At 35.5% G+C, this 72,089-nt stretch overlaps 1 long non-coding RNA gene across 1 annotated transcript; it reads right to left on the reverse strand.

The window, feature by feature from the left end:
• Positions 1-1,646: 1,646 nt before the first annotated feature.
• On the reverse strand, positions 1,647-28,274 carry LOC112943462. The gene is made up of 3 exons (XR_003248584.1): positions 28,202-28,274; positions 3,510-3,646; positions 1,647-2,629 (listed from the first exon to the last, which is right to left on the reverse strand). It is a non-coding gene; the product is annotated as an uncharacterized LOC112943462 (long non-coding RNA).
• Positions 28,275-72,089: the final 43,815 nt, after the last annotated feature.

The raw sequence follows: 72,089 nt of genomic DNA on the forward strand, positions 1-72,089 counted from the left end.
CACAGAAAATGAGTTTGAAATTTTGGAAGCTTCTGCTAAGAAAGTTTTAGCATAAGGCATCTCCATAACAGGTGACATATTTGATCCTAAATCAAAATCCATTGCGTATAGTACATACAGTACCCTGGTTTTCACAGTATTCGTTCAACTCATTCAGAGTCTAAATTCTGTAGTTCATGGAGATTACAGTTATAAAATTATTTGTTTGTTCACTGTTTGCCTAGTTCATATAATTTTGTCTCGTAAGAGTGGGCAGATGCGTTCTCATATATAGGGGACTTTTTTATGATGCAATTCAGTTTTCAGCAAAGAAACAGAACATTCGCATTTTTAAAGATCTCAGGGAATCACTGACAAATTACTTAGCAGGAAAAAGTCTATGTTGCACCAGTTCAGGACTTTAGTTTGATCACATTTATAGTATYTTTCTTCATGAGGATGAAGAACATCGATTTGATGAACATCGTTGGGAGTAAAACATTAAAGGGTATGATATTTGTGCAATGCATGCATCTTCACTGAAATAAATTCTTGTGGATTTGAAATTTCTCCAATTTGTTGCGATATCCAGGAAAATGACAGTTCTTCCAGATTTTTTTCCCATATCATTGTCATTCTGCTACTGATAGAATTCATAAATTTTAAATTATGTAGACAATTCTATGTATCCTTTATACAAATGTAAACTGAGCTTGCACTCTACATGTTAAAAATCTTGTTAAATAATATATCTGCAAATATTATAATATCTTGCAGTAGCAATAAAATGATAGCCTTATGAAAATGTATGCACTTCAGAAAAGTGCATTATTTATCAGCAGCAATACACTATGTACTTAGCTGTTATAAATGCAAGTAAATTTGGTTCCARGTAAATTTTCATTCCTTAGCCAAAGCACTATATTAGACTGTAGTGTAACATGACTTGATTTTGGAGAGATCTCATTTACATTTATTTTCTTATGATTTCCTGAATATATACTAAAATAAATTTAGGAACARTTTTCACTACGTATATCTGAATAATCCCTTTCAATATGGGGTGCTTAAGCATACTCCTGAATCAAGGATTCAACAACATAGTTTATACTGCCCATTCAAGAAGTTTTTTATGGCAGCTTACATTTGGTCAGGATGGTCCCCCTTAAACAGAGATTAAACAAAGAAGTCTTTATCATCCAACATATACTTATGAGATGTAAAGATCAGATTGTAAACTGCAATACTATTCTGCATATACTTATTTATACGTCATTTTGTTGATTTGGACAGGCTTAAAATGAAATTATGATTCCACTGAAACCAGTTTTCAGGATTTTTCCCCTCAGCCATTAATCTAACTACAGGTAGCCCCAAATTCAAGGAGAATTTACTGCTGCTCTTCAAGCAGCAGCTGTTAGATGCAGTACAAAGGGCTGTAAGATCAGGAAACTCTATGCAAAGAAACCAAAAGCATGAGGAATATTTTTCTTTGGGCACTCACACAAACAATATTATTTAGAATRCCAGAATATTATTCTTTGAAAATTAGTAAGACACAAATGTTTTAATTTTAAAATGGAGTCAAAGTCACTGGTTTCACAAAATAATTTTTCCTTCCCTGGGCATATCAGTTACATTTACAGTGATTCATATTGACCATTGAGGGAAAAGTTGACATCCGGAGCAAAATCTTTAGTGCAAAATTAATGTATGGGTCATTTCTAATCCAAACATTTGATTCGATGAATCAGTCTACCCTCTCTGAAATGAAGCATATAACTCTTCCTGCTGCAAAAAGCAAGAGTGGAAAAATGTGGCAACTAAATGAACAAAACAGCAACAAGAAATAAGGAAAACACTTTTAAATATTGCATTTTCAAGAAAAATACATTGCTGAAAAACATTGCTATTCCAGATGGAAGTCAGGAGCCCAAATTTTCAGTTATAATAGCTGCTTCTAAATACAGGCTTGTGTGCATCAGGAGGGGCCTAAGGAAAACTTGGTTTTGTTTTATTTTGTCTCCATACCATATTGAGTTCTATCAGTTGATAGATACTTACTTGGCTTTCTTTAAAGTGATTGAAAATCTTATTCCTTTTGAAAATGAAGCATTAACTGATGGCAGTATTAGCTGATTCAGGAAGATATTCAAATTTGAAATTTGGTCTTGGCAATTAAGTAAAAAAGATTTTCCACAGTTCTGTTTTTAGAAAAAAAATATTTTCAAGYCTACCTATATGATCTACTACCAGTTTGGAATCTCACACAGCTCATAAAATACTTTTCAGCACACCTCTGAACATCAATGCAATATTGAAGGCTCCCAGATAGCATCACAAAAAAATACCAGTAATTTTCAGAGCAACGGGCACCATGAATAAGCAGTAAATCATTATTTTCAAAAGGTCATTCAGCACAATTGAGCCCTGCTATCTTACATCAAAACGCATACAGGATGTTATTGCTAGGAATGCTAGATGACATTCAAAGCAAAGCTTGCTATAAAGAGAGTACTATGAAGGTTATTTTCAGTAACTTGCCATTTAGTTCTGTTAATGATGAGCTGCACAATATCCTAGGACATACTCTTCATTTTGGTTTAAACAAGAAACAGCTTCATCAAATCTTTTCATTACAAAAAGGTACCTGAAAATAAAATAAATTCAAATGTCACTGAGTTTATTGCAGAACCAGATTTAATTTCGAGAAATCTTAAGTTATTATTTCTTGGCTAGAATTAGATATTAGTTATTATTCCATGTTATCTGATTTAGAGTACCTTCTAAGAATTCAGTTTAAGTTTTGTATTATATATAGTATACACAGCTCAATGAAACAGACTATGCAGAACAGTCAACCAAAATCAAGGTGAAAACATAAAAAAAAGAGGAGAAAATGTGGGAATGGAAATATTCTGTATTTGTATAGGCTATCAAATCCCGTACTTTTTAGCTGTCTTGACCACCTCATTCTCTACATTGCAGCTCAGCATGAACAATTCTAGAGATGTGAAGGATGGATTTTAAGAGAGGGAAAAATATTTCCATGACCAAGTCAGGGTTTTTATGTTGTGTATCAAGAAATAGCTTGGAGCAATAGCAAGAAAAACAAGAAGGTGAATGCATGCAGGATACCATCTCTGGCACAACAAAAAAGGAGGAAACAAAGAAAAATCTACTGATCTTTGCAGAGAAGGCTGATAGAAAATTCTTGAGTCTATGGTTTGCAACAGATTTCTTGTCTAGAAGGAGTGTTTGGTTTTTTTTTGTTTTTTTTTTAAATGTACAGAAAATCATTAGGGATCTTCCACAACATTTTAAGAGAATCTGTTAGGAGGAAAAAATTAATTCACACCACTCATGTCCTGCTCTAAAAAGATTCTCTATCAAAGAAAAATACCAATAAGAGGCATTTGCTCAGGGCTCCTCCTGCTGACAGTTTCTTTATACARCAGTTTCTGTCTGGAAGCTAGCGACATGTGCCCTTAGAGGAACCCGGCAATGCACATATATTTTTAAAAACTTACCATATAGGCCAAACTCTTCTATTCTTCCAGCAGTGATGCAAATTAAAGGCTCCTAAACAAATATGAATGTAATCTAGTGCATTACAGCATCTGTGCTTTCAGGATCCAYGCTCCGAAATGTATCTGCAACAGTATTCCTGATTGGGGGCAGATGAAAAAAATCCATTAGCTCAGAAAAAACAACTTGACACATCAGTTCAGTATTTAATCTTTCTAAAATGCAAAGAAAACGTTTGGTTTATACTGACTTCAGGAGAGACTTAACATTTTTTGTGAGAGTGAAGTACTTGAGTTGATGGGCCCCACTTACTTAATTTTTCTGGATCATTTAGCCTGTTCCTTCTTGTGACTTATTGTTAGCTTCGTGGAATCTATCTGAACAATATACTGCACAATATATACCACACCGTATCTCATCAGCTTATGACTTTTCATTGCTGCTATATTTTTCTATGACCTTTAAATGCATTAAAGGTGATAAATAACACAGTTTATTCATGGAGAACTATACATTGGAAACTTAAATGCACCTTATAATGAGGGTAACTCCCAGTTCATCTCCTTGAACTGTTTTACAATTGAAATTTGGTGAGAWCTTAGATGGAACCTACATTTAAGTTTATTGTTATTCCTGTGTCCTAATAAGCTTTTGGCTGCTCTGTAATAAAGCTTGGGAAGGCTTGTCAGCATAGAGCCAAAACCTGCAAATATTTGGTCAGGCTAATTATGTCTTGCCTTGAAAGAGAACAAAAAAATCACCCATTAAAGAGTGGGAAAAAATATGTAATCACTGTTTTTCTCATTAAGCTACTACTATTTATGAGCTATTTACTAGAGTTGTAAAGGGGGTTTTAATCTTTTATTTGCACAAACAGAGGCTTGCACTCAGGAACTGCTAGGTTGTAGAAGATATCGGGTGCCACATTAAATATGACAGGAGTTCTTACTCAGGGCCGATTGTGGGCACGTGCACCTATTGCATTTACCTTTTGARGTCCCTTCAAAACCAGGTTGCTGACCCTGTGGTTCCTAGTATCAGAAAGGAAGGAGAGGAGAAAGGAGTTATGCTGGATTATACACATGCAGAAAAACCTCTCAATCCTTAACCTTTCATTTCTATCATTGATAAAAGGGGTCAGAATTATCGATTCTGAAAACAAGAGTACAGAAGGAAAATATGAAAATGACAACCTTGATGGATATTATTTGTTACTGCAGTAACAGGTTTTAAAAATTATCTGTAGTTGGCTACCTATACAAAAACTTCAAGATATATCACAGATTTGGSTATTAAGAGTAATACTTATTCTTAAAATGTCCTTTATCAGATCTGTATTGAATAATCTTTACATTTCTCTGAGAAAGGATATTTCATGTCTATGCTCTGAAAGGAAGTCCCAGAACAAGAGTCTCTCACGCACATGTCACAACGCTACCCCTTTCAGTAGCAGGTATTGCACGACTCAGGTGAACACCATGCTCTAGCAGAGCCCAGAAGCCTCAGATCTCAGTCTCAGTTGAAATTGTCATAATAATGTYGGGAGATTTCAGCTGTCTCTCTTGACATCTTTCCCTACTGTCTTTTTTCACTGTGCAAAATAACTGAAAGGCTTTGAAAACATTTTTTAAAGTGCTATAGTTCTGAAACACCTAAAGATAGAAGCTACTTTCCCCCAAACTCCCCCTTGGCCTTCCACCTCAGAAGCCACTTCTGCTGCTTCCGAGAGGGCAGAGAGCAAACCCGCTGCCACAGCGGCTGCCGCTCGAGCCAGAGCTGCAGCTGCCGCATCCCATGTCCACTCCACTCTCACCCAGGGACTGACACGGAGAGCAAAGGCAGTCAGTGCCACAGTGGCACAAACTGTGTTTCTAGCACCCAAATGCTCCCCAAGCCCCAGGGTACCACTCTGTACATAACCCTTCCAGAACTTAAACAGAAAGCACATGTTTGAGATAGAACAGCGCACATGAAAGTAACGAGGTTCCTGCAGGAGCGGGCTCGCTTGTTGGCTCCTACAGCACCAGTGCCCAAGCAGGACTGCTGCTGTGGCCCCCTCCCTCCTGCCAGCAAGTGACCAACCGGGGAAAAACCCCCTTGCTTGGGGACTAAGGGACTGCGCTACTGCAGCCAGACCACAGAATCAGGACTAGTAAAATTTTGCCACTGTTCTCCACAGACTAAAACAAATTAAGAAGATTTTCCTGAAAAGTATCAGGAAAAGAAAGCTGCTGAGCAGAAATAAAGAAATACTGTCACGTTCCTTGTCATGACTGTTACACTCTAATGACCTGCGCCCTTGTCCCTCTGCTCCTTCCTCCTCGAAGTCACCGTTTGAGTTGTCATATTTAGATTTAACAGGTAGGTATCAAGCAAAACACCATCTATGAAGTATTAGAACAAACAATAAGACACCATTAAATGGAATTTAATGATAAGACTACAAACTAATTCTGTATATGCTATTTTAAAGTAATGTAGGGTATTTAAAGTACGGTGGCAGCTAATGCTTTTGTTGCAGATATCTATGTGCAGCCTAGAAACACCTCTGCCTTTACTATCACCAGTGGACAGTTTTTAACATCGCAATGAACTCTGTTTATGATTGAGCTACGTGATTCTTATACAACAGATGGCAAAAGAATATATTCCTATATTCCTTTGCCATCCTTCAAGGCAAAGATTCCTCAAACACAAAATTCTGTTGCTCTCACTACTCTTCAGCGTTTACAACTTTCTCTTAGATTCACTAGAGGCTTTTTCACAAAACTAAGCCAGATATACAGCTTTTGTTATGCTCAGATACCAGCTCCTTTCTAGATTGCTCAATATTTGTGCTTAGAGCTGCATTCAAAACCCCTTTTTTCCATCCTGTGCCTACCCTTTATAAGCTTCTACTATAATTCTTTGATTTTCCAGGCTTATTTCTAGCATCATTGATTGCTTACATTACAGAACAATGTTTTCTTAGATAAATACACTGGTATGTATGATATACATATTACTTTTACACTCCTTGTTATTAACATCTATGGAACAATGTGTTCATGCTCAGATGCACACAACCATACTGATTGCTATGGAACAGGACAGATTCTGAAATGYGATTTTCGCAAGTATTCTGCTGAGGCTTTTTGGTTTTCAGCTTCTCTATTTAGGGGTAAAGTAACATGTAATACCAAGTAATGAGTAMTATGAAAAAAGGAAATAAAAAACCCCAACAAACACTCAAGTATTTGAGCCAGATTCTGAAATCACTCATTTTTGATGATGCACACAATGATACTGCCAAGATAACAAGCTTCACAATAGTAGTCCTGCTTCAGTAATATTTTTTTTCTAGAGCATTTCATGGGTTCAGGTCAGAGACATATGAACTTTCTTCTGTAGCTGAAGATTTGTCCACAGACAAAAGAAAATCTATTTGTTTCCGCTATATAGGAAATGACTCTGGGTGGCTTTTCAGGTAAACTGTTTGTTTGTTGCACACGCATGCATCCCCATTTGTCTACCCACACCACTCCCATGTTGTTCCATGAGTTTCACAGATCCTTYCCTATTTTTATAATTTTCACAGTTGAATACAAGCACCTTCACTTCTATCTTCTGAATTAGATCATATACTATATTCCCCAGTCTCCACTGAGGTGCCATGCATTRGGCCAAGATGACACAGTGGGCCTCTCTAGATGCCAATGTTGTTTTCAATACTGAAATATTTAGTAGCTGGTGGTTCAATTTATGTAGTTTTAGATAAGCAGGAAMGCTCAGTAAACCATAGCAAGCTTTCTTACACTCCACTGGTCCCAAAGGTTCTTCGGCAGGCATGACAAATTCAAAAACTGATAAACAAAATAAAACAGCCCTTCACATTCTCCTTGAATAACATTCACTGAAAAAGAATGTTCAGGTAAGAGTTTTGAAACTAAAGCAGGCTTTCAATTCTTTATCTTTCCCATAATTTATGAGACTTTTAAGAATGTAATTCTTTTGCCACCTGGATTTAATAGTCCTGGTATGATTTGTGAGAAATTTCAGCTGTTCCTTATGGAAAACGCTGGACATACTGGAACAAGGTTGCCCTGCAGCAGTAGTTGTGTTCTTTACTTTTAATTCTCCTTTGAACAACCTTCATATCCTACTTCCTAACTACTTTCCTTACACAATTTGCATATTATCTTGTACCTGATGTTCTAGAGGAGGTCTAGCAACTGCTAAAATCTTCAGTTGAACACTTGATTTTTTACAGCTTACATGTAGTGTACATGCACGTGTGGAATGTTTGTGTCATATCCACTTTTTAAATCAGGCTTCTGTTGTTAGCTCTATACACCCCTGACTGAATTAGTGAAAGTTTATATTATATTCTTATTAGAACTGCTGGAGAAGACTGCTGCTGGTTTTTTTTTTCCTTTTCCAGACTTACTGTTAATTTCTTTTTAAATTTCTTTAAAACAAAGAAAAAAGGAGAAATATTTTACACTTCATCAGCCAGCACTGAATTCCTGTAGCTATGATGGCATCAGAGGCAACAGAGACAAGAGCAGTTTAAAATTCAGCCAACCAAGTCATTCAAATTAATGAATTTTATAATAATGGCATTCAATTCTACTTAGAGTCCTCCGGCACATTTAACCACCTGTCTCAACTGAGCTTTATTTTTATGGGTTAGTGATCTTAAAAACTTGGAGCAAGTGTCTTGAGAGCGCCTTGCATTGATTTGGGTAAGCAATTTGGACAGGCTGATATTAACTATTTAAGATCAGCACAGCTTGGTGAATTCATAGACTCTCCAAGCCCTGTCATAAGAGTTACTCTATTTTTTATTCCTCTCTCACATTAAATTCTACTTGAACTCAGTGCAACTCCCAATAGGTAGGAAGAAAAAAGCCCCTGCAGTCATCATCTTGATTATTGCTGATAGTTTAATGGCCCTCCTCTTCTTCTCATAAACTGTAATTGAATATAAATGTACTGTGAAAAAAGTTAAATCACCTGATGTTTATTTTCTTCATATTTTTCCTGTTGCTCTGTCAGTCTCTTTTTGCATCTTTTTCAGTCTTTTTTTTTCCCCTCTGAATTAAGGACCAAGCAAATTAATTAGCAAATAAAGATATCTACCTCCTTGTATATCATTCCAAGTCCAGCTAAATACAGTGGTCATCTTATCCTGTATGATTACAGCATAGTAGCAAGACAAATAAATGGTTAAAAAAGCAAAGCAAGATTTCAAGATTGCCAAGAAACAGGTTGCTTTCAAATGCCAGATTGAAATGCATCATTCTAACCACATGGTTGTCCATAACACATTATATAACATTATCACATCACCAAACACAGAAAATTTAGAGATAACCTTGCATAACACATCTTTTCATACAACTASTGATAAATACCAAGTTTAAAAATCAGAAACTGAAAGTCACCAAATTAAGATGTCTATTCTCAATATACAATGAAAGAAAGTTTAGAAAATTCAGATTCCAAAGCCACACTGAATGCCACTTGTTAGCCTTTGCTGACTTAACGAGCACAAGGTACAAGAAAGCCAATATACACTACGCACAGGAAATGGAAGTCATCTCTATGAGGATAAGCATTGAGTGCATTCTGGGCTACAGCACTTCTGTAGCACAGCATCCGTGCCCATTCTCTCCACAACAAGGAAATGCCAAATCACTGTCATCTCTCTGAAGGAATCTATTTTGTTACAACTGTTATTTGTCAGTGTAATCACAAGTTTCTCGTACCTCTTTTGACTTATGATGCTTGGATATATAAATCTTGCTTAAGCTTGCATTCATGCGAGGAAATACTGACCTATAGAAGTACAATAGATAGTGTTTGTGTTTGTATCCTTTGCCATACCCTTCTGTACATTTTCCTATTTCTGAAATCAGACAGTGCACAAAAAAACAGTGGGATTTATGTCTACTTTCCTTCATACATTTAAARGACAAAGCCGTTTTCCAAAGGACCAGAAACATTTGATCCTCATCAAATGATCATCACTATGTTGCAGGTGTTACAAATTCAGYTCAGAAAGCCCCTAGTCTGTAACATGTCTTTGACACCGTACATCCCAACATACAGCCTACCTTGCATCAGATGGATTAAGGGCCAGTTAACAGCCAGCTCAGCAGTGTCACATGAGGGGTAGGTTGGTAGCAGCTTATTCTCTAATCCCCAGCAATAAACCCATCTAACTCCTTAGTCACTGTGTCTTTTGCTTCTGTATCGAGTCTCAAGCCTTGCCGACAGAATTACTGAGTGCCAGCAACCTACTGGAAGAAACTAAACCGAGCCCAATGGCCTGGCAGGCTGTGTTGCATTGCTCTATGGTACAGCACCAAGAAACTTCACTCTCATTTTTYCCTTCATATCACTAAGTTCTGTTGGCAATTTCACTTCTTCCTTTCTAATATGCAATTTCAGTGCACTTCAATTTATTCTGTAATTGCTCCTAAACTGCAGCTGACTGGAATAAAAACACAAATAAAATAACCTGTGAACTTGCCCTTTTATCAGTACKTCATTTTATCAGTACTTTTGCTCAGAGCTTAGACAGCATAGGGATGGACTAATTAAGACTTGAAAACAATAGAGTGGACACAGGAAAACTTTGGTGAATTTAAAGAGTGAAAATTATGAAGGAGTTTTGTTTCTCACAAATTAATCAATTATGAAATCTATGCATTAGCTGCAATGGACTTTGAAATGCTAAACTGACTCATGGACTTGACTCTAATTTTTTTTTTTTTATTCCATTATAGTACCAGAAAAGAAACATTTAGATTTCATATAAAATTAAATGGTTTAGAAGTTATGCCTTGAGAAAATAAACTTTTAGAAAGTTTGGAAGAGGTAAATCTGTTGCCTGACACATATAATAGCTTCCTGGAACAAATCTATTGACAGCTAATCAACTTTATTTTTAAGCAAAAAGTAAAATGCTCATATATTCCATACAGCTCATATGATCGTGCAAGAATGAGAACTGCATTCCACTGTTAGCACTCAGGTACCCAGAACTCCCTTAAGAGGATGTACTCTGTAAAGTATCCTACTTTAACTGGCAAATAAGGGTTTTCTGAAGTTTCCATTCCATAATGGACATTCCAGAATAGACAACGAAGCAGAACATGCTCCTTGTCATTAGCATAAGAATACACTAATAAGCCTATATGGATATTTATCAAAAGGCTACTGAGCATATATTGCAGACATGCCTCCATGGCAAAGTTGATTTCCAAATGTAARATATCAGCAATGCTGAGTTCAACGTATCCTAGAAAATAAAAAGTGCAAAATTGGCATTACACTACTATTATTTTTATTCATCTTCTTTTCCAGTCTACAATGATTTGATAACTCCTAGGATGTGCAAAGTGACTTTTTTGGTTCCTTAGCAACTACCAGGTCCCCACAATAGTGAGCTGAAGAGCATAAATGGAGTTTGCTGCTTTTTTACTTAATGTCATTCTTTACTTTGGTTATACGGAGTTCAAAGTACTCAAAAAAAAATATACACAGGAAATTCTGTGAAGGAAACAAAGACATGGCCAATCCAAGAATCCTACCATGTCCTCAGAGTCCTAAGAGCCCTTGCAAGATGAGAACAGGAAGGAGACACCTGTAGGATACTGGAGCACAGTTGAGCCCATTGAAACTCAGAACAAAGACAAAAAGAGAATAAAAAAATAAAAATCACAGCTTAACTTGCAAAACTGAGAGCCACCATTACCATCTCCCAGATCTGGGAGATTAAACTAACAAAGGAATTAAATATCTATCTAGTAAATGGCAAGAAGTACTTTTTATAGGTGTCTATATTGAAAACAAAATCAAATTAAAAATTAAAATGTTGAAGCCAAGAACAGGTTGGGGAACCTCAGCATCACTACCTATTTTAAGCACTTCCACTGTACTGGGAATGCAACTTTCTAGGCCTGGACTATTAAGTGCTCAGCAGGCATGTTGCCATCCTCCCTGGTGCTATAGGACACACAAGCATGGTAGCAGCAGAACTGAATGAGGATCAGTCTGGAATGAGCACCAAGAGTCACACTTGGGATCTTCTTGGGGGATGTGATAGTGGGAAAACAGAAGTTTTTACAACAGATGCCAATTATTGAAACATAAGAARTGACCACTGGGAAAACACGTGTCACACTTGATTTGTGCAAGAGGAACAAAGTTCAGTGGAACTCAATTCAAACACTGAACAATATAAACCTAAAAATGTAGGGAGGGTGTCTGATACAACCTGGAAAATATTCAGTCTAGGTATGTTACTATAACATAAAACAAAACTGTATAGCACTATATAAAGCTAAATTGTGCTCTGCTTCTCAGAGGGCAATGAGAAAAAGGAAGAAACAATGGACTTGTGCAGAAATTAAATGTCATCTCACATGTCCTTAACTGAATTCAGATACTTAATATCAAACATGACTGAAACCATTGATGGCAACTGGTGTATTTCAGACCTCACGAGGKGAATATAGTTTCAGACATTCAGATCCCAGTAGATGATTCCAGTAATCCGGGAATACAGAGAATTATAGATCAAAGTTCATCTTGAAACTCTACTGAACAGAATATAGAAAGGTTTGCATACATGATAAAATACCTTAGCATAATATAATCTTTCAGGAGATTAAGCATATGTTGTACCACCTGGAATTTCTGCCTACTTTCTAAGAACAAGGGTCATGTTGAAGTCTAGACCAGAAGATGCRGTCCCACACACTACAGTGAGTAAGCCTGGATCAAATAGAATTTTCCTGAAGGTCAATTCCTACCATGAAAAGAAAGCTGAACTATGATTTTACATGGAAACTCAGCAGCACTTTAATATATAAAAATTTTCAACAATATAGTTCCATTTTTTTCCATGACTAGAGGATGAACAAAGGCCAGTACTCAGCCATAAACTTGGGATATGCTCATTCTTTTAAATCAAATCTGTCACATTTTTTGCTCCATGGARGAGTTCTGTTCTTCATCAGGTATTACTAACTGACTTGCCAGATATGCTAAGATTATGAAGTCATTACATATGTAAGACTCAAAAATATAGCTYGATTTTTTTGTTCTTTTATGAATTTTGTTTGCTGGATCATAAAGATCATTGTTTGGTTTGCAAACCTGTGAATTTACAAACTAAGCAAATCCCTAAGAAACAGCTGAATGTGAATAAATTTTCCTAAGTTATACCTAYGTCATTCAGCTATGTTAAAAATACACATTCCAGAGATATGCATTATAAAAACCTAGATGAGACAAGAACGAGTGCTCCTATTTTACTTATTTTTTTTGCACCAATTACACAAAATGCTTACCTATAAGGTGATTTTAATACTAACTCTCTAAAAGTGTATTCTAGAAATCATTCCATTCTCCCCTCCTTGGAAAAAGGATCATTAAATCATTGTTATGAAAAATATATCAGTAATGCTGGTATGATCCTAATGAAACACAACAGCATTCAATAATACCATGTGTTTTTTTCCATTTCTTTGATCTTTCCCCTTTGCTTTTTCAGCTTTACATCTAACATCTACCTTTTGGAGTGATTCTTTTTACATTACAATCCTTAATATTTCATAGGAATATAAGCGCCCTTCAATTTATACAAAAATTTAAAAATCCAACAAAATAAGGAGCATGAAACAGCCAACGTTTTTTGTCCTTTTGCCAAAATAAAAAGAAAAGGCTTTTTTGGCTTTTGGCTTTGGCAAAGAAGCTTTGGCTTCTTTGAGCAGGCAGAGCAGCAGGAGACTTTTCTGCTGCAGGTCACCCAGGCTTGTTTGTCACAGCAACACCTCGGTGGTGGCTTCTGCCTAAACTCGAGATCCTTGAGAGMGCTCCCCAGCACAGTTGTATCAAAAGACAGACAACCTGTAAAGTGGCACTTGSAATTTACTGGTAGTAAGAGTAAAGACTTAAACTAAGAGAAATGAAAGGTAGGCCGCTGTAATTAAAGGTAGTTCCTATCAGGCACTTGCAAGGCAGACCTCACAAGTACATGTACCAAGGCAGAGGGAAGACAGTTTCTGTCGCCTACAACCTCATTCTATTCCCCACAATTGATTCATCTCACTGCCCGGTTAGCTTTCTGCCTCATTCTCCYTCAAAATAGTGATCTTCCAAGTAAACCTGACTTGCTTTGGTAAGATCCACTTTGCTGTATATTTATGGAAACAGACAAGCGATGTGTGCAACAAAGTGAAAATTGCCCGAAATTCAATCTCTCAGAAGCTCACTGCTGTGCTGCAGCTACCGCACGTTGATCTCTTCTGGAAAAGCTCTTGCAAGTATCAGGAAAGATAAGAAAAAAGAAAGAAAAAAATGTCAGCAACACCTTGAAGGGCTCGAGAGGAAGAGCTTTTAAGCTAAGACGAATAAGAATCAACATCATGTTAGCAGCTTGGAAAAAGCTGTATAAGTTGCTGTACCAGTAGACAAATTCTAATAAGGCATTAGATTTCTAAGCATGTTTCATATCAAATATCTCCTATTCAGAAACTCTGGGCAGTTTGGCCTAAATCTGCTCTATCGGGCACTAATGCAATTTTTTTCTTAATTCCAAAAGAAGATTGAGGTTAATGCTGAACACTTTTGAAAATTTCAGTTTAGGTATTTGTAGAAGCCCAAGCATAATCAAATAGGATGGAGTGCTTATATAGCTAATGAAAGTAACCTGATTAACCCAACATCAGGGAGGTAAAAGAGAACAAGGTTAAAAAAAGAAAAAAAGAAAAAAATCAAGAAGAAACAGCAATCTGAAAGCAAGCTGTTTTGTGAGGAGGAAGGAAAACGCAATCAGATCTCAAGAAGTGTTTGTTAAAGAAAAAATTCAGTTATGATRACATCCTTTTAATGGCAGTATTCTGAGGACAATAGTGTTTATTTTCCTGAAGTCACTACAACTCCTTTTGTTGCACACTACTACACTGCAATATAGCAATGTCCATATATCTAATTAATATTTTGACAGAGGAACATAGCAGAATTATTACCCTTCTGTTTGGGGTACAAAGGCCACGGACCATCCTTAAAGCTGTGTTAAAAATAAAAAGAACTGTTCTCTGATTCATTTAGATTCATTGGGATTTGCCAGAAACTCAAATTCCACTTCAAAACAGTCTAGTGAGCTACATTCTCTAAATACAGCTGCAACTGTCAGGCAACTAATTTCATTCTTAAACACTATGTTTTTGGTACGATATGTATGACGGACTGTGTGATAYGTCATTGAGGTTTTGTTTTTCAAAGAGAGATTCTTGTTGCTTATTTGGAGCTGTGAGCAAATTCTTCATAACTTGCAGAGCTTTCATTGCAAAAATTCATTAAACATACTAAAATAAATTTGAATTTCAATAGCTAATACAAATATACTTTTTTGTCTGAGTGACAAAACCAGAAATATATTGGATGTTTTTTCCAATTAGTAATTTTTCCAATTATATTTTTCCAATATAGCAGTGTATATTTAGTTTCATTTAAGACTCAAAGTTATTAATGTATCTTTTGAAATTCAATAAAGATGCAGATAAGTTTGTCATGACTTCATGTTATATGAATAAATACATATAAAAAACCATTAGAACCAACTTTGAGGGTGGTAATTTCCCATTCTTGAAATTTCTAAGGAAGAGAATATTAGCACAAATTCATGCAAACTAATTCATAAGCTACTTTTCCAGGAGTTCAAATTCACTTCATAATGTTTAGAATAAGTATAGATTTCCTTGATTTATTATGTATTAAAGATCCAGAAATGCAGATACATAGTAAAATCAGTACCAAAAAACACCCCCCACACAAAACCACRTAAGGAGAAAACATGCTCACATTCTGCAATTAAATCTCAAAGTTCTAGCAATTTTAGTATGGTGCTGGACATGTACATTATCACTTACACAAGTTTTATTTTACAATAAGGGACTTTTAAAAGTATTTCTGACTATATGGAAGATACTAAAACACACTTTTTTTTTCCCTTGTTGGGGAGCTGATGTCAATGTGCTCCTCAGCAAAAGCCCATTAAAAACACTACCATGTACACAGCCCATGATATATGCCTCTCCTATGAAACTCCTTAATGTCATTTGGGGCTCAGAAGAGTTTTTGTAACAGACTGATTATGGCTTTGGTAGCACCACAATTTGAAAAGTATGCAAATGAGTTATTTAACTGAGCAGCCATTTACTTATGGAAAAGCAACATAACTATAAAACTGATACATTTGTTAGTAAATGKGGAAACCAGTAACTAGTTTCACAGTCGCCCATTTAATGGGAGTACTCAGCTAACAAGAGGCAATTCTTCAATGTTTATAAACGCAAAACCACAGCTGCAATCCTTCACTGGAGGTATCATAGTCAATTATTCAAGCAATTCCTAATTTATGGCACTGCTGGTTCAAAACTGGTTACCCACCTGGCCATAAAAGCCTTAGTGTCAAAAAACACTTTCCATGACCCCAAACCAAAGGGATTAATTCTTTTCTTCTGGTCTATTTCAAACATATTATCACGTCTTTCCAAGGGAGCACTGATTTTAAATCAGTGCTTTGTGCTTCTTCCCACCAATGRCTGGAAGCAGGAGGCTCCGTTCAGTGCCACTGCCCTGTCTGGCAGCTCATGTAGAACACATGAAAACATCTCCCATGTGAGCTCAGCGGGGCTTGTACACTGTTTCCTCAAAAAAACTGGGAGAAAAGGAGAGAGCTTTCCTGCAGAGATGAGCAGTTTGGGCTCCGTTCACTGCACCCTCCGTTCTCTTACACTGCTTCACAGCTCATGACCAAGCAGAGTTAGTTGTGCAGAATTCATCCAGAGTCAAGATCCAGGAGAATTCGACTCRGACACTACGGGTGCATGAATTTCATAATTCCCCAACTCTAAAGGGAAATTTGCCCATTTTCCATTTCCACAGGTCCCCGTGCAGCACTAGGAAAAACATTACTTGCCCAGCTATATTTTTATTAGTCACACTAACTATATAGTTATGATTTTTGAATTCAAAATTCAAATGACTTTTGAATTACATCACAGCCAGAAAATTTGAGTTATTCCAACTCAGTTAAATCATATCACCAGACATGAATGTCAAAGGAAACGTGCACTGGACAGAACACACTTAAATAATTTGGTTTCAGATACACTCAGCCCCCAAGTAGTTCTAATTTTAACACAGGGAAAAAAATAATTAATGCTACTGTACAGTGTTAACAATTCACTGCTATAAATACATTATCTTTACATAGTCTAAAACGACTAAATTAAAGCTTTCTTCTTTTCTTAGAGTTAGTATTCAAACATCCCTATTTTCATTTCTCACTCCTCAGGAATCCCTTTGACTTCCCCATCATAACACTTGTTTTTACCCAGGACTTACCAGGCCTAACATCAAATAGTGCATAAAGTCATTCCTGCATCCTAATAAAATACACAAACAAATTTGAAGATCAGCTCTTCAGTACTTAAGACTGCGCCTTCTTAAACACTGAACACTTAGAAGTTCTTTAATAGTAGACTGACTTTCCGAGATGAGTAAAGAGTTTCTGTTGCTGTGTTCCCATGATGGACACTGCACTATAGTTTATCATCACCAGGGTGCTATAGACCTTCAGAATCTATCACAAGGTAATAGTATCAATCACGAGTCCATAAAAACTTAAAAGTTGGAATCCATAAAGCACTTAAACCAACTGCCTTATGTTTTTACATATAGTAGTTCATTTACATGGGTTTTATAAATGCCAGCTATCTATAACAAAAGTGTGAGTGCCATCCGTGTGATATTTCACTCATTCACTAGGTCACTTAACCATAGCAGCACATTTCAATCAAATATATAGTACGTACATCACAGAATTTTATGGTATTTGCTTTCTCTCTTCAGAGCATTTATATTTTTCCCCCMCACACACACACTGGAAAAAATGCCAAAACAAAATGGTTACATAAAAATAATCAAGCCTACCAGTTAACATTTCAATCTGTGTACTGAATGCATAGGAGCTGACCTCAGAATACATCATTCAAATAGCCACCACTCAAAGCACAGCTATTCATTTATCATGAAACAGCAGCTTGTAATTCAAAGTAGATTTCACATGTTTAGACTGAGCAGCATATATATGTTTTTACCTCTTCCTAAAAGAACATATTTAAGTGTTTACAAACGCAAAGTGCAGGAGCATAACTCTCAATTACATCTTACACTACCATATGTAAGGCAAGGTAGTTTAAGCATAGCTTAAGTAGGCTAAGCACAGCTTTTGTTTCCTGAGGCCATGGTCAAGGGCTCAGCAGCCTAATTTTCCCTGGAAAGTGATCACACTTCAGCCTTTGGAATGGCTTTGAACCTAAGGTTCCATTGAAAATAACCACAAATTGATGGCTCATTTTATGTAATAGAGGAATTATGGCAATACTGAATCTATATTAAATAAAACAGAAAAATTTCTCACATAAGTTACTTGTAGTTCTTTTAAAGAGCCAAATGAAATTAATTTTATACTTGTTTACTTTTGCTTCTTTATATCTTTCACTGACATCACTCAGAGTTTCTAATTCGAGGACATGTGGGCTATCAACATAGCAACAGCCAAGATGTTTTGCTTTAGATTAATGAACCACTCTTAACAATCTAGCATTATCTCACATTCAGCAGTAACACTGGATAAATTTAAGCATGCCTGATTTTTTTTCCTCCTGTTCCTAGAGGTAATATCTTAAGACCTGAGACTTCAATAAGCACAGTAGAGAAATGAAACTATTACAGCAAACCTATATATTTCACATTTAGTTACCGTTTAAATTCTGCATGCATTTAGAGCCTATAAGCTAGAACTCATGTACTTCAGTTTCACGGAACTCACCTCTATTCCACAAACTAGTGTTTTGTATCCTTTCAAAATACATCTGTGACAAATTATATATTCATTTTCTTCCTCATAAAGAGGGGCAAATACAGGAGACAGAACTGAAAAGTCATATATAAATAATATGCAAGTTCATCATTGCTCTGGTGAGCTGTCTTATATCAAGATCTCAAGATTCACTGTCACATCATATATACCTGGGTATATTTTAACAAACCTAGCCAAAAGTTATTAACATTCTGCCCTTCAGAAGTGGCWCAGATCAGCTAGAGGACAAGCTTGCTTCTTTCCTTTTTTTTTACCATCAATTTCAGGATCTGGTTCTCCCATGCAGCTAAGATTATTCCATTCAGAGTTGCAGCGCAAGTGGGAAATGCTCTAGATTTACAGTGCATAAGCATACATATTAACAAAATACTCTTTTGAGTAAATGTATAAGCAAAAATGCCAAAAGCATCTCAGAAAAGATCTTCTAAAAACCTTTCACCTTTAAGAAAACAGACTGTCAAACTATTCACAGATACCTCTTATCTAGCACAAGCAAAGCTAGTGACACCCAGTACTTTCCTTCCTTCTTACTATTAATTCCTCAACTACATTAGGAAGGGGAGAGCATGAATTCCAGCCTAGAGGGAACCCTCCACGCCTGCTCCTCCTAACCCGCTCTGTGGCTGCCTGCTGGTGTTTCAGATAATCAGAGAAACCTGAGCAGGAGATTTCCAAGTTAATTTCCAAGAGCTTGATGATTTATTGCCCGAGTCCTCCCCTGTGAGGCCAAAGAGGGATGAAAAACAGGTGTAGGAAAAAATGGCAGCKACCAGAATATGAAAAAAATAGCTCTGGGGGAGCATATGAAACAAACACCTATGGACACTGACACACTAAGACAGTAAACGAACCTTTAGATTAGCAAACAGATGCACCTTTTTCATTCCTATGTGGAAGTAATTGATCTTAGCATCTGCTATTCTCCYCATTATAAATAAATTTCCTAACATCCAGGATCTTCTCCAGAAGAACAGTTAGTACCCATCAGCACGACATGGAAGTCTTTGTATAGAGCTGCATCTCTAATAATTGTAGTAGAAAGTTTTATTTCTGGTGRTGTATTGAATAGGTTTAAATGAAATTATCAAATTCCTAGGCTGAAAAGAACATTGTATTTGATTTAACAGATATAAAAAATTACAGGAAACTGTGGCTTTTAATAAAGAATATCAAAAATCATTTAACATTGATCTGTATATTTTAAAGTAACATTTAAAGAAAAACAAACAGTGCATGAAGACAGCATACAGAGCTTACACTGGCTACTATATTCTTAATGATATTATATTCTTTGCCAAGAAGAGAAACAGCCCCAGACAAGTACCACGTGCCAGCACCCGCCAAGCTAGGCACAAAGTGCGATTAAGGCAGGTAGGTTATTTTTGTGGCTCAAGTGGCCACGCACAGACAGAAACCAGCAGCCAGCAGGAACCCTGTCAAAGCTCTTTACTAGCGAGAGGGAGGGAAGGAGGCAGCGCAGCTTGGTGGCTGCGTTAGGGCAGTTTGCCTGTTGGGCTCCTGGCTGAGATGCAGCCAGCTGTCGGAGCCSGCTGCCTCCCAGGGCTGCTCTGCCTGCGGGGAGGGAAGGACTCRGTTATTGAAGCTGGTTGCAAACGCTGCTGCATATCGGCCCCAGCCCACACGGGCAGGGCAAGAGGCGAAGCTAAGCAAGGAACAAGTAGGCTCAGGCTGCTCAAAAGACTTCTTTCAGGATCCCCRCAAGGGACAAACCTCCACTGTCACTAAAGCCCATGAAATCAGACTTGCATTTTCATTCACTCCCCACTACTTAAACTCTTATGAAAAGCTATAATTTCCTCAACCAATTACCTGAAACCCCAGCAATAATAAACCCTAGCAATGTGACTACACAACCAAACAAATGCCCCCCGCACTTACTAAGGTGAAGGCAGAAGAGCGGAGGGAGGTCACACTAGCACTTTATGTGATGCACTTTTAGGTGATGCGAGATAGACATAAACGCACATAAAAAACACTCAGTAAAATTAACATCTGTTAATTTTRGATGAATCTGTAGTTTTAAGATAAACTGTCAGATCTGTCTTTAAGACCTTTTTCATCATTACTCACAGCTGAGATTAATTGTAAGTACTATAAAAAAAGTCAGTCAGCAAAAGTTTTCAATTTCATTTAAACAGAAAATTTTGTTCCCTGCTTTAAGTTTGACTGAGACCTCCACCAGCAGGGGAGGAGTTTAATTAAGCTTCATGCCAAGAAGTTCTTAATAATTAAAAATCACAGGGTCAATTTCTAACTCTTTTTCCAGGGTTCTTTTTCCATGTCATTACCTTGAATTTCCCCAGCACTTCACTATCTGTGTATTCGATAAGATTAATAAAAATACTGCTATTGCTTCCCAAATTATGTGCATTTCCTAGCTATAAAAATTAAATCAACAAAGTCTCTCAGCTATCTCTTTATTTAGATTTAATATATTTTGATTCCCTGCAGCCATTTTCTCTCAATAGTTTCAACCATGTCCCTGACCGTTGTGTTGGAACCAGAAATCAATTTTGAAACAAAATTGAATTTAAACAGAAGGTTGCTGTTTTGCACTGAGAACATAATAAGACAGATACCTTCTCCAGGATGATCATTCACAAATGGTGTATTGCTAACATGTGTCTGATGTAATTTGGTGTTTTCTTATATATCTCCGAATTCTACATAATCATGGACATAGATGTGTACCATAGGAAAATGTTGCAACAAAGCAAATGAGATGATAAATGAAGAAGAAATTAAAAAAAATCCAGGATGTGTTTAGGTACTACTGCCGTCAATGCAGTATATAGAAGCTCACAGACCTAGACAGATTATTTTCCATGAAAAATATCAGGATTTTTCATTAACTATTTTGTCTTAAATTTTCAAGGAACATTTTGGATTTTCAAAACAATGAAAAAACAATCATCAAAACAATGCATTTTGCAAAGTTTAAGAGCCCTAAATTAAAGGAGCAAAACAAGAGGAATAGAATTAGACCGAAATCAACAAAAAAATAGAATTGTTTTGGATATTGCCAGAGTAACATTCACTTTTAGTCTATACCACTGTAAGCTATATGGAATCTGATCCAGAAAAAAAGAATTCTTCCTGAGGTCTTTCGTATTGATGTATTTTGTTAGAATGCATAGAACTTGACTCCATAAAATTTGTTTTTCACATTAAAGAAAATGAAATATTACCAAAAAAACTAAAGCTCCAAATCTAATATAAAGCACTTTAAATTCTTGCTTCTACTTTCTTTTCTTAATGGAGTCATTCTGATTATTTTAATATGCTACTATTGAATACATCCACCACATCTGGCAGCATAAATAAGAGATGAATATGAATACGCCTAAAAACATGACATAGCCTGTGGAATGTTGATTATTCTTTAAATAAATCACATAACTAAAAGATAAATAAAAAAGATTGAGACAGTAAAAGCAAACATAGAAAATGTGTTCAAGTTCAGAAAGTCAGAATATTCAGAGAAAAATAGCTATAAGTGCCATGGCAGACTGAAGCTTACAATCAGAGAGGAAAAAACATTACCAAATAAGAAAATTAAAGAAGTGTTGAAATGAAACCTGAGTCATGCCATAAAAGTAGTAAAATACACAGACAAAATAAACATTATTCCAACTTGTTCATAAAATACTCAGAAATACCCCTACAGGAAAACATTGTAGTATATGTTCCTGTATAAAAATATGAAATCTAAAGGCAAATCTAGTTTCTTCTTCATTGAAAAGGAAAACAAATATTGCAATCATAAGAGTTAAGTATAGATGGTAGAGATAAAACAAGAACCAACCCAAAATGATATCAATAAGCACCAGTGATTCAAAGATAATATAACAGGAAATCAGTAAGGCAGCAWATATTAGCTGGTATCTGGGTAATTCCTAACACTAAGCAAGCTTCTTCAAGCCTCACAGTCTGTGATTTATGTATACAAGATAACACAAAGTCAATCTGAATTTGCAAGCATAGTTTGGAAGTGATTCTGAGCTGCAGCTTAAGCTGCCCTGTGTCACTGTCTTATGGGACAGTGGATCATTTGGCAACTCTGCCCTTAGCATTTGAGCCTGGGCTGCCGACATCTCTCAAGTTGTCTCCTGCTGCACTTGTTCCTTGGATGCATGACAGGGTTTCCCTGCTGCAGCCCCTAGGGCACAAACACACAAGCCCAACTAGCCTTAGCAGGGCTCAGAGTGCAGCCTCTGCCCGCAGACGCACAACCTCAAGCTGGGTTTCTTTTGTTTCTTTCTCATTCTGCCTTTCTACTGTACTGTCTTTTTTTTTTTACCCACCTTTTCCATTCCACCCATAGTTCTTATTGAGTATGTCACCTATCTCAAATAACCGCATTTTATGATAAAAACTTAATTTCATATCATCTGTATATAAGTTACAGTATAGTGCTGTGAAGAAAGAAAAAAGATATTCGTTCCCAATGTGCGATTTATCAAAGCACACACATACGTGATTCACATGATTCCTTTGACTACAGGGACTATGGAMATCTCAGATTGCTGCACACCGTTTACTCTGTGACTGAGTGCTCCAGTCCAGGTACATGGTACAGGTAAAATATTCACTGTTTARTGCTCCAGCAGTAATAGAGAATCATGGAGTCAGTTGTTGTGAAATTTGGTGTGTCTGTCTTTTTAAATCTACTTTTTTATTATTGTTACCACAAAACTACGGTAATAGCTATTTTTCAGGGTTCCCACCCAAACATTTCTTTTTTTGGATACTCGGATGCAATATCCTACCTTTTAAAAACAATTTAAAATTCTTTTTTTAGATATAGGTCACTTCAACTTTCCGCATTTTCCAACAATAAAATAAGGTGACATTATTTCTCTGCTTCACAGCACAATGGTTCTTTAAAGTATTATTTTTAGGTCAGCGAGTCACAAATGAAAAATTTCTGATCTAATTTTCTGAAGGGACCCAAAACTTCTAATCCCCTGATATCAACAAGCACAAATGGCATTGCAAGGGGCAGGAATTCYGCAGACAGGAAGAAAAGACAAAGCACTGGATGATATCTGTCTGACAGATATTAAATCCTTTATGAATGTGTACTTAAATCAGGAAGTATGTGTTACTCATGTAAGTGAATAGCATTCATATAAAATATTTCCATATGTCTAGATATCATTATTACTTAATTTGAACTACTCAATTTACATTTATAAAATATGTAACTAAATCTGATTCTAAACTTCCGGCAAAATATCAACTTTGGAAATAATGAAAATACTACCTCCATAGCTTAGTACTCTTTGGCACAGCCACATTGCCCTACAACACCTTCTTCAGATTCTGCAATAAAAGAACTAGGGGAGAAAAAAATTCCATGACRCCATAAAGAGAAGTAATCTGCTTCAGAGAAGGAAASAAAAGAGCCTTTAATTACAGTAGGTTTTGTGCCCACAGAACGTAACCAAAGTATTGGCCAAAGAAATRACATAGGATGTTATGCAACCCATGTTTCGGAGTTGCTTATAAACACGGTCCAGTTGTATAATCCTAACTTTCCCAGGCAACACTGAACCAACACTGGTAGAGAGAACTTGGGCCTTTCAGCAATCAACTCATCTAGTACAAATRATAAGAAAAAGTATGTGTTCAAACACTTGCTTTTTCCTTTTCACAAAATGTATGAAAAGCTAAAAGTAAAACCAAGAACACAAAGCAGTGGAGAAAGTAAACTAATAACCATAATTGAGAGAAAAACAGAAGTCTTACTAGGATGCAAAAATCTGTATTTTCTTTGATACCGAGAAAACTATTTTTTCCGATAAGACAGGGATATTTATTATGATGAGCAAAAAAAGACAGTACAAAAGATTTTCCCTCAGCTGTATAATTGGTTATATTAGTAATTTACCTGGATCTGTATTCCCTGCCAAGTGGCTCAAACTTTTCCAATGTTCTTGCCACTTCTGTTCAGARTGAATAAGACCTACAGATAAATTTAAAAAGTCACTCTCTGACCACTGTTGGGAGAAAGGTAGATTGGTTTAATTAATTAGATTCTCATGTCTCATGGTATCAGTCCAAGTTTAATTATCTGCTCCGCCAAAGATTTCCATTAGGATCTTGAGCAAGATTGCATCTAACTAGTCTAGCTTTTTGTTTATCTGTGTTACACAGCTAATCAGCCTCAAAAATGAGAGTAGAATGAAGAAATGTGGTCTCTCTATCCACTCTTCTACCCACACAAACACACACCCTCTTCATTCATTTTGCCAAATCAAGTGTAATTTTCAGTAGATTTAGTTAACCCATAGGCATCTTTCCATTTAGTGTAACAACATTTAGAAACTTCAGATGAAATTTGCAGGTGAGAATTTAAAAAGGTGACACACTTGAGTGAAGAAAGGGAAATTGATTTGCAARTAAGTGACCTATCTGCTTAAGCAGGTTACAGGAAGAGATTAGTTTATAACAGAGTTGCTGACCACCACCGACTAAGAATAAACATTATAAATATCAGTCATATAACCAGTTCTCTGTCCTTTCTCAAGATTTGCATTGACTAGTCAATATCACCCTTTTTTTTTCTCTGTAGAGAAGATTTTTGAAGAATGATCCKACTAAAAAATTAGAAAGATATATTTAGTAGCTAAATGCCAGTTGATTTCTATTCCTCCCCCACCACCCCCAACACAGCAGACAATTATCCTGCCCAGATAAGTAGTACTGTTTTCAGTAGTATGCCCTGTATGTAAGTAGCTACTTGAAACATGATTTTCAAAGCCGGGAGTGCAGTGCCCATTTGAATCGCAACGGGCAGGCTGCAGGTACCACCAAGAGTCCTTCATTTCAGAGCAATTACTACATAAATGGTCAGAGTGACTTTTTTTCTTCATGCAAAATGAAAAAAAAGAATTTTATCTGTTTTAAGTACTAAAAGAAACTATGAACTTTATAAAGTCTGAAGGGGCAAAAAACCTGCCAGTGAGTGGATAAATTTTTAAAGCTCCTTTTATTGTTTTGCAGCTGGTGCCCTTTGCTGAAGGATATTTCCTGTGCTGCAAACTCTGAATAAAAACATTTTATTTTAAGAATGCAATTAGAAACACATCTGTTCTACTAGGACCTTTATATTAAGGAAGCTCTCCTCAAATGAGTGAGAAATTTAACAACAACACGCTATTTTCACCTTGCATATAACCTCTCCTCCTACCTACAAAAAAAAATCCCATTTACAATTGTGATCCCTCAGCTTGACCTAACAACTGAGGTTTCATTAATTTCACTGGGCTTTGGACACAAGCAAGCTCTTTTATCAGATTTTTTTTCTTCCCTCTGGACCTTCAAGGAACAAAATTTATGAGGAGCCTGGACTTTAGCGGTAGAGCTTAGAGAGACTTGTTCCTCATCCTCACAGAAATTCAAATGGATCACAGAAGATTACCRGCTACTACGCACAAATTGCAGTTCACATTATTTTGTACTTTGTATAGAGTAATGTGCATCACAGGATATTGTTTCCGAAAAGCTGCCTGGGCAGCAAACTTCCAATCTTAACAGTGCAGAAGTGCATTTACGACAGAGGAGCCTTAGAGAGGCTAGAGACTTTCTAAAAAATAAGTTTTAAGATTAATTTCATAAGAACATTGGAAAACAGGTCAAACAACTGCAACCATGGTGCCAAGGGAATTCTGACTCTCAGGAAAACCTTCCACTACTATGAGAGAAGTAACAGGCATACTTTTGCACTCAGTTTTGCTGACCATCCTTTATCCTTAATCAAAGTTTTGCCAGTCTCATTTGGAGGAATTCAATTTTGCTGTATAACAGCTTTAAAGCACAGACCTCAAAACCACTGCGGTAAAAGGAAGACACAATACGTGTTTAGCAGGGTTAGAGAAGATGGCTTCCTCTGATGCCATCTCACTTCTGGCTGAGGCTTCCCTTGGACTTGCAGGCCAAGAAGCCTCATGGCCTGCCATTCTGTCCATAGGCAAGTGCCAGCAGCAGCTGAAACCTGGAACTGATTTCAAACTGGCTCTCCTCCGTTCTATTTCCAGTCAGTGGATTCCTGTTTCAGTCGGGTTACAGAAGCTAGTAACTAAACATTACTATTATGAACAGCTTCCTGATTATCTCTCAGCTACTGTATGCTTCCTATTCAGACAGTATAATTGAGTGTGTAATTATTTTGTGCCCACAYTCCTAATCCAGTGACACAAGCTAGGTTTAAAAGCTTAAGTAGTTGAGCAAGAAGCCATCAAAATTGAAACTCCATTTGATGGGCATGGCAAGCCCAAAACTCTACAAAGCATCGGGAGATATAGGGAGATGGGCACAGCAAGAAAAAGATATCTACACCCCATAAAGAACATAGGTAATATGAGTCTTCACACTCAAGCATCTTTAGCTTAACAGAAAATATAGCACATAATAGGTAGATCTCCTTTCTCATTACGTTGGTGTCAGTCAAGAATCAAACAACTGAACAWAAAATAAACAAGTAAATACAAAGTTATCATTATTTTCATTGCTTACCCACAAGTCAAATGATTGCAGTTGAAGTTCAACTGTCCAAGTCTGCAATAATCATTAGCTGTGTGAACTCCCCCGTTCAGACTTCTCACATTAATGTTCCTAAATGTTCTTACCTCTTACTTTATGCCACTATTGCATAATCAAACAAGCATCAAACAAAATAACTCTCCAATTTTCCTTTTGGTTTACTATTAGGAGAACAGAGTTGAAAGTCATCACTCTACTCTTTTCAGCTACATGCATTTAGCAAAATATGTTATCTACATGTGAAAGGAAAAGGGTAATCCTGTTTTCTTCAAAGACTCCTTTATCTTTTAAGAAAGCGCATTCACAGTAAAGTTAAACACTTTAGGAACAGGAGCCCCTATTTCRGTACTACTGACCAGCTACTGTTTCTTTTCTCATCTTTTACTTCRGCAATAAAATTTTAGCAAAGAAAATGTAGGTTTATAGACATGCTCGAAGTAACATACGAATACTAGAGAAATGACATGAATTACTATCCCAACTACCATTTTCAACTGTTTGTAGGAATTGGTAATCTGTGACTAAGCGTAATATGATGCAGTCCAAACAAGTAATCAAAAAATGCAAASAGATATCCTGAGATCTAGTGGCCAAACACAGTTTGGAAGTGACCACTGGTCAAAATACAGATTTTCTCAGTTGGCCTCAGTTCTGCCTGCTGCTGGATTACCTAATTCCCCAGAGGAGGCTTAGAAGGAGGCCTTCCAGAACCTGCTGCCCCAGGAGGTTTGATTCAATCGGCCTCAGCTATCTCTAATTGAAGGGAAGTCTCAGAAGTTCCTTCCAACTCCAGTTGCCTAGGCAGTAAAGCCTAGGAAAAAAAAAATCAAATACTTTTTCATAAAAGTTTTAACTAAAAGTATAACCATAAGATGCAAGCCTCTTCTTTAACTATTTCACCTACTGGGCAGCCTTTCTCCCTCAGAGACCTTTCTGCAAGACTAAGCTGCCAATCCTCCTCTTTGACTTTAAAGAGCTTTTTCTCTCCCTTATATAAATAGATCACTGCAGACTCCCACAGAGACAGGAAACCATTTACCTGTACAGACTTACAGCACAGAAAATCCAAATCTCAGCAAAACTAAGAGGCTTCATTTTCTCACACCCTCTTTCCGTACACAAATCTAGCCCTTCTGCAAGCTTCCTTTGTGCCTTGCACCCACAGTACCAGTCTCTCACCTTCCAGCAAAGCAGGCTATTATATTCCAGTTCTGATTCAAGTAGGTGCTCAGTCAACCACAGCCTTAACTTCACTAAACCACAACCCCMCTTCCTCTCAGCACTTTAAACCTTCCGTTCTTACTGAGCAGCAGAGCTTTATAGCACACAGGTGTGGTGAGTAGTATGCAGCTGGTAGCAACTCCTTTTAATCCATTAAATGGATCACAGGCTTTCTTAAGTGGGATTTTAATCGCAATAGCAATAGAGTGTCTTCATTGCTTGTGACTGAGATTATCGTTCTTACTGAATAGTAAAAATGTGAATGGCTTTTCTGCTTGTCTTTTTTTTTTTTTTTTTTCACACTTCCTGACACTCAACCTACGCCTTTAGGTAGAAGAGACTGCAGTCCTCTATGATCTAGGATATATGGCCAAGTAATATATAAATAGATTTTTTACTTTTTTTATTGTTACATTACAAMATCCTCAACATCCACACTTTGGAAAATGGCCTCATATAGAGCAGAAAGCTACTTATTTCCGTCACTGCAGGATAGCAGTTGTTTTATCCATACTTTGGCATAGGAAGCATAATGATCAATTTTATTAATGCATCTCTCCAAAATACCTCTCATTACAACATTAGTCTAATGATCAGATTACACCCAAATTGGCCTACATTTTAAAATAAAAACCTATTCTGGATGTGTTGTTCCATGCTGCATATTCCCAATTTCAGAAGTTCAAAGGGATCTTCTTCATCTTGCAGGTGATTGGCCTTATAAGAGCTAAGAGGTTCACAGATCCAGACATATTAAAAGCCTCTGTCTCTACCTCTTTTCCTCCCATATTAAATGGGAAAGTCTCTGAACAAACGTCTTTGAACTTCAGTGTTATTTGAAGGCTTTCACAATGAGTTCTGCACACTAACTAGCATCCCAGTCACAATGYGTGTCCTTTGGGGAATGCTGATTTTTTTTTTTAAACATATTTAGTATATCTCATTTATAAAACCACTTTAAACAGAAAATACGGGGGGAGATTGGGAAAATAGAAGACAAACAAACCCAACTATGTTTGTCTTTCAAATCTCAAGAGAGAAAAACAAGACAAAATCACTCCCATATTATATTTTGATAATTTCTTTGGCTCAAAGAAAGAAAAAAAAATGAGACACACACATACTATTTCACTTTCTCTCTCTCTCTCTCTCTCTTTTTTTGCTGTAACAAAAAGATAAGTACGAAGCCAACTCACTGAGTTCAATAGCAGGCTTTTTATTGTGGGATAAGCATATGGACCCTGGGGCTTCTGTCACTGTCAAGACAGTACTTCTTAAGCACTTCAGTCTCCAAAGGCTTCCCTGAAAGCCCATCAGTCTGTCTTGCATATACAAAGACCTGGGGCCACTAGTATAAATAATATATCCAAACTAATCAAGAGGAGAATATGCCAAGAGACAAGGCAAGTAGGGGAAGTATCTTCAAGATGTTATCATAGCACCATGTGAAGCCTATCAAGGCTCTTTGAAGGACATTGCTTTGTTTTATTATGCTCCTTTGTCAAATGAGTATTTCTGTTCAATTAGACCTTGACAATCTCTGAAACAATTCATTCAAATCCATAAATGAACACGCATTAARCTATGTCAGCTCTGTGTATAGAAATTATAAAGAATGTAAGGAGATTCCAGTTTTATTTTCCTCTAAGATGATTAGTTTTTTTATCTTTCTCTATAAGGCCCTATATCAGTATTCTGATTTTGTACTACAAATAATGTGGCTCTGTGAATGAATTTTGCTTCTGACTAGATAAAACCAACACAACTTAATAAAATTGAAAGGGCTGTAGATAGTGCAGCCACCAGATCCCTTCATTTTCCCTTCTGCYCTCACAATGCAAGAGCTGTGCTGCATTATGTAGCAACACAAGACAAGGAGGTTTTCTGTGCTAAGTCTAGAGATGCATGAACCAGTTGTGCTGGTAAAATACACTGACAAGGAAAATGGAGAATGTCTCTACATATCGAAGGAAAAGCTGACAGTGAGTTCTATGTTTTGACCTCCCAGCATTTTAAGTCTTAAATAGTGAGCATTCATAAAGCATTTTGAGATTCTTCGTTTGAAACAATGACGTGTTATTTTTTATAACKTAATCCTTGCGCTAATCACTCTACCAAACTGATGAACATATTAAAGTTTAAAAGCTTTGCCAGAATTTAATACAATTTCAGACCTTATAAAGCTCCACAGCTATCAACAGCTTGGCACTTTCTTCTATCTTAGATGAAAGACAGCAGCCAAGACATGTTCCATGCTTATATTTTATTTTTTGACCTGTAGAAATACAGGTTTTTTTGTTATTCTTAAAAGACTTTAAATGTTCTGGTCGTCATGCTTTTCCTTCAATCTCACTTCTTTATTTGAATGAAAATGTTCTATATGTAATGAATAAATTTCCTTTTTAATTCTCTTCCTTGGAAATCTATAAGGAATGATATGTGATGGCAAGTTAGCCTATCCTCCCATATGTCTCTATTAGATCCTACTGCCAAGAAATCGGTTCCTGCCAAGCCAGACATCACCAGTGTACCTGAGGAGTGGAGTTCTATTTGGTTTGCATTTCAGCTGAATTAGCCATATCTGTTAATTATTTCTAATTCTTCCAAAAGCTACAGGAAAACTATCTGGGTAAAAAAGGTGTGTAGAAGCTGTCTGAAGATGAAATAACCTTTGGCGTTGTGGAGTATAAAAGGAAGATAAAAGAATAAGCTAGCAGAAATATTGAATTTCCTAAAATCAGCATCATGGTGCTTTTGCAATCTTCATCGACTGAGTTATTATTTCGGGCACTACTATAGATTAACTATATTTCTTAACTTTAAACTTCTCAATCTCTTTCTTTTTTCTCATTTATGCTGCATTCTATTCCTAATTTGAAAATAATATATTACATATTAGAATTAAATAGCAACACAAAGATTGCAAGTTTCAAATATTGTGTCTATTTATATGACTTCACTGTCCTCTGTGGACAGAAAAAAAGCTTACCATTTAGACTGCACATATGGAAAACATACAGAATTGTGGAAAAAAAAAACACTGAAGAGAAAAGAGGAAAAATGTTTTCTAAACAAAACTGGTTTTGTGGTTATATCAGTTTCCTTTAGTGAAACAGGTTGCACCAGGGACACCTGTTGCATTACACAAGTCTAAATCTGTTTAAAAATCCACTCCAAAAATTYAAAATTGCACGGCAGAGATTTTGATACAATTGTAAATTCAAATAGGAATCTCAAAAGCCATGTGCACCACATGACCCCTCTGTGCAACCTTTCCCATGTTTTTAGCACTAGCGCACAATTAGTATTTGGCGTGCCATTTAAAGCCTGCTGGAGTCAGTGTATTGGCTCCTCTGTAGGGCTGTCTTAGGTTTAAGGATAGCTTAGGCTGTGGGCTAAGCTATGGCTCATTGCAGAGCAGGTGACATATTTGCCTCTATAAAAACTATTCAGATAACTGTAAATATATTCAGATAAGGATTTTGCATTTTTGAAAAATAATTTTCTCAAGCAGTATGGTATAGAGTAAGTGTAATACGTACTGTGTCACTCATCCTCACTAAATGGGAGTGAGTTCTTACATTTCGATCTTTTGGCAAGAATTGCACCAAACTCACCAGTATCTCTGCAAATCATAAATTCCTGATGCAAACATCCAATCCTTCAAAACACCTCTGCCATCCTGCCTTGCACATTTTTGCAGAGAAGTATGCCGGCACTGGATCGTGTGTCAAATAATACATATTCCTACCTGATTGGAGAACACAGTCTTACAAAATATCCTATACAACATAAAAATCTCCCATCTCTGTCTAGTTCCAGCCTTTGAAGTAGGGTCAGGCACGGCCAGACGACTGTACAGTCTCTGCTTACAAAACTCCAGTGAAGGATACCCTCTTGTTCACTAAAATGCCTTACCCTAACTACCCTGACAATTAGAGTGTTTTTCTTAATAACCAGCTATAATCCTCTTCACTGCAAAACAAGCTAATTAAACAGTTATTTAATCACTCTTCATCCAAAGACCTTTAATAATTCATATTTTATAATCTGTGATTTGTATCAGTGTAAGGATAATAAATTAGGCAGTGAGATGTCCTGTCACTATAGCAGAGACAAACATGACTCAATTCGATTTCACTTGAGTATTTTGTTTCTTAACATTTATATATTTCAGACTTTTGACAATGATGCTGTAAGCCAAGCTCTACTGTTTATGAGATGCAATATTACTAATTATACGGTSAATGTCTAAATATACACTTAATTCACAGTTCTGTATATCTAAACTAGGTTCTATTAACTATAAGAAAGAAATTGCAGTGTTTATTTATTTATGTAAGTAAAAGAAGAGTTGGATTTTCCTTCTTTACACTGGAGAAAGAAGAGGAATGTAATATCTGTTAAATACTTGTATAGCAGCATAAACTTCAAGAAGCGAGATATAAATTTCTTTGAGTTAAAGGTAAGTGAATGAAAAAAGTATCCAGAAGGGTCAGAAGCTGAAAAAGTAACAGATCTAGAAGCAAATCTTGAGCTGTCGGTTCAATAACACAGAGTGCTAGAGAACAGTTGCTGTTTTCACAGCTTGGTATCCTCAACCCAGTGTCCAAACTTGTGTCACTGACTTTGTGACTTTACAAAGTGATCAGTGAAATGCCCAAAACAACTACTTTTTTTTTTAAATGTAAACTAGTACATTTTCCTCCTTTATATCTACAATCACATCCAAATACTTTGGTGGATGAAGGTGTTGTACACCAGCATCAACATACTAATTATAATCATATGTGTGAAAGCTGCCTCAAGAAAAGTGACAGCTGAACTTTTTACAGTTTTGGAGAGAGAAGAAAAAAAATGACAATTCACTTGCTTCTGTGTGTGACTTTTGCTTATAGCCAAAGGTAGTTTTTCAGCTGCATTGGATCTCAGAGGACATCTGGAAACGAAGAAAGTAAACACTGAAATTCAGCTCAGATCTCTGTGTCCTTTTGAGCCCTCTTTGCATAATTATGGATGTTCGCTCTTCTCACTAGCCCAGCCCTACATAGACTTATGCATAAACTCATCTTTTCACATGTGAATAGTACCATCAAATTAGCAACTATAGTGCTGTGCTTACATGTGTTATACAACTTTACAGGAATGCAGCAATAGTAATGTGAAACAAAGAGAGAAAGTGATAGCCATGGAAACATTAGAAATATGTAAAACTGAATCAGCTAAGAGATGAATCCATAAATACAATTTTTCTTAGGCATCCTGGGCAGCTATTACTATTTCTCGAGGGGTATACTACAAAAGTATGTATGTATTTACTCAAAATAAGGACACCATAATAATGCTATATAATTAAATATGCAATTATTTTCATTCTGAAAGATTCCAAGACTCTTCATAAAAAGGTAATTCTTTCCCTAATATTGTAATGTCTCCATCTTCAGCAATGAACCGAAGCAAAATTTTGTGAGCTGCGCCAAGAATACCCAGAATGGAGTGTCCTATGACCCTCTGTCCCAAGGCAGAGCATTGCCTCATTATTGTCTAAAAGAAAAAGAACCATCATTAATAGCATGATTTTGTACAGCTCTAGAAATAAATGAAATAGGATTTTCATCTAAATAGGTCACTTCCTATTTAAATGATATTAAAAAAAAAAAAGAAATTTATGAATAGTTCGGAGAACGAGAAAGAAGACCAAAATTTAGGGGTGTCCTATGAAATGAGCAGCCAGCAGTTTCAAGTGAAGTGCTTCAAAGAAARTATTTTTTCATGCTTCTCTCTTTGCACATAGTTATTTTCAGAGTGCCTGTCACAGCAGTTCAGTAACAAGAATGTGATCTAAGGATATTTCTACTGTTGGTTATTAAACATGATAATGTGGAGAAAATTTCCCTATTAGAAAATTTGTACACCATTAATTCCAGGGAACTGTAGGAGTATTTCAAGAGGATGATCACACATGTATATATTTATCCTGTTCTTACGTTATTTCTTACTCACCTGTCACTGATCAACATCAGAGACATGATACCCAAACAGACTTTTCATCTGGCTTGTGTGACTAATTCTCATATTCCAATACCTTTGTTTCCCATTCCTGCTTTATGTATTAAGAAATCTCAGCCCATAAGCAAGTCACAAACACTGTTAAACTTATTCATGCAGTATGCTGTTTTTATTATGCATAAATTCATATAAGGCCCATTTCTCAGCTCTATACTCTCCTAGCAGTATTAATACTAAAATAGGTTACAATAAACCACAGTGCAGGTAAAATGTAGCCTCCTGGCCCATTTCAGACTTGAAGGACAACTGGGGTTGAGGCTAGGGGTAARAGAGAGGGAAAGGCTACAGCCCCACAGGGAGTACAGCCAGACAGGCCATGCCAGGGACAAGGAAGTTATAACCAGACTGGTTCTAGGATAATGCGGCCTGATGGCCTCAGCCTCTGGATTTTGGGCTGACAAGGATGATTAGAGTTAGGGTTAAGGCTAAGAGAAGTTTTGTGGGAAATGCCTGATTATGCTTGACATTAAAACTCTAGGATGTGCTAAATAATGCTAGCATTTTTTTWTTCTGTTTTAGCTTATATTATATCTATTAGAGGTTTTTTTTTAGAAAAAGAAATATGCCCTGCCTCTTGCAGAAGAGATTTATGTTTAGAGTTTAACAACACAATAAATTAAAGTAATAATTTATGAACACTTCTCTCATGTCAATCAGGAGCTAAAAAAATCCTACTAGAATTTTACAGGAATATGTGTGTATTCTGTATTTGTTTTTTACAAAACAACTACTTTYCTAATTATGCTTATTGGACAGAACACATCAGGCATTCCTGCAATCATGTGTTGGTGGCCAAACAAYGCACTATTGCGCACAGGAGCACAACTGTAGACCACTGTTGCATAAATAACTAGTAAAGATATAGTATTGGAGAGCCCATCTGCACCAATCACATTTTCTCCTGTGTTTATTTCATTAATAAAATATAAATATATGCATTTAATTTAAAAATTTATCTAAATAACATTGGCAAATTATAGTTTATGCTCTTTACCAAATACAATACTTTATTAAATACTAAACTTGATTGAAATAAATAGTTTGCACAGCTCACTAAAAATATTTGTCTCTAGTCTATTTGAAGCAGGAGATTTGATAGATTTGCCGTGAAAAAGCTATGAAATTTTTTAAATTTTTGTGATTGATGTGATTACATTTTTATGTGATTTATGTGATTCTTTTTTATCCATTGCCAATGCCAGAATATATCTACAATACATATACATATACAATATATAATATATACACAATACATATTCAATGTATGTCTATATACAATATACATGTATTTATATATTTATATACACATATATACATATTTTATATGTACATACATATATACATATGTACACACTAAATATATGCATGTATATGTTACGTATATATATATTTGTACAAAATGTATACGTACTATATACATACTATATACATATATATATATATAAAATAATTTCTTCAGAACCAGTGGATTAAAGCTGGAATCATTTTCGTTCTTGTTCTTGTTCAAAAGCTACAGGAAATCATTGAGAAGCCCAAAGTCTGATATCCAAAAATTGTACCCGTTATGTTATGTTGGACACAGAATTCAGCATACACATAAGGGCACAAATAACTGCCCCAAATACTTCACTGGCTGTTTAGCCATCTGAAGCTATATGGTTGTATCCATGTATTAAAAACARTATAGGATTCTGGTGTGCCTAGCTGTTCATTCTGAGATTTGCCACAGCAGAAAGCATCTTTCATTGAATTCAAACTAAGAAATGGATTTGTAAGTGGAATTTTTAATACTAATTGACTTCTTACTCTTCCAACAATCAAGTGAATTTAGTTATTGTTAAAATATACTGGCTTGGCAAATCTAAGCACTAAAATCCTTCATCAAATAGATAAGGTAAATGTATTGAGTTACAAAATGTTCAGTTTTGCCATATTTTTGAGATCAAGATCCTTCTACAGACCGTGAAAAAAAAATCTTTCTTTTAACCTTACTTTGTAGAAGGCAGCCAAATAGGACTTCCAGCCCTCCTTTGAATATTTTTCTAGGATATGAATGATGTTACAAGACAATAAGTTCAAACAAAATAATGAGCTACAACCGTAAGTCTTATTCAAATTATTTTTTTCAGTGTAGTAGTACAATTTCCAGTTAGGTCTCCAAGTTCAGTKCAAGAAAGAGCAGAATAAACCTTCATTCTAACACCTACTCCTACCTTGTCCTTGTTTCCTTAGCAGAACCTTTTCTTCAAGGTAGTTCTTCTGTCTCTGCAGTTGTATGGCTGAAGTGTGTCCTTCATCTTCAGGTCTTAATAAAGTGGACCACAGTGAAACCCCAAATGAAAAGGACTCAATTTCTTGTCAGCTATTGCCTAGCCATGAATTCATTCAAAATCTGCCATTTTACAACCTGTTACCTTATTAATATGAGCATTTGGGACTTGAGGCAATGAGAATAAAAAATTTATGGCAATGTTAGCTCAATATTAAAGTAATTTGAAGACTATTTCAGAGGGTTTTTTTTTTTTTTTTTGAGCAATTTAGCTAACATCTGTTGATATTTTACCGTTCTTCAGTTCCCTATGACAGTGGATTTGGTGTTTATCTCTTTTGAAAACAGGGCTGCATACTTCACTGGGTACATTTTCCAGCCTTTTCAGTTTTGTCAGGCAAAGTATGCTAAATAAGACACATACACCACAGCCCCCAAGTGCAACATTTGCTTCGGTCAAATGGTACTAAGAACTGCCAAGATCAGATAATTGGCTCTACATTTGGTAGAGTCCCCAGTAGTCTTTGCCCCCTGCCATTGTCTGTAAGGGATGGAGGCAGCCCTTGGTCTCCTCAGCTCGGAAGCACAGAGGCACGTTGAGTTCTGCAGCTCTCACTGTCAGAGTTGATTAGGKGCCAGTCCGGCAGGAGAGGAGACAAACAGAGTTCTTCTGCAGATTAAAGTAAGAAACTACTGTGCAGATGATATTCACTACTGACTAAAAGACCAGATATGAAAGTTTGTGGATTACCTTATTAGTCACTCATTTGGCTCCTAACAGAATCGCCTAATAGATTTTCATAATGTCGGTGAAGCATTAGATTTTTGTTTACATTTTTTGTAAATACTTATCTTCCACTTGGGTCTTTTAACTGAGAATTACTGGAGGAGAAAAGAACAGTAAAATTTTACAATCTCAAATCATTTAATACTCTAAAGAACTTTGTCTGCATTTGGTCATCCCGAATGGTAGAACAGGTAACAGCTGCTCAGCTGCATTGAGAGTCTCAGGACAGATTTAATTAACTTTTTTTTTTTCTTAATTGCTTCTAGACCATACAGTGTGCTATCTCCACAATGAATTCCTTTTTTCTCTTTCTAGCAGCCCACAGTGTAAAATAGTCCATGAATGGCATTGTTTTGTATAGTTTTGTATAGTTTTGTATTGTTTTGTATAGTTTAGATTATTTATTTATTTATCTACATATTTATATAAGGAAGCATTTATTTTATTTTTGAGAAATTTCCTACTCCTAGCTTTAAAGGGCCCAGGAAAGGATCAGAAGAGAAGAGAGATGATGAGGCTAACTTTTGTAGGTGATTATGTATTCCATTTTCTGAGATATTTTTCAACTAGTATTTTACATGATTCTTATAATTGTCCAGAGCAATAATCATTGAATGCAGACGTGGAGTGAAACACAGCCTAACACRACTAGATTATATTGTCTTGAAGGCTGATATGTTCTAAAACTGTACATTACAAATGTTATTAATAGGGACCTGGGAATCAGCATGATGGGAGCATTTTGTAGCTGAGACACAAGGCAAATCTTCAGATAAGCATTTATTTATACTTAACTGCTATGAACAATCACAAACCAAGCTTTAATTCAGTRCACTGAGTCATGGGCTCGTGAGCTTTTTGCCATCAACAGGTTCTGCTGGCTGCAGGTTTTGATGTTCTTAGCCCCCGAATTCAAGCTGGTCAAGCCCACCTTAAAAGAGGGAAGCTGAAATCAAAATGTTCTTTCTTCCCCAGTCTCCACTGTGTATCACTGGTATTTATTCTTCCATGAACTGAGACCAGTTCGATCCACAGCATTACTTTTTCATTTCATATGTTCTGCCCTAACCAGGTGACTGTTATCTTGCAAGTGCTGGTCCATCCCAGCTTCTTCAAATGGGTTTTGTCTATTTGCAGGCTTGATGCCCATTATACGATTTCTATGAGAAGTTGCACACTGGGCTAGGCTAGCTTCGTTTTTCTTTTTTAAGCGAATATTATAAAATATTTTCCTTCACATCCTAAATCAAGCAGTCTACATCAGAGTTCAAAGACAACAAGGAAAATATCACAAATTACTTTTCATGATATAACTGTTTTAGAAAGATCGAAAGCAAATAACCAAGGATATCATTCTTTGCAACCTTTAAAATGTTAGTACTTACATTATATATCACCTCAGTACCACAGCTCATTTCTAAGACCTTTGCKAAAATCAAAGTCATAGGACTCAAAACTTTTTAAAAAGTCAGTATTCAGCAGTTAAAATGCTAGTATGGAATTATGTGCACCTGAGGGGTATCACCATACCTTCTACTATCACCGTATTTTAAATGGGAGTACTATAGGCATGAAATCTGTTTTCTCCAAAGACATGGAGAAAGCATGATATCATGTGAAGAATCCTCTTCTCTTTAGGCAGGAACAAAATAAAGAATAGAAGGCAAGAGAACAAAATTGACTTGTTTGATAGAATTTTTTATATATTTTTATTTTACCTTAGAAAACCAAGCCTCTGCAAACATAGAGTYAAGTAAAGGGAGAGAGGAAAAATAACTCCCACCCTATGAGGGCATAAGGAACTGATTTAGCTTTAATGAAAGGCAGGGCAACGATATGAAATGGCTTATTTTGCACTCCATTTTTGAAGTGCAGCCATGCTATAATATTCGTTCTATACAACAGTCTCCTGTCAACACTCTTTAACTGGGGTTACCAGTGTGTGTGGGTGTACTGCCAGCRCAGTCAGCTCTGAATCCCTTCAAAGTCTTTATGCCCTCTGGATGAGGGGACAATCTGTACAGAGAGAGCTGTAGAAAATACCTTAATATCCACAGTATCTTCCCCTGCTTTTCTTTTAAGGTCCTTGCAGCAGAGGCCACCTAACACATCCCACTGTCATGGGTCTCCAGCTCCTCTATGTGGATGGCAACAGTGGCTGCAGCAGAAATAGTTAGTGGGTTTCAAGTATTTTGCCTCCACACCCTTTCTGCTTGCCCCTTTCTGTAAGACTGGTAGCAACCCAGAGGCTGATTGCAAYGTCATGTTGAATCAGGAAAACGTATTTTACCTTCCGTGAACCTACTGCACCTCTAGAGGGTTTGAATATTCTAGAAAATGTGTGAATTCTTTGAGTATAGTTGAGAACAAAAATATCCGAGATATTTTTGTCTTTTTTTTTTTTTTGTCTTTTGTAATTCTGCCTTTAAAAATATCCAGAATAAGGAGAAAAAACACATACTCTTTGAGATGTCTGCATACTTATACATTTTGAGAATATTTATGTCAAATTCTTTTGTAGTTATGAAGGTTATTTAGTAGAGTCAGCACAAAAAAAGGAAGGGACACATATATTCACAGCTTATTTTACAGTCACATTTGCTCAGGGTTCTCTTGTTATTCTGTCCAGAAAGTAGAAGAAATTACTTATCTCTGAATTTTGTTTTATCAAATCATACTTAAGAAGTATAGTTATTTAGACTTTAGACTTCATCTGCTACCAGTATTGCTAAGGTCATTTGTTTCTGTCATGCATGATTTTATATTCTGCTTAGAAACAGAATCTGAAAATGAAGGTATGTGCAGAAACATTCAAAAMATATATATTTTTTTTACATGCAGTAATCATGAAAGCAATTGGTACCCATAAATATTGTTTGCCTCTTGTATCTCCCACTGCAAAATTAACCTTAAAGTCTAGATTTAATCTGGGTGGTTTYTTTACATGCAGTGTTTAAGAACACAAGAAATTGCAGACATCTACATGCCTGTCATTTCACTAAATATTAGATATGCAGCTCACTTTGGCAGAAGTGCCTAGTTTTTAGCACCCAAATTTAAAATATCAGTCTTTGTGTTTCTTAGCATTATTCAACGTTCTTGTAGAATGAAATATTACTCACCTTATACCTTACACCTCCTGGAGTAGCTAGGCTTCTATTATTAATACTTCTTTGATTGAAAAAAATATTAATAATGGTTAATGTCCAAATGATGCACTCCACCAGAGAAAAAGCAGTAATATTATTTAAATACATGAATTGAAGTTAATTGAATTGTAGAAAGAATAGAGTATACTCATGCAACAGTAGCTCTATTCATATTTTATTCTTACAGTAACATATAATCTGTTTTAATTCCTTTGCTCTCTAACATAATTGCCAGTACAGATCAGTGCTTGTAATAAACCATATGAAACAAAATTTATCCATAAGTCTAAATCTATTAATATGCACTATTAATATAAACAATATAATAGATTATTAATTGATAATAGTCTATATGTAAGCTATAGATTAAGTAGTTCTGAATTAGAAAGACTCATCATCTAGATGGAAATGACTTTGCTCCAAAAAGACCTTTGAAGCACTGAAATTCATGAATAAAAATTTCATTAAAAGATCAGATCTTCTAGAAACCAAGAACTTGAATACATGCAAGATACCAGTACAGAAATAAAATGATGACAGGAACTGTAAGGACTTGCTCCATTTTCAGTATTATTACATGTTTAGTTACACCACTGCTTTAARACAGAAATAAACCTAACGCATGGCACCACTCCGACATACTCTTGCTAGGCACAGGGCACGTCAACTCACGGCAGCGCAGGCGGCTGTTGCTGTTCCATGTTGCCAGGCAGCTCTACCGTGCAGTTGTCCACAGGGGTGGTCTGAAGAAACCCACCCCTCAGGAAGCCTGGCACTTACTGGACCTTTTAAGATATATGCATATCATTTTCTGAATARTCACAGAAGGATCATTGTACATCAACTGTTGGAGGCATAGTAATCTGATTGGATTTTGAGTTACCCAAGCAGTACTTATTCATAGGAATTAATATAATGTCTGACCTTGTTTAGCTGCACACTCAGTTATCAATTTCTAAATATCTCATTTTTCAAATTATTATTTTGCGGTGGAGGAATCTCATTATGGGTTGATGAATTCAATAAACCTAGGGAGTTGAAGAGACCTTCACATGTAGTATGAGGCAGAGATATCTCATACAGATGAAATATCACAACAAAACCACTACAGCCATATTCTAAATTAATAGGTTATACACTGCAACAGATTTTGAAGTGAGAGACACTATGAGGTAGTAAATTGTTTTAAATCACCAATAATCACCTATCTTTCCACCTCTCTTTTGACTCAGCCAACATAAAAATTTAGGCTAGCTTGGGATTAGTCTGACACAAACTGTCAAATGCTTTACAGAASAGTATTTTATTTGTTTTTAATATTTATTGGAATATATCAAAACATCTAGCTGGTAAAATTGCCAATTCAACCACAGATTTCAACTCAATAGTGCTTGAAAAATATACACATAGCTTTATGCTTTCATTAATTCACACAGTCCAAGAATAGATCACACCAACAGATGTACACGAAAACTTACCTGCATAAAAAAGGGAAGGAGGCAGATGTCCTATCAGTATGTCACTAAGTKTAGACACTCAGTACAGTTTGCAATGGATCACATTCTTTTGACACATGCTTCTGATGCCAAAGTGCTCATATCAAACATGCTTTCCAACTCAAAAAATGGAATAGGATAGCATGGTACTTACCACAAGACAAATTTGTGCACAGTTGGATTGCACAATTACAAAATTGTGTTTTGAGGGGAAAGAAACAATCATTTACGAGTTTTGGTATATGTTTTCAAAATACATAGAATATCTACAAATATAATGGAATATTATGTCCAACAAAACCCAGGATACCTTAAAATTTTAAGGAGATCCCCAAGGATACTACTCTGAGCAGAGTCCAGTTATGCCAATTCTCTTCCAGAATATATTGAAGATATAAACACACACACACACATATATGTACGTGTACATATGTTAGAATGTATTGAAAAGAAAATTTCAATCTTCAGACGGGAATAATATCTCTTGACAGAAGCTGGTAGTCCTCCTATCAGTGCCAGTCTCTCTCCCCCATCTAACAAAGTTAGGTGGAGTAGCTAACGAAGTTAGTGACCACCATATAGCTGCCTAAATTGAAACTTAGATTTCACCCATGCTGCTGCTAATGAAATTCTGTATTTCTCTTGTAAGGAAAAACACACTATTTAAGCAAAATGTAGGCAGTTTAAGTTATCTAACACGAAAATTAGAAGGAAAACTGCTTACTGTGGATGGAAAACAAAAGAAAGAGTGTATTCTAGCCCCAGGTATGCTTTCTGTCTTGGAGATCTGAAACCTGCAATTGTGATGAAGTATTAATGGTGGGACTTTCCGAAATTTTTCTCTATTGGCATAGCACTACTCCTGAATTAGACTATGAAAGGCTAACCATCTGAATTCCAAGATGCTGAAACCCTTCCTTTCAACTAAAAGTAAAAATATTTTGACATTTCTGTATCACTTTTTCTGCCTTTTCTTCTGTGACTCCATTAAGACTAGTGTGGAGAGGATTTATGGTCTAACAAAAATCATGCTCTGTAAAATATATTTGCTTGACTGTTAGAGAAGCTGTTCTATCAGTTATAAAAAAGGAAAAAGGTCTAGAACACAGTGCAGTTCTTGGTTTCCGAGTTAGTATGTGCCATGTGGATAACTACCATTTCCATTCATCCATGGTAGGCTAAGGATGTTATTGTTTTCACACAATTACAGAATCATTAAGGTTGGAAGGGACCTCTAGAGATCATCTAGTCCAACCCCCCTGCTCCAGCAGGGACACCCAGAGCATGTGGCACAGGGTGGCATCCAGATGGGTTTGGAAGACCTCCAGAGAAAGAGATTCCACAACCTCCCTGGGCAGCCTGTTCCAGGGCTCTGTCACTCTCACAGTGAAGAAGTTCTTCCTGTCATGCAGATGGAACTGCCTGTGTTTCAACTTGTATCCACTGCCCCTTGCCCTATCACTAGCAACCACCRAGAAGAGTTTGGCCCCTTCCTCCCTACATTCTCCTCGCAGGTATCTGCACATGTTGATAAGATCCCCTCTTCTCCAGGGAAGACAGGCTCAACTCATTCAGTCTTTCCTCATACGATAAATGCTCCRGTCCCTTAATCATCTTTGTTGCTCTCTGCTGGACACTCTCCAGAAGTGTCCACATTTGCTTTGCTCCCATTTGCAGGTTCTGTATGTTTTCCAAATTCTTGAAGGCAGAAACAATATCCTCAGGTTCATTTGTAGAATATCTACCAAAATGAACAAATATRTACTAAAATATAATAAATTAAATTTAAATAATATTTTAAATAATATATTTAGGATTCCTGAGCACTAGATATAAGAGTTTCAACATGCAAGAATGCCTTATGCTTATTTTTGTACAGGTTAGCTAAGATAGAGAGAGAACAATAGGAAAGTTAGATTTCCCACAGATATACTCTGATTTCATATCACAATCTACCTGAGAATAAAAACTTTGAAAAACAAAATCTGTTTTTTTTTTTGTTTTTCCATTTCCATTTTCAATTTCAAAGTTATTCAGTTCACCTTTGACTAGACCRTAAACTGGATGACTATGAGAGGACCTGGACTAAACACAGAATTTGCAACGAAGCATCCTTCACTGCCAGCTATCCTGGAAATCTTAGACCATCTGCCTTCACAATGCACTTGTAGCTGATTATCTGCTTAAGAATTAATTAGGAACACATGTTAACTGTGTGATAGTAGAATTCTTGACATTTGTCTTATATGTCTTTTGAAAAGAGGTCATCACCCAAAACAGATACCAACATAGGATGAAGTAATGAAATGAGAGGCAGTCTCCATGGAAATTAAGATGTCTTGTTTGAGAATGATGCTTTAAAGCGTTACATGATAGTGAATAAGGTATCAAGAATAAGGCATTCATGAAGTTCCTCCCTTTATCCTTAATCTCTCTTCTCAATATGTGTAAGATAATACAGTTAAGTGCAGATGAAACCGTAGATAAAGAAGTAAAACAAAACAGTATAATGTAAATAGAAAACTCTGTGAGATTCAATTGCTTAACTGGAATATAWTTTTACTTTCTCATGATAGTTACATCTCTTTTAACTTTTCACATCAAAATAATGCTTGCAGTAGATAAGTTTCCTTAGAAAAATAGCAAATGTAATTTTGTATAAATGGCAATCATAATTTAAAAGTTACAGACAATTACTTGTGGGACTATCATATTTTGACTCTTTAAAGCAATGACTGGGGGAGCCTTTATGAGCATAAAGGATATAATCATCGTATCAAATCTGCTTATTGCACATACACTGAGTATGGTAAGACCACCTGTATGCTCCTCAGCACATTGTAAATGAGAATAAAATTGCATAAGCTTAGATTCTTAATAAATTGTTGGGAGCTCTTGAATMTTAGTAAAAACATAGTTCTGTTTCAGACTAATGTATCTTTTGAAATTGGAAGAAAAATGCATTTTTAAACCATTTTTTTCTCCAATATTTGCTGTCAAATCTATAAAGAGATTCAGTCATATGATAATGTTTTTGATGATTAATTCATTACTGTGGAAAATCCTTCCTATCCTTGATAATRACCTTTCTCTGTAGACAAAAGTCACCATAAATCACTAGAGTTTACAATTCAAGGTCATTTTAAAACATCTTTCACCGCTTTATATGCTATCTGATAAGATTTTGCACTGTTGTGTTAAATCTAGGTTTTCATCATCAGATTTACAGTTTATTTATAAGTGGTCAGTGACAATAAAAGCATCAGTATCATTTTATTGAATGATAAATCTTATAATCTCATCTTATGAATTAAATGCTCATTATGCTATTTAATTTGTGAGTTAAGTACTCATAAGATTAATTTGTGATTTTGCAGTTGACAGGGCAAGTATAAGAACTGCCTAACTGCCAAATAGCCTTAAGAATAACCACTTGCTAATTTCTTCTTTCCAAAAGATTGTCATATTTTACAGTATTCAGCCTGAAGGCTGATGCATGGTAATTGATCYTGGAAAAGCTTGGCATTTTTTGCAAAAGGATAATCACTGTGGAATTTTCTGTCTCGTGTGCTGTGCAGAAGGGCTGAACACCCCTCCTGGAGCAGCCTCCAGGATATCAGAAGAGTTATTTTACTATTGACACAATTTTCTCAACACAATTTTCTCTCCTACCCTCTTGCCACTTCCTGGGGCAATGTGTTAGAGTCAGACACCACTTCAATACAACTCAAACTTTCTTGTGTGCGGAAAAATAAACATTACAATTCATGCCAAAAACTTGGGGTAATTTTGATGTGAGCAAGAAAGGAGAATGTTAACATTGAACAGCAGCCTTATACAGGAGATAACACAAGGTGCAGGGCAATAGAGAAACAAATCTCTTTTGAGGGAATTTGTATTTCATCCTGAATTATTGGAAGAGCTTTTAGTATTTACAGCCCTGATAATTAAATCCTACTCTGTACAGAAATTTTCAACAAGTCAAATTATTAGTCAAGGAGAGGAGAAGCGAAGGAAATATCACCCATAATAGCAAGGCTATTAATGCAGATGTTYCTATAGATCTTTGGCAAATACGTTTATTTCTTCCATGTGTTTATGTCATGCTTATAACATAGACATATATGTTTAAGCATATGTATATTCACTTAGGCTACTCTGACAGGTTTCAAGCTTATACTTGTTATAAAAAGGATTTGCCAYTTCTAAAGAATCTGTGACTGACCATTAGTATTAGCTGTCTTTTTGCAGATTTATCAACCTATGTAGCCTTGTTTTCTCTGGAAAGAAAAGTCATACTGACTTGTACAGTTTGCAAAGAGTCAATTTAAAAAAAAAGTCCTCTCTCTGGTTTCTCCCAATAAATCATTAATATTCTCCCTGGGGAAAAAAAAAAAAAAAAAAAGAGAGAAGGAAAGAAAACTTGTGCTGAAGTTAACACTAAGTTCATAAGTACAAGTTAATTATTGTATAATGGTATTTCCTCCTGCACAATCTTCCATCAAGTAACAGTGTTTTAAGCAGTAGTGTAGATGATGCAGATGACAGCATTTCTTTCATTTTAACYGCTATTATCCAGTTTATGATCATAATTATTATTGAATGATGCTATACTTACAAAGATTAATCATTAGTTGGAGCAATAGAAGAACATATTGTACATTAGGAAATTGTCAGATTACAAAAGAATGAAACTTTCAAACAGAGAAAAAAGTTAAAAATTGCAGTGCTTGATAGGTCAGGCAAGAATATGAAAATGTATTTTTTTTATCATTAGGAATCTTTTGTGYTGATATGTAAAAATGGTAATGACTCTCTTCATCAAAACATTTCTTTAAGTTTATAAGAATTCTTTAAGTGCTAATTAGGTAGGAACCCATCAAAAATCCAATTAGGAACAATTAACCCTCATTTTCACTAATACAGGAAAAATAAAAGAAGGAAACATATTTGACAGAATGGAGACTTTTGCTGAGGTGTTTTACTTGCAATATAAGAGCACATCAAAGTATGTTACAGCACAAGAACTCAAAAATCTTGAATTACAGCTTTTCCTTTGTATAAATTAATCCTTATTCAAGCAGAGATAAGAWGTTCTTACAAACAGTTAGGGATATATCCTATCATGTCATTTTATTAGGAAAAAGTCCTGAGAAAGCAAAATCTTTTTGCAATATAGGGCAAATACAGCCTCAATTATCATCACACATTAGATGTTTGTGTGTGTGGTGGTGGTGCCAGTGCTGCAGGGGAGTGTTTGAGCATATTTTTCCTGTTCTTTATTAATATAAACACACTAGAGAGCAACTGAGTAACAATAATAATTTGCATTTGCCTATTCTTTCTTTTYTTAAAGCTCTTTGCAAACAAACATATTACTCATCAAGACACTTGCTTTATAAGGGCAACCGGCACATACTGCAAGGCAAAATGACCTCTCTGTTTCCTCTATTGGTGAAAATTTATTCTCATTTGCATATGCTTCTTATCTACCTGGGAAGATACTGTAACTATGAGCAAAATGCYTTCCAGAAGCCAGTGAATTGTCATGAGGAGCAAGAGCACTGTTTTTCTGACAAAAATTAATTTCCTCACCAGAAATTAAACAAGAGTCTTCATGACTTTGGGTATATTCTTGTGGGGACTTACCAATAAAAGATGACAAAGGAAAGTCTGTGGTGAAATACAATTTTGATAAAAGACTCCGTTGTCATAGATGATTCCATAGTAAGTAAAAACATAGAAGACAACAGCAAAGAACCAAGCAGGCTATGGCTGATAAAAGCAATTAATTGCTTACTGCATAGCCTTGTCACAGTTCTTGTCACTGATTCATAGTAATGCTTCTCTGTGCATGGTTTTGTTTTCTCTTCCACTGTCATTTTCTTTCAATAGAGAGTTGCAGAAATTAAACAGCTTTTCAACTGATTACCATTACTTAAAAAAAAAAAAAAGCCTACAGAATATCTAACTGAAAACTGTACTGTGTTAGAAATGTTTCTATTTTATTACACTTTCTGTAGCTCTGCAAAACCACATGTCCCACACAGCACACATTTTTCACACAACAGCTTCCATCTGAACRGCTTTAGCTGGCCCAATATTTTCAAAAGTCTTTCTTTGATTTCCTGCGTCTTGCAAATGTAATCAGATCATTCAAATTGATTAGCATCTGTAGAAATGTCATATCTTCCACAACTTTCAGAAGAAATTGAACTGTTAAAGATGTTTTAAAACCCCTTCAACAAAGCAACTTCTACCAACATAAATCTCATTTTAATTGAGGTAGGGTCTAAAGTTGACTATAGTTTCTCTCCTTTGTCCTTGAAGGCTATGTTTGAAGATGACAGCTGACCATCATTGCACTGAAACCCTCAGAGAGTCTGCAAAAGAGGTAATTTTCCCTGATGAAGGCACATGTAAAGCGAAGTGTTAATCTCTCAGTACTCGAGGGGATTGTCRCTCCTTCCACCTTCCCCCCATCTCAATCTTTGTAATGGTAAGAATATAATCTTACTAGATTTCTTGCTAGGGCACAGATAACATCCCCAACTGTTAATTTGCAATATTAGATAAATTTATTGCTTAAATGGTGCAGTTTTTAGTTTCTGATCTTTTCTGCTACGAAGACAAGAAATATGCATTAGATAAAGATGAGARTAGGAGAAGCAAACTGGAGAAAAGAGTCAAGTCACTCCATTTTAGGAAGGCTAACATATTCTAAATAATTCAAGCTTTTCGTACTCCTTCTCTTTTCCATGATTCTCCAGCGCCATCCAAATAAAAGGTCTCAAGGCTTAGGTTAAGAGTAGATTCTGTACATTAGGTTATTGTAACTTCCACAAGACATTTATTCTATTTATGCTAAGTAAATTTCTGTTCATTGTGTCCATYTTCCATTGTGAAGTCTACCTAAGTGATAACTGAGGAGATATGTGATAAGTAACTCAACCACACTTTCAACAAAATCATATTTTTTTCACTTCTTAAATTCAAACCAGGTTTGTAGTGGGCCTGTGAAGAAAAGATACACAAAAATAATTGTTTTCATCTACTCTTAGCTAATAGTACCAAATTCTCAGCCGTAAAGATTAGCATAATTTTACTTTCAGAATGATAAAATCTCTGTAGCAGTTATGGCGTCTAAAACAATAACACTGTCAAGATACATCTGTGATACATTAAATATATTTTAATTTCTCTGAAACAAACTGAAATCCATTGTAGAACTGTAAAGATGACATAAATCTAAAACAAACAAACAAACAAACAAACAAAAAAACCAACAATGGCCTTCGGCAAGAAAGTAAGGTTAGCTCCTTGATTCTGGGAATTCACCATGAATGCTGCAAAGGTCCTGTCAGGGCCCTGAGCACCGTCACCTTTTTGTCAGAATGGTGACATTTGTTTCTGGAGGTGGGTAGGAGAGGGTGTTTTTACCAGTATCTTGCTAGAAAATGTTTTCTTTCCTATTATAAAATGGWTTAGCCAAAGTTATCCATGGTCCTGCAAGCTAAATCCTAGATAATCATAGCACATTGTGTGGTGAAATGTATGAAGAAAGAAGAAACAAGTCCCATGACGACTTGCTGCAGAGAAATATGGAACGTGCAGCGTCAAGCTACTACTTTCACACATTAAGCTCTCTTCTTTAATTGCCTTTATATATAAATAAATAAATAAATAAATAAATAAATATATATATAAAACATGACTAAATTGATTCAGATTGGATCATTGGATCAATTGCTTTACTATATCTTTACTATTTTAGCTACTGAATAAATTTAGGTGTAATCAGCTCCTTGTAAAGGAGTTTCCAAGAGGAAAAGAGATACTTTGGAGGAAACAGAGAGGATGTCAAGGTAATAGCAAGAATTCACAGTGTCCTGGGACATGTGTCCCTCTACAGAAGTGTTATTTCAGAAGGCTGAGAAATTGTTTACATTGGAACAAAAAACAATGACTATTAATGATAAGTTATTTTTCCTGGACAAAAATGGGGTCTGACTTCTGGAAATTCCTGTTTTAAACAGGTTTGAAATTTTAATCAAACTTCCTAGACCTGTGGTAACAGGCCTTTCCCATCACCACCTTCCATCACATTGACTTTGAAGCAATCCTGAAATKAATACAACAATTAGCAATGCTTAATCGCTATTATAAACCGCCCAAGAGCAGTCACTGCAATAAAACTGGCATATTAAGAATATGAAAAAAAATAATTGAAGGTGCAACTAAACATGATTAACGATCAGACAACAGCTTCCACATGAAAAGAATATTAAATAGTTTTACACTGTGGTCAGAGTTAGGACCATTAATGTGCTGGCTGGTTTGTTTGCCTAAAGCCCAGGACAAGGAGACTCAGAATCTTCATAGACACGAAGCACTCTTTGCTTTCCATTTGATAAAACTATTTTTTCACACTTATTTAAAAAATATACATATAACGCTACAGTATGCTAGGATGGATCTGAGATTTGGTGAGGCAGTTTTCATAGAAACTATATTATCTTATGCTATACCTGAATTTCTTTTATGGAATAAAATTTGGCATACTTCTGATAGAAATTACTTTGTAAAAAACCACATCACTAGCTTCAGGAGTGAAGATGGTCTTGTAACCTTGTATTTTTGAGGCTAGAACTTAATAATCAGTGTTGTAGAAAAAGACATTTTTCTACAAAAGAAAAGACATTTTTGCCTCTTAAGACCTATTTATGGAATAGAGAGGGAAAGAGAGAGAAATTTTAACTAATTATCTTGAAAAATATTTTAAAATAAAACATTTGTGCAGAAGTTATTACTGTCTGTTGTTCCATTTTTTTTGGAGTTACTGAAGAACTACCTATCAGATACATATTCTTATCTAAATTACTAATGACATTTTTTCAGAAGGGTCAATGTGTTCAGTATGTGCCTTATTCCAATATACCCAGCGAGATTGTGATTTGTAGTATTTTTTTTTTTTTTTTTTGTATACGACCCTAACATCCTGACCTAACATGAAGACCCTTAAGTAGATACTCCTTTTAATTTAGTTTAGACTGTGGAAAACATTTCTGAGTGTGTATATTTTTATGTTTATCAGTAATGATATACGTGTCAGTTTTACAATTGAAAATCATTGCATATGCTTACATTATTAAAGCTGAATAGTAATAATAATGATAATGATAATGATAATGATTGAACAGTTTGGATGTTTTTTCCTGTTTCCTCTGTCTTTCCCTCTCATTTTCCCCTCCGTGCTTTCGCATGCTCTTATGGAGTCCATCACATTTAAAGAAATACTGTCATGATCAAGAAAATATATTGAAATTCTTAAAGCAGTATAGAGACGAGTGGAAAATATAATATTGCTTTATGTACTACCTTCATTTTCTTTCCTTTATAAAGCCAGAAACAGTGTTTGTAATCTAACACATTTTCAATATCATTTATAAGATGTCTCTGGCAATGTAACTGTGTCAGTTTTTAGTTATTTTAGATTATAGTAAAAGATTATATTACAATGCCTTTTAGATTATAACAAAACAGACTCGCCTGTGCTGAGGACACAGGCGTAGCAATGAGGAGTGAGCCTATCAAAAAGAGTCTGACATTAGCTTTGGTAGACTAATGTGTTTAAAATAAGGTTTTCTTTGTTGTTATTTTGAATTGCAAATAAAATCAGAACACTAAACGGACTGTTGTGGTGCTGGATGTGTCTACATTTTCTCAGTAGCTACAAAGAAATGAATTGATCTAGGCTGACTCAAATGARACTTCCAATTTAAGACATATGCTGTGGAAGATTAAAGAACTTAATGAGACACAGGAAATTAAATTAAATCTGCCAAATTTCACATAAGTCCTCTTGATCAGCTATAGTACACGATAGTTTTTGGTATATTCAAAGAAAACTTGTCTGATGAATAATTTTTATGAAGGTACCCTCCTTTGCTAGTGAAATTTTAAAAAGAGAAGGCATGGCAAATTGCAGATTATGTCTTTAATTTAACTTCATATTTGCACTTTTTTAAGGGTTTGTTTCTTGACTTAAAATTACTTGCAATTAATGTGAACAGGATTGAGAGCTCTAGCTGCTAATGCCTTTTATTCGCATACACTATACAGTGAATATATTACCTGCTCCATCTTGTTTTACTTTTTGTTGCTGGTGTAATGAAATACGCAGAAGTGGACATAATATTATTAAAGGAATGAAACAAGTAAAGGACTTATGCCTTGGAGACCAAGTTGCTTATTTTGGTGGAAGCAGCCATAAAATGCCAAGAAATATATTGCTGCTCTTATTCTCAGTTTTAGAAAACCTTCTTGTTTTCTTTTGCATATTTTCTTTTAGTTTGGACTTTTGGATCATTTTCCATTTTTTTTTTTTTTTTTGTAAGTTTTAAGACTTTATTCAAATAAGGTAGATTCTTCTGGTCAAGAGTCTCATGCACTCATTAGCATAATGGAAAAAATCTAAAAGATTATACATATAAGAGCCTCCTGGACAGGAGGTATACATTTAAATCCATAGCAATTATGTAGATTGTAGGCATAATAAACAGCCACAGGAGGGAGGGAGAGACAAACAATTATTTTAATGAAGAAGGAGAGATTGTGATTAATGTTAAATGCTGCTCAAAGTGAGATATTTGTGGTAAGAATGAAATACAAGACTGGACTTGTCTTCTGAGCACACAAGTTCACTAACAAAAATAAATAGGATATTCTACATCAATAGAAAAAAATCCATAGATTTATGAAGTTGCAACAATATGTTTACTTTAAACCAAATCCATGAGACATTTCTCTTTGGTTTTTAATTGGATTAACTGGATTTTAATTGATTTATTCTCTCGAACTGATGTYCAAAGCTAACACTAAAAGCTGAAACATGGAAACATGCTGCCCAACTAAGAATAGTAAATCATTATTAACCACTTAAATACATCACGTTGATGAAAGATTCCTACTCATAAGAACAAAGTTGCAACTGGTGATACAGCCAAAACTATTCTCCATCTCTACATAGAGAAATAATGTCTTTCTCCAAAGAAAATAAACTGAAGACTGATGAAAGGCAATAAAATTAGTAAGGTGAGGAGTTTTAAAAGTGGAAGCTTCAACTATGGGCACTCAACATAGAAGCATAAATTAAGATCTCCAGCCTCACTGAACAACAGATGTTGAGAGAGAGAGAGAAAATTTCGAAGGCAGTTCAGAATAAGATGATAATTTAGATGGCAAAAAAGCCCTTCTTTTACCTCTGTGAGTACCCTAAAAATCCTGGGCCTCTCTGATATGGATTCTCTATCCTCCTTCTGTTTATATTTTTTACCATTTTTACATGCAGGCACACCCTAGTATTTTTCTTTCTGCAAGATGAACAAGGCCTGGTGAGAGCAACACTGAAATAGGTGAAAAAAAAAATAGAAAAAATAATTAGCTTCTCTATACCTTGCTCACTTTCATAGATGGAATATATAATGGGATGCACACCTCCCTATAAATGTTTTTATTGCACATAGCTGAGATGAGAATATCTGAAGATGCTACTGTAATATGATTAACTATGTTTTCAAAAATCTATGTTTCTAATGCTAGTGTTCCTCTAAAATATTATTATCAGATAACCTGCTCTTCTGCATTCATAATACTTTAATTCACTGAAGAAAGCAGTGAAGAAAGCAATTTATTTTATCTCAGGAATAGTGTTTGTGTCTAAACCTTTATACAAAATGCTAAGAAAAGGTTAATAATACCTAACAGTGACAACGCACGGAAGATTGTAAATGCCATTTTGCCATTTTTTAAATTTGACAACAGACATATTATCTCTAGCTCTTTATTGTTTTCATCTTTAAGTATTGCCATGTCAGTTGATTCTGGATTGCTTTAAAAAAATCTGTCAGTCTTTGGTAATTAGCTGATTAATCAAATTTGTCACAACTCATTCTGCTGATTTTTTTTCTACTGAAATAGATCTTACATTTAACTAATGGATGATAGTGCTGATAGCAGAGGACATGTTAATCACTCTGCACTGATGATAGATGGTTTGCTTGTTTGATTGAATTGTTACTTGACAGCATATTGTCTTCAAAGGTACCGTTTTAGAGATTCRGAAGTGGATGGTATGTTGTGGGGCAATACAAAAATCATCTGCTTATTTGCTGGAATTGTCAGTAGTTCGTAACAGACCTATCTTTTTTTCCAAACTGCAATTAGGAAACCAAACAYCTGAACCATGATTCTGGAGATATTTTCTTCTCATCCTTATGTGCACCTTTATACATAAAACCACCAGAGGTTATACGGAACACAGATAAAGTTAAARGCAAGAAGTCTGGCATACAAGTAAGATGAAGTAGAAAAGCCTGATATTTATTTGAGGTACATTAGCAGAATCCAGAGTGGAGTTAGGGTGCTCATAAATAAACAACAACATGGTCAGAGCTGTCCTGATGTTAATAGCCATGCCTCATACACACACTGCAGTTCTGTGAAAGATTCAGCAAATGCAAGGACAAAGTGACTGAGTTGAAAACCCTTTCTTGATGTTTAAGCAGATTTTTTGTATGGACACCAAAAATGAAAATAAAAAAATTWAAAAAAAGACAAATATATTCTCTGCAGAGGATGTATATTATTCAATACATCCACTCACAATGTGAAAAAAAAACCAAACATGAAGAACAGCAATAAAACTTGCTGATTATATTAAGTTTTTCAGGATAGTTAAGACACAATCTGAATGTGAAGAATTGCAGAATCTCCTTACAACAGTGAGTGATTAAGCAATAAAAAGGCAATATGGAAATTGAATATGGGTAAATACAAAGTATCTTTTCCTCCACTCTATCAGTTTTAAGCTTGCATGTATAGTAATGGGCTCTGAGGCTATTACCTCTCAGGAATGAGACCTTTGAAGAGTTATGACAAATAGTTCTATGAAAATAACAGCTCACTAGCAAGCAGAAGAACAAATTGAATCCTAGAAATTACTAGGAAAGGCATAGGGAATAAAATAGAGAACATCATTACGCTGCTGCAGAAATAGATGGACTCCATGGAACATCACACACTAACTTTCCCYCTCTTTGTCTCAAGAAATTTATAGTAAAAATGGAAGGATTTAGTGACGGACTCCAAGGACGAACAAAAGTATAGAACATGTTCTGTATGGAGAATGATTAGTTAGATTAGCCTTAAAAAGTCATGAATAAGGSAAGAGACCATGGAGATCTATTTAATCATAAAAGACCTGAAGAGCTGAACACTGATAATGAACTATCACTCCATTCACTACAAGGAGCATCCTACTAGAGGGCATCCATAATAGATAGCAAGAAATGAAACTTGCAAGTGGAGGATTTAAATTAAAAATATGTATCTCTTTTCTCCTTTAGCAGTTGAATTCTTTAYCGTGGGATTTTCTGAATGCTAAAAGCTTGCATGTGTTAAATAAATATGAGAAATTYGGGGAAGAAAAATACATTCAGAGCTATTAAACACAGACAACTGTCAAGAGTTGTCAGCAATTTGAAATGGTCATACTTATGGTCTCCTTAAAACAGTTTTCTCTAAGAGCCTCATAATTCCACCCTTTAGCTCACTTTCAGTTTTCTTCAATTTCTTACTTGCCTCTGCCTTTTTTTTTTTAATTTAATTAATAATGTATACAATATACATTGTGTAAATACATTTCACATATTCTCCTACATTCTACTTACGGAAGTGTTTGTACCACTGGGGCTTATTAAGCTCGCGTGGTTTCCAGAGCATATAAAGAAGCTTGGCACCCTTAGCTATAAATATATATATATATATATATTTAATAAAAGTATCCCAGAACCTTTACGCCTCCTGATGACTGTTGATATTGGTTTATGAATTTTGTTTTTTTCCTAGCTAAAGAGGGAAAATGAACAAAAACAAACAAACAAACAAAAAAGACTTATTCTGTTTTTTGAAGATTAGTGAAGGAATGGACTAGACTGGAAAATGGGGTATAATTTCCCCATGGAAGACTAGCTMGTAATGTTCAGGAGCATAACAACAAGGAAGCATACGTAAGCAAAAAAAGTACTAGAAAAAAAGTAGTGGGAGCAGCTTTGGAGTTTAGCATCCCAGAGAGGGCTTTTAGTGGCTAGAAATAAAATTAAGGAACACCATCRTCTTCCTCTTGCCCTTACGAAGTCTCCTAGAGGATTTTCCTTCAGAGCCTTAGACTGTGCTGACTTTGCAAGAGTTAGTTCCCTTAGCATGAAAGGAATTTAGGGACAAGTGAGTTGCAAGGGAAGTAGCAAGAGACATCTGCTTACACGTAAAGTAATAGGAAAAGACGGAGGGCAGTCCTCAGGCCTAACATAAGGTACTGCCTTATATATGCATGAATCTTGGCGTGACTTATTTCTCTAATTCTATTTTTTTTAATTTTCTATTTCTTATCTGTAGCATACAAATCAATTCTATTGGCACAATTAAAAATAAATTGGAAAAAAAAAAACCAAGACTTTACATGGTCATTTAAACCTTTCTGCTCATATTTTTGGATTTCATTGAATATGTACATTGAGAACCACAATTCTGACTGTGACCCAAAACATTTGCTTGTTTTTGGAGTGGGTGATGCGTATGATATGGCTTAAGAAAGCTTAAGAAAAGATAAGTTGAAGAACACAGATGATACATTTTACAAATTGATTAAAAATGAAACATTCAGAATTTAATTTGTGTGTGATACTCAAGTCTTTCAAGGAATTTTTACTAAGTCTTTTTAACATATGAAGCATGTTAAGGTAAGAATAATGCAGAAATCTTATGATTTATGGATTGAAGAGGGTAGAGGCAATATTGGTTTGAGGGACAGCAGGAGATTATTCCTCTTTTTCCCATTTACATCAACTGACAGTCCATTTCAGCAGTCACTGACACCTAAGATCCAGTCTATTAAACACTAAGTCTGCACATACTGCTAGTTTTAGCTGTTTTATCTGGGGCTAAATCTACACTAATCCCTGTGGTTGAATTGGAAATGGAATTTGAAAGGGGCCGGGAGAATTCAGACTATTGATTTACAGGCCAAGGTTCACTGAAGTTGCTCTGTTACTAACGAGGACTGATTATTTTTCAAATGCATGAGATAGGCCAGATATTATCTTTGTGTTACTCCAGCACACCAGCCTGAGGTATCTGGGAAATTCTTCTCATACCTTGAAATAAAAAAGCATTCCTCTTTCTAAGGGCAACTCCTTTGATTTTTGTGTGTGCTCTGCAAGGAATGGCCTCCTTACCATTACAGTATATACTCTTTTCTCTTCTTTTGTCCTCAGTAGTTAGACTGTGATGTAGTTACAACAAGGTGTAAGAGAAAGGAAAAAGCTTGGATACAAAAACTTCGTGGAATTAGAATTCAGATCTGAAATCCATGGTAGTGCTTCTCTGTACAAGAATGAAAAAAGCAACTCCTAAACACATGGGAAGATATTCTGAGGTACATTTTGTTGTGCTAATGAGAACAGTTGTAGTAAAATGTATGTGAGCATTTGCACAGCAGTTCCTTTAGAAAGCACTGTGATATATTGGAATATATATTACCCCTTAATATTCTACACTGAAAAATTTTGTAAGAGTGACTACAAATAGGAAGATCTGACACTGTTATGGTGGGGGAAAATCTTTGTGATGGTTAGTAAAAGATACAAGCAGAAATCTTTTGGAAGAACCTGTTGCCAAGGAAGAAAAATCATAAAATGAGTCTTTCACAAGTGCTGTTGGACCTCTCTAAACTACAGATTTTTTTTTAATATTGAGGGYTATCTCAGATGCTGCATCTGAGTTTTTGGACTTTTTTTTAGTATTATTTTTCCATAACAAAATRGCTTTCTTGCTCTAATTGAATTAGGGAATGTCCTGCCTAAAATTTTATACTGAGATATACATAATTAAAGGACTTGTGAACCTACCAGGAGGGGAAAGGAGGGTAAAAATCATTTCAGTCTTTGAAAATCAAYCTTTTATTATTTAAGATGTGGTGATCACTGGAAATGGTAATAGTATAACACATGGAGATACATGCTTTCTATTTTAAATAATTTTAGGGCTTTATTTAAGTGGATTTCAAGTCCAAAAAAGAACAAACATCTGAGAACAAACATCTGAGAAGTTCAGAAAGAGCTTCCAGTATTTGATGGTGAGGGAGAAGATCTACCTACTGCAAGTCTCCTATATTTAGTTCATTTTCTCAAGACGAAAGAGAAACAATATTAAAGGCTTCCTTTCTTAAAATTATTTCTAAAATTCTTTTTTTTTTTTTTTTTTTTTTTTTTAAGCTATGCAATTGAGAAGATCTTGAAACCAAATTAGGCAGGATTGGGTTCCGGTAACGGCCAGCTGGGTTGAGGCCATTAAAAGCCAATCCTGGCACATTTATGACAAAGGGCATCCTGTTGGGCTAGAAATTAGTAAATTGCTGTGAAATTACAAGTAATTAGCCACCGCCACTTTCACAAACCCTATGAAAATTATTAAAAGACATCTAACAGCTGTTGGCTAATAGAAAGAAATAGGCTAGTTACTGCAAACCATTTTAAGTGCCACGAATAAAAGCGTTAGCATTCTATAAAGAGAAGCTGCTACCTGACAGCAGCAAGAACAGAGCTGGCAATTCTGAGGACAAGGTGTCATMAGAAAAGTGAGTGCAAACCAGCAACCACCATATGTTGGAGGAGGAATTTCTCTAAAGGGGTTTCTCATATACAGGGACCAACTCAGCTCAGCTGAGCCCTCATCSATTTGAAATTATTAGCTGCACAGTGGCATTAGACATAAGTACAGCTCTCCATACATACCCATGTCYGTACATACATAAGCAAGACTCGCTTCTCTCCTGAAGAAAGCTAACACTGCTGTTAGCTCTTTTAGCACTGTTCCGTACACCCATAAAGAGCAGGTGTTTCCTAGTCTCTTGTGTGACCTCCTGGAGCGTGTTATATGGACAATATAGCATAAGTGCTGAAGAAGCCATATAATCTTTCTAACAGAAGTGTTACCACAGTTGTTTAAATTGCACTTTGGGTTTGTTTTGTTCTTTCCTYGCATGTGCTAGCTGCATGTTTCTAACACAAGAGTATGAGTTCTCAGGATAAACGGCTAATTACAGAAAACTTGACATCCCTCTCTAAACCTCAAATTAAAACAATTATTTGCACCAATGGGGAAATGCTGCTGTGCATGTAGTTAGGTCTTTAACTTCATAATTATTATATTTTCTTAGCTATTGTCTTGATCCCTGAATTAAACAACAAGCTGTGACAGTGCCTTACAAATCTTAGAATAAGGATTATACAGTGCCATTTCATTGTTTGAAAAGATTTTCTTTTCTACCCACTAAAATCACTATTTTTACTATGCAGCAATGCAGCTTCAGACAGAAGATAAATACAACTTTTAAGGAAAAAGGATTAATTCTCTAAAATATTACTGAAGTTTTACTCATAATTTTAAGAAGCATCCTATGACAAAAAGCAATGATATTCTTTAAAAAGGTCCTTCTAGAAAGTCCTATTCAATATCAGCAAAATTTGAACTGTAATATCTGAACYTTAGTCAAAAAATAAACTCTCAGCACATTTAGGATCACTGAAGTAGACTTCACTGAATCCCAGCTCTGAAAATATCCTAAAATTCTCATATAGCAGGAGTGTATTCACAATCTCATTTATGATATTGCTTTGCAAGATGGAAGAGTTCTTTTGTCTTAGCAACAGAAAAAACATTTCCCTTCTTGACCTTGCTCAATCATTTTCATTGGGAGCTAAAAGCTAAGGTTTTAACTAAAAAAATAAAAAATAAAATTCCCCTTTCTAGTTTGCCAAGATAAATTTCTTAAGTAATTCCATTAGTGCTCTGTAAATGTCACATCTTGCTACATGGCAAGGTTGATAAGCTGTGAAGGCTGCTATATAGTCAGAACACAACTAATTTCCACATCTCACTATTCTTTTCTTGACTTCTGATTTTCCCCTGATTAAGAGAGATTTGGACATCTGTCACTGAGACACTTTTCTGGGCTACTCACCTTTCTAAGCTTTGGATGTTGCAAGACCTCATTTTCAGGTCAACAGGATCAGTTAGAGCAACCAAATTCTCTTTTTTTACCTCAAACTGACATTTAGTCTGACTTCTTACTCTGAACTGAAAAATATGTGGGTATGAGTCCCTGGCTGCTAGGCTGCAACTTCTTTGTATTTTGTTATGACCTCTGGGGAGGAATGACATCTGAAGTGAATAATCCAAAAAGAAGCAGAGTGACAAAATATTGACATTCCTTATTTGCAGATCATACCAGTATTGAGCAATGCCTACTTTATTGAGGGCTTGCTATTTTAGATATTCTAGAACCTCTAATGATTTGCAGCTTTTTTGTTTGATTTTGTTGTTATTGTTGTTTATCTTTTTTTCCTGTGGATACTATTGAATTCAGTTAGCCAAGGCGTTACATATGGACAGCAACTCAAATCAAGCTCTTATCAAAATTTTAGTTTCAGATGCTCCTGTATGCTGCAGATTGGTTCCAGATTAGAACTGCCTGTGAGGTAGGAAATCAAATTTAAAATCCAAGCATCTCTCCMCTCTGAAAATAATTTGATATTAATATTTAGTTGGGCTTTGGAATCTTTGATACTGTACTTTTTTTTCTTCATCTTCTAAATTGAATCAGCCAGCTTTGACTGGAAGAAAAGATGTCAATCTTCTTACTGCCCGAAAAGCTTTCTGTGGAAATGTAATCTTGATTATTCCTGATTCCATGTGCACATGCCTTTCACGAAACCAGTTGTACTCATTCATATGTAGTAAGGTAGTGTTCCTAAATAGCAATTTATTTTCTCAATGCCTGTGCTGTGACATTTGCTGTATTATTGGTCTAGGAAGAGATGAGTGGAAAGGAAAAGTCCCATCATAAGAGGGCAGTTATAAAAGAGTGATGAACCCATGAAGAGAGAGGATTAGCCAGACCCTTTGTCAAAAGAAACTTTATTTTTCTGAAGGGCTGAAAGGAATTCAGCAGGTCGTGTAGCCTTCTGTTTGCTAGACTAGACCAGATGTCCTTGTGCTATTCAGGACAAACATTTGTCTAACAATCTTTAAAACCTTCAGTGGTGGAAGTGTCCTAGATCGTCTTTATTAGAATGTAATGACTTTGCATTTATTCCAGTATTATAAAGAAAAACCTGACTTCTCCTCTTATCTTTCCCTGCAGCCTGTGATGGACATCTCCCTTTCCCCAGTCTCCTATACACTGAAAAGAGCTATTTAGAACAGTTATCTCAATTGAATTAATACAATATGAATTTCATAATACCATTCATCATTGASTGTTACGTGACCAGCTAATGCAATTAATAATATTAAACTGTATTTAATGGTAAAGGACAGCTTCTGATTGTGGTCAGCCTAAAAGTAAAAAGCAATTTAATTTTTATGTGCATTTGTTTCTTTGTTTTTACTTATCAAGGAAATAAAGTGTCATGGAGAAACAGAYCAGTTAAAATATAGGAGTATGATAGTTTTTAAAACTCTTGTATATTTAACTGGTGATTTTCCCCCTCCTCCTTCTCTACTTGCCCCTAATATTCTCCAGTTTCTGACCTCTACAGAAAAAAAGCCTGTCTATCCTACACTATTTTACATTTGAGCAAATATTTTAATGGCAATGAAAACTGCTGTCCTGAAATCAAGAGGATGATATCTTAAAGAACTAAGAATAGACTCAATTTCTGTGCTGGATTCAAGGACTGAGATATTCCTCAGAAAAATTTTAAAACCTTAATCACAGATAATGTTATTTCAAAAAAAAAGAACATATAATAAAAATGTCCATGAGATCTTCATGAAAGCTAGTACTCTTTCTCATACGCAGACTAATACGAGATATTAATAAGAATATTCACTGAGTCATTCAGTTGCTGAAAATCTGAAGATGTAAGCAGCCTACTTTGGTTTGATATGTGCATTTCTGTGTGTTTTTATTTATCTGTTTTTCTGTTTCTTGCATATCTTTGGTCTTTGCTGTTAAGGCTTGCCATTTGATAAAAGCACAATACATAACCATTCAGATGATGCATCTTGGTCAGATTCCAACCTCTGTGTTTTGCCAGAGATATGTCCAGGCATTATATTTCTGGTAATGATTTTGCATCACTCTTCCGGACTCTCAGAAAGAAGCTGCAGAGTGAAGCTGTAATTCCTAGCTCTGAAGAAGGAGTTGAACTTAGACTGTTAAGCAGACCCGGACAAAATAAGTTATTATATAAAATGGTTTTGGATAGAATGAAGTTACATCAGATCTACAGAAAAGGGTCTTTATGGGAAACTAAGTTTATTCATAATATATGGTTGTCAGGTAGCACCAACTGCTTTTGCTTTCAGGAGCCTTATTCCCCAGATGGCAAATATGAAAATGTGCACTTTTATCTTCCTTGTCCATAACATGATTTCTTTGGCTGAAATGTCTGATTCTTTTTAAATGCAAATGTTTCAAAATTGAAAATATCGGACAGGTATTTCTTAACATGGAATTGCAAAGGATAAATCTGGATACAAGGTGTAGTCTTCTGCAAATGGAAGATGAAATACATTTTTATTAATATATTTCATACCCTGTAGCTACAGCAAAATAATCAGAACTCCTCCTACTTCACTGTAGTGTTTCCAGCAACTCAAACTCAAAGGTACCTCAATAGCATTGTTGAACATAAGGTGAGCAAATAAAGGTGATATTGGGCAAAGTAGATAAGACAAAAACCAAATACAACCTGAGAAACAATAAACATTAGCTGAGTCCTGAAGTTGATACGGAATATTAAAAAAGTATATCATCAATGACAAAATGGAGGAAGCCACAAGTCTACAGCTACAAGCTACAAGCTACAAATGAAAAAAATATTTGACTTCATAATATACTGAGTGTAGGAGTTATGCTGAACTTAAACACCAAGATAGTAAGCACAGAAAAACACTTTTAAYTGCCACTAAAGTAGACATACATTTTCAAAGAAGATGAAGCCCAGAGAGGTTTGACAATCAAATTGCTTAGGTATTTGTTTTTGAACWTTATTGATTCAAAATATTACTGCCAATAGAAACCATTTCAGAATTTCTCTGCCATCAGCACCAACTGATTCATAAGAACTTAAGAACATCCTAACATTTATTTAAGTAAGGAATATAGTTAACTTTGACAGCTGAAATAATGGAATTTAACAAGAACTMCCAGGGATACCTTCTGAAAATATGAAGGGTGGCGAATGATAAAGAAGACAAACAATTTGAAATAGTGGTATCTTTAACTATGTAGATTTTTTTTTCTCAAGGGTGATCTTGCTAAGAGAAAAATATTCCTTGTGTTTTCTGTTATGTAAATTTTAAGAATTTAGAGCCCATGATAATGTYCAAGGGATACAAAGCTTGGCTAGCTATCAAAATGTAGTAACTACCACTTGCAGTAATGTCCCCTCCCCTGTTTTTTGCAATTTATACTCCAATATGTTATTGGTTTTACTGCTTTGGSATCCTTCATAACGTTTTTTTTTCTAAAGCCTGACTGTGATTATATGGGACACAGTCTGKTTTTTTTTTCTCTAGCTTCTGTTCTTTTGACATGCTTTGTCTGCATGTCTGCAAAGAGAGAAAAGGAAATGTGAATGAGGGAAGCAAGACTTGTCACAGAGGCACCTCATTCTGCCTTCATTCTCCATCCATCTGCCCTTAAGCAGCCATGGCCTTGCAACACAATGAGCAGCTTCCAGATCTCAGTGCCATTTTGCTTTTGGCAATTTCTTCCAATGAATATTCCTTTCACTTACTACTTCTGGATTCATCCTCATGCTACTTTCAGGCACTAAAATCCAGGAAGTTCTGCTGTTTCTTCATTTTACTTTCAGGTCACTGCTATCACTGATCATGAGGTCAGCATTTTTTACTTCTTTCTGGCAATCCTGCTCAAGATCAGTTTTAATTTTTCTTTGGTACATTCAAAATTTATTAAGATCATTGTATGCACCTATGTCTCTGGCAAAAGTACCAGAGACAGGGCAGGGACATGTAGCCTTCTCACTTGTTTTGTATAAATATGCGGAGAAATGTGGACAAGAAGTGCTAATAATTTTGCTTAAGTGTTTGTTCGATTGGYTATTGCTTGTATGATATCAGGCAAGATCATTACAGGTTAAAGTTATGTTGAATGATTTGTTTTTTTTTATTGTCCCTCTAATTAAATCCAAACAAGAAGCAAAATGAGAAAGTGTTTGTAAATACCTGAGAAACTGCAAAATATGGTTAGTAATAGTACTTACCCWTATCTTAATAGAGTTGTAAAGCTAAAGTCTTTATGATGCATTACAGACTTAGAAAATATTATTAAAATCTTATCCATGTATAATTAATGTTTGCATACCAAAACTTACTTTTCAACTTGCAGTATCAGGTTTCAGTAGGTACAGCACTGATAGAATCAAGGTTCCCTCCACTCAGTGCTAAGTATGATGGCACTATTACAGTCTACACGACATTCCTTCAAAGGGCCTTGCCTCATTCATTGCATAGACTGCTCAGTTTTTACTGAAYGGAGAGAGAGAAAGTGATGTACAGATAGCTGTTCAATACATCCAAATCAACTCGATCTTGTTCATATTAAGGGACACGGAACTTGTAGAAAGAGTCCAGTGCAGAGTGASAAAGATGATGAAGGGACCGGAGCATCTTTCTTATGAGGAAAGGCTACGTGAGTTGGGCCTGTTTAGCCTGGAGAAGAGAAGACTGACAGGAGACCTGATCAATATGTCTAAGTACCTGAGGGGTGAATGTAGGGAGGATGGGGCCAAACTCTTCTCGGTGGTGGCCAGTGATAGGACAAGGGGTAATGGGTACAAATCAAAACACAGGAGGTTCCGTCTCCAGGTGAGRAAGAACTTCTTTACGTGAGGGTGACAGAGCCCTGGCACAGGCTGCCCAGGGAGGCTATGGAGTCTCCTTCTCTGGAGATCTTCCAAATCCGCCTAGATGCCACCCTGTGCCACGTGCCCTGGGTGTCCCTGCTAGAGCAGGGTGGGTGGAGTAGGTGGTCTCTACAGGTATCTTTAAACTTCAACCACTCTGTGATTCTGTGATTCCGTGAAATGTTGTCCTGCATACAAAAAGAACAATTATTTAAATAGAAATTTTGTGATGCTTATTATTATTATTGGAGTTCTTTACATCATTGACTAATCTTCCTTCAAAATAGCATTCTGGATGGATTTGGTGTATTCCTGGTACATTTTGACTCACATGATTTGCATTGGTTTGTTAAAAAATTTCTGGATGAATTAAAGATGTTCAGTTAAAGCTTGTAAATCCCTAATGTTTTAAGACTTGGCTACTTGCAGAGAGCAGCAGATACTTGACCTTGACACTCTCCATGTATATAGAAAGGTAGCTGGCAGATTATCTATAAGGGTCCCTGATCTGGAAATTAATTTCCTTATCAATTAATTGGTCTAGGATTCTTTTTTTTAGAAGTCTGGACATATTATGAAGCCTATCCTTTTTTTTTTTTCCACTTTCTACTACACATTCCACTGAGGAAATTATGAGGTGAATGCAATATATTTATATTAAGAAGGAATGCAATTTATTTCTMTTAGGTAGTTAAACTATAGCCACACAGAGCTGTGAATAGATAACAACAGTTTTCCTTTAGAAATCTGAAAAAAAAAGATAAATGAAAGTTAATAAACCAATGCTAATAATAATATGTAAATATTCATTCCAAACTTAATAGTTTCTCTTTTGGCAGTATTTACTTTCCTTTATATTTATTCTCAGTAAATTCAGAAAAGAGTTTATGTGAAGAAATAATTACTGAAAAAGGTTTTTGTAATCTATYGTTACAAAGTGTTTTTTTTTTTTTWAAAGAAACCATATTATGGAAAGTTTATGTCTATTTAGACTGCAGAAACATATACTTACAATGCACARTCTTAGTCAAAGATTCTGACGGTGTATGGTTGAATGCCTATTTATAGCAATAAAGTGTATAGATTTCAGATAATTTTTTAAAATATTTTAATTCTCTTGATTTTTTATATTTTTATCGTCTTTCAGCTTTATACTGATGTCCTCAAGCTCCTTGGCTGTTTTCTTATAAAACAGTTCCCCTCACTTTGTAAAACAAAGAGTTCATGCCTTTTAAATCTCGCCTTTTTGTCACACTATGATAAGACACACTTTTCTCCAGTTTGGTGTATTTATAATACTTTCCATTTATATACTGTTTTGATTTATGCTGTCAGCTAAAGATATCTTTCTTATATTTTACTGGCTATGCGTTTTCTCAATATCATGGTATGTCCATGCCCATGGTATGTCCTATGATGCTCTTCTTCGCAACTAAATTCAAAATATTTCTGACTACAGGTCTATCATCTTCTGCTGTAGTTTTTTCCATGGCTCTTAGGAAGAATTTCTCTTAAGTAATGGGCCTACTGCAGTCTATTGGTGCTGAAAAACTTGTCAGCAAAGAGTAAATGAATATTGCATCATGTACTGCTCTCAAATCAAAGCACTTGGTTCTAACCAACTTTCTGAAAAGCTCTTAGAAGTAAAGCTGTCCCTGCTTTGAAAAGCAGCAGCAACAGCAGCAGAGGATGAATTCAGGGTGGCACTGTCTTCTTGGATCTGGTAGAAGAAGGAAAAATGCTATTTGCTTTTAGTAGTATGGAGGGCTGTGCTACCTATGCAAATAAGTTTTGAGACACTGAACTTTATCAGAGAATTGATTAGTCTACTTGAAGAATGCAGCAGAAGTAGCACTGACCACAGCATGTAAGATAAAGCACAGCCTTCTTTGTCAGATCTTTCATTCAGAGACTGGCTATTGCATAATCTTAAGAAGGGTTTTTTTCTTTTTTTAAATACCTTCTTAAGTTCTTCCTTGATACTCTCCTAAAAAAAAAATCCTGGAGATAAAGAAGTAGACAGAAGATATGGTAGTTCCTTCAATATCTTGCTTTCCATTTTGTCTTGTTTCATTAGGATAAACTTCAAGAACCAGCATTAGAACATATTGCCACTAGGCCTCATCAAGACCTCTGAGCCTTGAGAAAATAATGGAAGTCTTAAGATAAAATGTAAATAGAAAGGGGCTGGTTGATCTGAAAGGACGAAAGCTAGCTAGTATTGACCTTTGGTGCCATCTGCTCTGGAAAAATWGCCAAAATGTGGTCTGACAACCTTGTAGAACACATATTGCAGTCCCTAGTCTGAGAAAATACGGGATATTTTACTGTTCTCCACATTTTCAGGAACCTGTGCAGCAATGTAAGTTATGCAACTTGTACGTGTAACCTCTTTATCTGTGGGGAGTTTCATTCTGTAAAAATACGTTGCCCCTGTGCAAGACACATAAGCAATGTATGGTGAACCACACTGGTAAGAAACCCAAAAAGCCAAATACAACGACATTCTAGGAAAAAAAATCTTACACTGTGAGGTTTCTGTCATAATGGACAGTGAGAGGAAGCACATCTTTAGCAGTTGTCCCAGATAAATATTTTATACTCATACTGCTAGTACATTAATATTGATGATATATTGATATTTTCCACATTTGCTATATAAATTAATGAACTACTGGAGCAAACAGCCAGAAGGAGTGGGATGATTTGTTACTCTGTAGCTTCCCCAATTTGCAGTCTTCCCAAGGCTATACATTATCAAGAATAACAAATGGAATTCATATGGCTCCCTCATTAACATGCATTAGCTCTATCAGAGGGTGCCTTACGGTTTATTAGGGTCAGTTCAGGAGAATCTTCATATCTTCAGACAATCTTTCTCTTCTTTACAGAAAAATAACAATGAATTAGGATATTTTTAATGAAAAAGCTTTTTAGATTTTTTTTGGTCCCTTGTAAGTTGTAAAAATGGTTCAACCAATTCACTCATCTATGAATATAATTTCATTAACAATCTTTGTGAAATGGATCCACTGTATTCAATTTGTATATCATTAGCATTAACTAATTAAGTTGCTTAGAAAYGTACTAGATTGCCTGTCTAACATATTGCACTTGTTGTGACTTTCCTGACTTCTGAAGGCTGCGTTCTCTCTTGTATTGTTTTATAGTAGACACATGGCTCATTGTTTCTGTTCTTTTTTTTTTGTTTGTTTGTTTATTTAATTTATTAGAGGACTCTATACAGCACAGTCATTTGCTGTACTAGGTGTTGTACTTAACATTGCAGGAAAGCCTCCAGCTTAGTTAATAATCTAACCCAGGCAAAAGGTAGCGAAAGCCAATGCAGCCAAGGATATAYACAGCTAAGTGTCACTTAAGGCCAGAAGACAGTTTTACTTGGTGCACTGTTAATCCCTTAGGAGAAAATTGTTAAATGAAGAATTGACATTTTTTATCCTTCAATCAAAAGAGGTTTGGGGGTTTGGGGGTTTCTTTTTTAATTCAAAAGTCTTCTTTTTTCTCTCTGACCAATAAACCTTCTAGTGTTTAGAAAAAAAAAAAAAAAAAAAAAAAAATTTAGACCCCCCTTTTTTACTAATGGTGGAATTACCTGTGTAGAAAGATCAGCTATGCAATCAAAACAATCCCAGGTAGTTCTACAATTGGCTTAGTTTGATTTTTATAGCCAGCTTACAGCTAATGAATATTTTTAATCATAAATGTAATCACATCATTTGATGTCTATATACATTGTATTTGATTTCTCTATATTCTGAAGACTTCTCTTATTCTACTAAACATTTCCCAAGCTCATCAGCACATTGCTGCAGATATGATTATGCTTTCAGTTGGCACAGCATTTTCCTGTTGATTGCAGGGTGGAAAATGGCTCCCTTTGGTGCCTTTTACTCTCATCTAGAGCACATAGCCTAACTACTGTGACCACTTATGTGACAGATTTGGCAGACACAAGACCCCAGATGGAAAGCTCTCAAACTTGTGTTTCCAGTATAGCATCTGGGTATTTGATTGGCTTCCTGGCTGGCTCCTTACAAGATCTCTTGGGTTTCTTCTCCCATTTTTTTCAGTTACAGCAGCTGCAGTGCAGCTTGTGAGCTGGGTAATCATGAGCTATAGACTGGACCTCTTCTTTTATCAGTAGGGAGGAATATACTGAGGTCGTAACTTCCTTTAATTACTGAAAACAACATTCTGTTGCCTTACAATATCATGCTGATCGGAAAGCTGCTTTTTTTTTTTTTTTCTCTTAAGATTCACAACCATTTTGTTCCATTGTTTGAAGGGGAACATTTATTCAGGAAAGAGAGTATTCACCGGCCAATTAAAATTCACATTTCATTCCCTGTTCGATAAATTTTCTCAGGATTAATAATTTGAAATGCATTTATTAGAATGAAAAATGCTTAGTAAGTGCAGGAAATAATATTTTACTATTATCCCTGACCTTGCAACAGACCTGTTCAATTGCAAATGATGAATTAATTTGTGTTGAGACTTCTTTACTAACTACAAGAGTGTATGTATGCTTCTCATTGTCAGCTGGTTGGCAAAACTAATATGGATTTTTTAACATTTTAATTAAATTAATTAAATTTATTATTAAATTAATTTATTATTAAATTAATTAAATTTAACATTTTTAATAAATTAGAATAGGCAATTAAAATAAGCAAAGGAAATTCATAGGCATAGTCCATAATTTTTATATTCTGTGTTGTTTTGCTTGTGATAAAAGAGTTTGTGTTCTTATTTGAAACTACAGAATATGTGTGGACAGCAGCTCCTTTCCAAACTTCAGAGAAGCTCTTCATAGCCTAGAATGAACTAACATTCCTGTAGTAGGTGTCATAAAAACAACTAATGAGTGTTTCAGAGAAAATTCTTTTTAAGTTCAAGAAGTATGGATGGTATTTTTAATGTGGTTTGGAAAAATTGTAGCTTCCTCCAAACTCAATTAAATTCTTACGGATTGTAGGTAATATCTTATTAAGTGAAAAAAGAATTAGAAGAATGATGGTAAAGGAGCAATTATTCATTTCTTTAGACCCTTTACACTCTTAAATATTTACTTCTGCGATTCAGGAGTATGAAATGACTTTTCGTCATATTATAATGGAATTCTGAGCGACCATTAACAAACAATAAACGGCTCTAAACAGCATTAAAAACAGGGATCAAAGTCCTGCTTCCTCATTGCATCCTCATACCATCACTAAATTAGTGAGCAGTAAAACTGTGTTTGTTCTTCAGTGACATGTCTGTTTGATTGGGCAAATGTCAGGATGAACTTGGGGTTCAGAACAAGTATATGCATCCTCAGCTATCTCTGGGTACCTACACAACGTGAAGATTCAGCAAGTGTTGAAAGTCTTTTTTGATCTAAGTACGAGCTTGATAACTCATAGCAGAACTGTGAAAGTTACAGAAATATTGCATTAGTTCAAGCAAGGCTTCAGGCTGTGGTTCCTTGTGAAGTGTTTGATTGTATGACCTCAAATATCRAGTGATTGGGGGCCACCATTCGATTATAACAACTACTTCTAAATCACAAGGTTAGAATGTTTATTATAATATCTAGCTTGTTTTCTTTCTCTCAGATGACTCTATATTGCTTCTGCTGTCCATGATGTCTACAGGCTRCTTTATCTTTTAACTCAGCCTTTGCATAACTCAGTCATGCTTGTTTCAATAGCTGCAGTATTTCTCGAAGTCCTTGAAATTTAATTTTCTTTTATAGATTTTTAAAGCAATATTACAATAAAGGCATGAAATTATTTGAGTCTTCTAGTCAAGATTTTTTCAAAATAACAAATATGTTTAGAGAAAAAGCTTGAGAATTTGCAAAGATTYACTCATAGTAACCTTGTCCACGAACTATCATATAAAATTAAAAGAACAAAACCAAGAAACTCATGTTTAATTAGAGTAATAAAAAGGCTCACAAAATTTAACTTGCGGTAAACCATGACAGCATTACACACCCAGTAATGCTGAACAAACTACTAATGAATTTACAATCATTTGTTACCACTGTAAAATAGTAACAACACTAAATKATGTAGAGGATGGTTTCAATTAGATCACTGCTGTAGATCTGATTTTGAAGTCTTTATTTTTCTCACCTGTTATATAGTTATGCTTGCTTGGTATGTAGTTAAATTCTCAGTGAATTGCTCTCAGTCTTGTCCTCCTGGTGATGACTGAAGCTAGGAAAGTTTATGCAAAACTGTATATGAGGGGTTTTTGTTGTTGTGTTTTGGTTTTATGGGTGTTTTTTTTTCTTTTTTCTTTTTTTTTTTTTTTTGAGCTATTTCTTGGCATTGAGTTTCCTAAAATAATCCACTTTTATTTGTTTACAGTAGGATTTATGTAAACATGAAATATAAAAATATGAAGCATTAAAGCCATGCTAAGTGGTAACATATGCTGTGTTCTCAAGATAATAGAAAACATACTGTAGGAATCAGAGTTGATTCATTTATTATTTCAACCAAATGAAGTATTATGAACTCTGCATGAGAAGGGAGGGTTTATTTATGGTGATAGACAACCAAAATTATGTCTCTGAAGCTAAAAAAAAAAAAAAAAGAGAGAGAGAGGGAGAGATAGTGGTACTGACATAAATGATCAGTGTGTGGCTTTGGCTCTTCTCGTATCAAGCTGTTTTACTACCTTTGTAGATATTTAATATTACCTTTGTCATTCAGTTGCTGACTATCCTGCATTGGGTGACAGATCCCTGGCACAGGTTGCTCTGGGGAGTTGGGGCGTCTCCTCTGAAGATCTTCCATACTCTCCTGGCTGCCACCCTGTGCCCTGTGCTCCAGGTGTCCCTGCTGGAGAAGAGGGGTTGGACTAGCTAATCTCTAGAGGTCCCTTTCAACCTCAACCATTCTGTGATTCGGTGATTAACTTCAAAGTTGACTTTCTCTAGTACTGCCTTAAAGGCCGACGTGCTGAAGGAAGTTTGAAGGTGAAATACAAACCTCTCCTATCACTCATATGTGATTACTCATGGGTATCACTCATGTCCAATAAAGAACTTATGAACACTT

The sequence above is a fragment of the Nothoprocta perdicaria genome, unplaced genomic scaffold (assembly GCF_003342845.1).
Source record: "Nothoprocta perdicaria isolate Ctin4 unplaced genomic scaffold, notPer1 scaffold_15, whole genome shotgun sequence".
Taxonomy (NCBI): Eukaryota; Metazoa; Chordata; class Aves; order Tinamiformes; family Tinamidae; genus Nothoprocta; species Nothoprocta perdicaria.